Source organism: Condylostylus longicornis, unplaced genomic scaffold, assembly GCF_029603195.1.
Source record: "Condylostylus longicornis isolate FDR11 unplaced genomic scaffold, ASM2960319v2 ptg000004l, whole genome shotgun sequence".
In the NCBI taxonomy this organism is placed as follows: Eukaryota; Metazoa; Arthropoda; class Insecta; order Diptera; family Dolichopodidae; genus Condylostylus; species Condylostylus longicornis.
Window position 1 is genome coordinate 2,062,532 of NW_026577973.1, and position 72,089 is coordinate 2,134,620.

At 21.8% G+C, this 72,089-nt stretch overlaps 1 protein-coding gene across 2 annotated transcripts; it reads right to left on the reverse strand.

The window, feature by feature from the left end:
* Window positions 1-10,288: 10,288 nt before the first annotated feature.
* On the reverse strand, window positions 10,289-56,288 carry LOC129614168 (protein obstructor-E). 2 transcript variants are annotated; one of them, XM_055528597.1, is made up of 5 exons: window positions 56,047-56,288; window positions 17,098-17,307; window positions 16,670-16,858; window positions 16,352-16,562; window positions 10,289-10,795 (listed from the first exon to the last, which is right to left on the reverse strand). In XM_055528597.1, the coding sequence occupies exons 1-5, from the start codon at window positions 56,087-56,089 to the stop codon at window positions 10,741-10,743; spliced, it is 708 nt and encodes a 235-aa protein (XP_055384572.1). In that variant the 5' UTR covers window positions 56,090-56,288; the 3' UTR covers window positions 10,289-10,740. The 2 variants fall into 2 exon arrangements, with proteins under 2 accessions (XP_055384572.1, XP_055384564.1); XM_055528589.1 differs by lacking the exon at window positions 10,289-10,795 and adding an exon at window positions 14,223-14,512 and having other exon boundaries at window positions 56,047-56,286.
* Window positions 56,289-72,089: the final 15,801 nt, after the last annotated feature.

The following is a 72,089-nucleotide window of genomic DNA, read 5'->3' on the forward strand; positions in this document are numbered from 1 at the left end:
AAACTGTTTCCAGTTTTCGGAATAAAAACGTCCTCCTTCCTCTTCATTCTTAAGGTACATAATCAAGACAGAAGCAACTACGGAAAATTACCAACAACCGTTTGATAATAACTTCAGGCGCCTTTTAACATGCGAACTCTAACCGCACGCGATGCCTTCTATAGAGCAAAGATTACACCGTCTATTGGATCCCCGCTAATTATCCGGCTGTCATTAATTGTTCTTTATTAATTGTTAATAACAATAGAATAACATCGCAAAGGATATTCAAGAAAAGGATAATTTAGTATTATTATATTTTAATGCTCAAATTAAAATACGAACAATATTTAATTGATATCTATTCACTAGAATAATGTAATCAATGAAAAATCATCACATATAATTCAATAAGTCAAACAATTCGTGCATAATAAGTATTATAAAGAATTATTATTATGTTATACTCTTTGTTATTATTATATTGTGTTTAAATCGGTATTGAATATAAAATAATAACAACAATAGTATAGCTATATACATATATATTTTCTACGGTGATGTAAATATATCTAAGGCGTATAATTAAATGAATCAAAATATTCTTTGATTAAGTCAATCCCATTAAATCTATATAGATTATAAATATCAGTATATAGTACATATATAATCATATATAATGTTATTATAAAGTGGAATAATCCTTTAAGATGATGCTCTTATTTAATATTACATTGCATCTAAAAATATTGAATTTATTATAATATGCAAACAATGGGTGTGTGTGATATTATTAAATTATTTTAATAATAATATTAATATTCGAATTATACGTGTGTATAAATTATTTCTATTATACAGTATAAGTAAATAAATAAATAAAATTTATTTTTGATATTGATAAACAGTTAGTGAGTGTTTTTCTATGAGTCAAAAATCATATATGAATATAAATGACTTAAAATGTAATGAAATATTAATATTTATAACAGATTATTGTTTTTTTATTGAATTAATTAACAGATCTAAATTTAAAATTTTTAAAATTTATTTGTAATACATAAAATAACACAATAAATAACATGATAACATCAAAGTTATATTATTATAACATATATGAAGGTCTTGAATTTTCGTAATATCTGTATAACATCTGTATAACAATAAAATGGTAACTAATATACGATTACTGAGTAACTATAATGAGTACTGTATAAAGTTAACAGAATATTTTGTGTTTAAAAATTAAAAAAAAATAAATAATTTTTTGATGGACAGATTTAATCTAAAAATTTAATTTATGTTTTAAATGTTTGAAATATTATGAATTGTTTGTTCCATATACCTGCTAATATGCACACCCACAAGTACTTCATATGAAGGTTTTTATTAAAATGTTTTCAGAATAAAAATGGAAATTTCAATTTATTTGTTCAAATCTTTTACATTGTTGGACAATTTTCTTGGAAAACAAAAAAATAATAAAAATATTTTTTAACATTTTTGAGGTAAATAAACTGTTGACCTTAACTTTAGATTTGAATTTTCATTAAAAATAAAAATGCAAAAAAAAAAATCCTAAAAGAATATTTTGAATATTTTTTCAACCTTTTTCTATTAACGCTTCATTGACGCATAATAATCAAATTTACCTTTTGTAAAATAAAATGTCGAAAATTTGATATGACGGTTAACTTAAAATCAGAAAAAAATGCTGTTATTTATTATTTCCACAACTTTTAATTTTTTTTTTTAAATTTATTCTAAAGCATGCCCTACTCAATGGTGTCGACGTTTTGTTGTATGTATAAAATGTACAGAATTCTTTTTTAAAAATGAATATATGTAGATAATTTATAACTTTAATTATACATGGGAGGTTACAATGGGAGTACGGAGCTTGGTGATAACTTTAACTTTCATTATACATGGGAGGTTACAATGGGAGGTTACAATATTCTACGGAGCTTGGTGATTGCAGATCTAAGAAGAGACCATTTTGTTCTATGTATTTTAAAATTTTAGCAAAACTAACATATAGAGTGCAGTTCAAAATTTATATGGGAATAGTTTACAAACATATGATAATATCCATATATAATTAATTTCATTTACAGTTAGTTTCATTATTTTCTCAAATTTTTAAAATTAGCTTTTTTGATTGTATGCTTTAACTACTCGAAAAAGTAGAGCTGTCCTATTATAAAAAATTCAAAATATTAATAAAAGGTAACTGGGCAGCCCATTAGAAAATTTCAAATAAATATCTTTCTTAAGTTTTGAAATATATATAATATTTTGCTTGAGTTGTATATGGCAGCTACTTAGCGCCATTGTTCGAATTTATCCAATTGCATGCGTTCACCGAATGATCAGTTGTGCGATCTGACGAACTGACGCTCGGAAATTGGTAAATTAAACCAGAATTTTTCGTTTAGCTTGAATATACATATAGACATACAATCTTACCGCAAGTGGTTACGAACTTAATATAAAAGCAATTCTTGATTTACATTATTCTGATAATATCTATAATATCCTATAACAGGAATTTTTAAAGAAACGTTTACACAGTAGTTGAACTGAATGATTGATTAGTTCAGCCTAGTTTTTGTCTTTCTACCACAAAGAAAGGCAAACAAACGTATGGCTGGCCAAACAGTCAAAATGGAATGAATTTAACCTTATTATATTTTTCCAATTTTATTTCATAAGTTTCAAACACCTGCAATATTTTGTGTTGGTATAATATACATAATTAATTTTCTTAACCTAATTAATATCAAACAGCCTTTTATAATTAAATTTATTTATTAAACCTTCAATTTTATGCAAAAATTTCTATATATTCGTTTACAAATACAATCCTAGGTTCATAAAATTTTAAAATTAACTACAAAATTTATTAAAAAAGGACTTTGTGTTTTATATCGCACCAAGTATTAAGGGTATATAATGTTAATGAAATTGTAATTAATAAATAGTACCAAAATTATTGAAAACCAAAAAAATTCCAAGTGATCCTTTATAAAAAGAAATGAAGCAAATGGCATAACTGTGGTTAAACTATCATACCGCTAATATATTTAAAAATGTATTTTTATTTTTTCATGGCTTTGTTTTTTTTTTTTGTAAAAAAATCAACTTTTAACTTTTATCCTTGTCCTAATTGCCATCTTAATTAATTGAACTATATTTATGTAAATAGGTAAGCAGTGTATACCTTTATGAATATAAGGAGCTAATTTTCAATTTATCTCTATAGCCATTTTATTCTAATTAATGTTAATATGTATATTTTAAAATATCCTTAAATACACAAAAATGTTGCATAATATTCTTTTTATACCTTTTTTTTTTTCTTCTTGGTATCGTTTACATATATACGGTTTTGTACACTCCTAAAAGAGATTAATGAAATTTTGTTTTTCAATAAACTTAAAACGAGGTTTATTTAATGACCTTTCAATAATTTAATTTAATTAAAAGTTAATTTAGATGACCTTTTTTTTAAAAATTTCTCTGAAGAAAATATAATTAAAAATATTTAAAATTACTGTGCATGTATGTAGGTCTGTATATCTCCTTTATACTCGTATATGATAATTTGAATAGAATGTAGAGTATGTAAGTATATACGTTCTTAATATAATGATTGATTATAAGAATTAATATTTATTTTTAATTAAAAAAAAGATCTTTTGATTATTAGAATAAAAATTTTATATTAGAGTACACTGATGTCCATGATAATTAAAATTTAAAATATTAAAAAAATTCGAAAATTTTTCGAACGCAATTAATTATTTTTTCTATTAATGGTGTATTGCAATGAATTTTCCTTAACTGCTTGTTATACTATATGTATGTTATACAAAAATGCCTGAACTTTATAAAATATTTGAATATAAATTTAATTAATGTTAATTTGATTTTTAATTACATCAAATAATTTCGAAGAGAATCTTAAATTTTTTGTGTTTATCTATAATACTTGTATTTATTAAAAATAGTGAAAATTTTATATTTAATTCGAACATTATTTTCTTTAAAATTATACTATGAAAACAAAACGTATCTTCCTTTACAGATTAACATAAATCCTATTAGAAACGTGTAAAATATATCCTGACAGCACATCGAAATCTTTTGTTCAGAAAAGTATAGAAAATAAAACTTTACAATTCTTTGCTAAAGAATAAGTTTTATTTTTCAAAGAGTTTTTGTGGCAATATCCTTTCGTTTATGGAAGCAAAGAGCTAAAGCTGAAAACAAAGTTAAACCAAAGAAGTGTTAAAGGACATTAAATGAAAGAGTTAAAAAAAAAAATTTTTTTTTTTCAGATTAAAATATTTCAGCTCACCTTATTTTCAAATCTGACCATTAAATTTCTTTTATTGCACCTTATTGTTTTGTATTTGTCTAGCATTATTTTAATGATAACTTTATAGTTATAGTATTTTTCATTCGTTATAATTCTTATTGTTGCTAAACCAGAATTTATTTAAAAATATTTAAAGAAAAAAATAACCTAAAGAAACGAACAAACTCAAAAATAGATGGCAATATTGATGGGGGACAGGTAAAATAAAAGAAAAAAAAGTATTTTGGAAAATTTTTTGTTTCTTACTTGAATGCTCTTTCAATAATTTATTGAACCTCTTTTAAATTTTGTTCAATGGACGAAAAATGGATAAATTTTAATTTTATTCGTATGACTGATTTTTTCTATAATTTTTATTGAATTTTTTTTCGATTTGATGGAAAAATATTTAAATTTTTGTGTAAGTATTTCAAAAATTGTTCTGTCCATCTATTTTAAATAATATTTTTTTTTGGAAGAGCTTCAAAATAGATGATGCGCTCGCTCGTAATTCTTTTTAAAGTCTAAGAGCAATATTTTTTCTAGTAAACATTTTGGCCCAGAAAACTAAAATCTTAGATTCAGGGTTCAATAAAAATTATGGAATTAAATATGATACACAGAGTTCTAATTATAGTATGCCTTCATAGAGTAGGAAAAGAAATTTGTTTAAATATCACTGTGGAAGCCGAAAAAGTACTGTGAGTCCTAGAAATATGTTGATTTTTTCAAAATTTTAACCTGTTTTTTGAAATATTTTTATGGGGCATCTGGTCGCGCTTAAATTTTATATTATAATCTACGGTATACTTAAGTCCAGGTTCTTGTTGCTCGAATAGAAATTTATGTTTACCCAATTTTTATAATGCTCTTAAATTTTTTATAATTTTAAAAGCTTTTTTACCTAATTTTTTCAAGAACTTACTAGAAAAAGTGATGGCGACTTTTTGATTTTTAATTTTAATTTTTTTTTTTATATTTTTTTGCATTATTGCTCTTTTACAATCCATTTTTTTGTTTGTTAAAAATTTTTTCTTCGAAATTTCATTTTGATCAATTCTGAATATTTACAAGTTTTATAATACGAGTACATATAAAATAAAATAGAAAAAAAATAGCAGACATTTAAAAATATTTGTTTTTTATGTGACTTGGAAACATTTTGGAAAAGAAACTCTTTAACCAGAAAGTATATACATACATAGATATGTACATAAATTCTTATTTTTCATTTTAAATTAAAATTTGAATAAAAAACGTTTAAATGTTCAATAATAATAATTTTACTTATGATTAACCTTTGTAAAGTACTGCTCATACACGTGTATGAAGTGTGCCTCTTAGCTATTAGCGTTAAAATTAAATACTAAAAAATAAATTAACGTAGATTATGAAGAAAAGAAGTTTTTATAAAATCAATTTTAAAAACAAATTTTAAATCCAATTGATGTTTTGTAAAATAGTACATTTCCCTTTGAATGCAATTCTTTAAAAAAAAACTGATCTAAGGCAACCATTATTTTCTGTTATTGTAAGAATATTATGTCGAACAGCAGCAGTTATTTTGTACTATTCCTGTTCTGTGTTAGCGGCATTCGTAAATATACGTTTGCGGTTTAAATAAATACAAATTGTTAAAAAGTAACATTTCCTATGATTACGAGTATCAAGGATCGTCAGCTTTTAAATGTGGAAGTATAGGTAAAAATTTTCTTTTAGAGAATAAGTTTTCAACAAGATCGAATTGCATTTAAAATTTTGGATTTTATCTTGAAAGCGGTTAAAGGTATGCAAACAGAGGCACGTTCTGTTGGCACGGCTGGACCATTATAAAAATGTGCGAATAGATTGAAAGTCATAAATAAATTTTTTTAATAATTTTGTTGGAAAAGTGATAAAGTATTGTACTTATGTTATATCGTACGTGTACCAATTTTTAGTTACTATAAAATTTTTAAATTTACCTGTGAGATTTTTCATAATTCATTCATTGCTAGAACAAAAGGATTTCACAGTAGTTTTATTTGTTTTTTAATTGAATTCCAAAATTATTAGTGCAAAATTTATAATGAAACTAATTTAAATATTTTATTTATTTTTTAAAAGTTTAGTTAAATTTTTTTTCAATATCAATAAACAATTATTATAAAATAATTGTACAACCTAGTTTTACAATATGGAGTTGGAAAAACCTTTTTAAAAGTTATTTCAAAATAAAATAATGCAATATTTAGGGTAAGGGTACTTCACAATAAAAATAAAATTTTAGATTATTGTAATGAAAATCAATTTTTCAATTTTTTAAAAACAAAAATGATTGTGTTAATACTCCAACAAATCCATAACATTTCTTTTTAAATTCACATATTCATAGTATAGTTTTCACTATTATAAGTCTGAATATTATTTTTAAAAAATGTTTTCAATTAACAATTCGCTTTTTAAAACACAATATTGTATAAGTCAAAATATTCTATAGAAAAAATAAATATCAAATTGAATAAAAAGTTAAAACAATTAATTTTACAGGAAATTTAAATTGGGAATATTTAAATAAGGATAGGTTTAAGAGGATCTTGGGTATTCAAAAACAATTTTTTTGTACTCATATATTCTTTACTTGATTTAGGCTTCTTTAGTACTTGAATGTAGTCATTGTGATAATAGATTGTTATTAGTCAATTTAAAGATATAGAGTCGAAATTTGACAATTGCGCGTATTGGGTTGATTTATCCGTTAATTTCTGAGGTTGATGTTACTCTGTCGTTGTTTAGAATTGTATTTTTAAAGAAAATGTTAAAAGAATGGAGCACACAAGTAAATTTAAATTGGAATTGAATACGAAGTAAAATTTGGTTTTGAACGCTTTAAAAATATTTAAAATTTGAACAAAATTTTGAAATCAAAATTCTTATGATTTCGATATATATAGACCAATATTTTATTATAATTTAGACTCAGTAACATAAAATACAAAAAGAACACAACATAATATTATGAAAATTCATATTGTGATTTTTAACATTAGAAACGGAAAAATTTAATTTGTAGTACCCTGTACTTTAATCAGCATTTCATACATGAATTCATTTATAGGATTCAGATAAGAGGTTATCCTGTTGTTTACGGTGGAATAACTTAGAACAAAATGTTCAACTGAATATATGTTGTTGAATATGAATATGTACACATATGAGTGTACATACACATTTATAGTTTAGCTTGTTTTTTTTATTGAAAAGGTAAATTTCTCAGTTTTCATTGTTTAGAAACAAAATTTTTTCGATAAGTTTTTTCTTCATGTTCTCATATTTGTACAGTGGATTTAATAAGTTTTTGAGATTATTTAAAAATTTTTAGTCACTTTTTCGTTTTGTGAATTTTTGCACCTAGTGAAAGTTTTGTCATCTAATATACGTTTAAGTGTTCCATATATATTTTACTTATGTATAGTTAAAGTGTGTAGGTTTTCATATTTTTATTCAATCAACGAAAAAAACTTAAAATTTTCTATGACTTTCTAGGAAACAAAAAAAAAAAAATTCTTCTATTGTAAATTTGATAACTTGTTAATACCGAAAATAGTGTGAATTTGAAATATCAGTTGAATGTCTGGTGACTCGGAAATACTTTGTTGGTAGAGGAAGTTAAATTTTATTTTTAGCAAACCAAAAAAAAAAAAGTTATCTTTAAACTTTTATAGTTTTCATCAAGTTATAAAACAATTTTTGGGCATGATTTTTGTATAATTTATAGATCAATTTAAAAATATTTTAAAACGAAATTTATTTTAGGGTCAGAAAAACTGTAAAGCATAAATAAAAATTTTAATTGAAATACGGATATTGTGTGCAGTATTCAATGCAATTGTGTTGGAATTAAAGACGAAATGGAATTTATTTAAGCAACAGTACAACAATTTACTTAATTTCAAATAATTCAAATTACAAATTCGTACTCTTTGCGCAGGTTTTAAAGTTCAACGCGAATTTATTGGTTATTTTAATTTTTTTACTATTGTATATCAAATATGAAAGCTTTTAAACTAATTATTTATTTTTAAAATTCCAAATATTTGAGTTAGGCATTTATTTTTGTTTCAAAAAGAGTTACAAGGTATAAGAGTTATTAATAATTATATTATATTTTTGGTGCATACACTCTCTTTTTTGTTTAAATTTCGAATATTTTTGATCCGATATGTTTTTTATGATGCTTTACATAAATTCTAATTCATATGTTTACAAAAATAAAATTTTATTTCAAATTCGAGTCGAATGAATAAATAAAAAGAAATTATAATTTAGTTTGTATACGCTTTAATGGTTATAAGATAAGGCTAACAGAAATAATTCAAATCTAATATGACACTAGATATGTATATGTATGTTTGCAGGATTTGCATTCATTGTTACGTAATTTGTTATCTTTCCATGCAAAATATCATAAAAATCCTTTCCTATATTCGTTTTTATTCTTTTTTAATTCAACAAACAAATTTATATACTTTACAAATCCAAATATGTATACAAGGTGTTTTCCATCATTTCCTATGAATATAAGTAAGAAATTTTCAAAATTTTAAAATAATTTTTTTACCAAGTGAAAGCAGATAAGTGTTTTTAATAAATTGATTTGAGTCATAATGAAAATTTGTTTTTTTGTTTTAAATTTTCTAGGCCTGACATACCTGGGTTCAGAATTATTTTGTTAATACAAAGTCAGATAAATGTGTTAGAGGCAGAATTTTTTCAACAAAATTTTCTTTAATCCTCCAAAAATATCGCTAGACGAGATTGATCCAAAAGAACAAATTCTCACTTAATTTGCTGATCAAAATGTGAATTGCACTATTTTATTAAATATAGATTGCACCTTTTTGAATCTTTTTTTGTAATTTAGAACTTTTTAGAACCTATGAATTGTCATTATTTGCAAACAATCTGTACCAATATTGTTGAATGAAACGAAAATTTTCCAATGCTTAGAATATATTAACAACATTTTTATTTGCTATGAGAAATAATCATTTTGGACAGTACTAAAATTCTAACTATAGAAATAGAAAGCTCAATAAGAACAATACAAATTTCATAAATATAAAAGATATTGATAAAAATAACAAAAACAACAACAACAACTATAACAACAGCAACAAAATTTGTAATCAATGGCTATTGTTCTGTATGTTTTATTGACAGTGAAACAATAGCGTTAGAACGTAAAATGATTTTGACTGATGATTGTAAACTTTTACTCTGATGATGAATATTAGGATATAAATTGACCGTTATTGTAAAAAATACATATTGTTAGATTGTTATATAATAAATTACAATATAATATAACAGTAAAAATTTTTTTGATAAAAATTTGTTGTTAAAAGTAACATTTTCTTTTTCATGTTTTAGGTTTATTTTTCTTTTTGGTATATTTCGTATTGTATTATGAAGTAAAATATTTTTTTCTTTTTTGGGACTGAATTTTATTTCACAAATTATGTAACATCTATTCGGTGAATGGTATTCACAATATGCAGTCATGTGCGGTTTCCAATAGTAATAATTAAGGAAATTAAAATTATATTATTCAGCAATAATTTATATTTGGTTTTTTAATGAATTTTTTTTATTATGGAAATGATTAAAGAATGTTTTATGAGGAATTTCAAATATTTTATTAAATTTAGAAACAATGTCTGGTTATTATTGCTACAGTGCTATTGCTAAATCATTTGAGTGATTAGTTGATTTTGCTCTCTAATTTTAAAGAAAAGTTAGCTCTGTTACTCGAACAATCTTCCATATAGTGAGTCGAATAAAAAACTTTCTCAAATTTAATTGTAAATTTGAAAATTCCAATTAAAAATTCTCATACAATAATGAAAACGAATGAAGAAAACATGAAGTAAAATTGGCATTTGTAAGTGAAAAAATAAATCTACGTTTATCTCGTTTTTTCTATCAAATTTATTAATGTGAAGTATTTACATGAATTATTGATATTACAACTTAAAATATAAAATAAAAATTAAAATTAAAACTTAAGAAAATAAATAATAAAAATAAAAAAAAAAACAAAATAAATCAATGCACAAAATTATGCACTTAAAAAAAAAATTAAAAATTACAAATAAAAAATTTAAAAATTTGACTCTTTTACTAGCTAAAAAATTGTTTCGGTTTTGTGATTGATCACTTAATTGCTGGCTTTATCGATTTTTTTTTTTCGGAGGATTATTACTAATTGAATTGTAATAAGGTTGTAAATAGTTCAGCTTAGAATAAATTTGGAAAACTGTATTTTCCGGAAATGGTGAGCAAATATAAAAGATGTGGAAGAATTTTTGGGGAAAAGAATTTTCATGTCAGTCTTAAGTTAATAAAAGATGGCCATTTTAGAAACCCAATCGTTTAAGCGCTTTCAAATCAACATCACCATAGTAGTCCTCACTGCAAATAAATAAAATAAAAAAAATAAAAATTAATTTTTTTTTTCGAAGAAATTTATATTTTTTTTTTGTTGCATTAAATTCTATTTTACAGCATTGAAATTAGTAAGCAGTTAATGAAAATAAATAGTCTTTAAAATAATGCTATATAAAAATGTTTTTAAATGTATAAAAAAATAATCTAAGCGGGATGCATACAAATTTTAATTTTTTATATGCATTTTTAATATTCTTTTTACTTAATTTAACCTACTTTTATGCTCAAACCCAAAATACATGATAAAACTAAGAAATTGAATTTTTACATAATAATATTTTATTTATATATTCATTTGGGTGCATAATATTTATAAAAAAAAAACAAAATAGCAGCTGAAGCAATTACGAATTGTGAAGTTAAAATTTTTGAATACTCACCATAAAAATAATTCATTAAAATTTTCTAGTTTCCATCTTATTAATTCGTTTTGTAATACCAAAGATAAAATTTTGGTATTAAAGGTAAACATGTCTTAAAGATCTTATGAATGTTAACTCAAAGGAATCAATTGATTTTTCATTAACAGAATTTTGTTTTTGTATTTTTATAGCAGAATTAACTATTTGACATATTATATATATATTTCGGGCATTTTCGCAAATTATCTAGTGCAAATTTATATTGCAATGCATTCAAAAAATCTACTCTTCATCGCTTTTAATCTCTACAACATCGCTATATATAAGATAGCGAACATTATATCAAAAAATTTGTTCTAAAACTCGGTCTGCAATTTAAAATTTCAGTGTAGGTTAAAAATTTCATATTCATGACTACGACTCTCTTATAATTACAATTATATAAAACCTTTTCACAATAATGAAAATTTTATATACTGCCAAAACTAAAATTGAATTTTGAAAAATGTTTTACATATTTTTATATTACATAATTTCGTTCATTATTTGAAATTACTATATAGCTAAAAAATAATACAAATACATATTATAATTTTTAAATTTTGGAAACTCATTTTGTGAATAAAGTATTTTTGTAATAGGAATTACAAAATGACTTCGTAATAGGAATTACATATGAAATGATAACAGAATGACTCCGAGATAAGAATTACATAAAGTTTTTTATTTTATATAAAAGGTTTGCATATTTTTAGGGATTTTTGTATACATACATGTGTGTAAAATTATGACATCATTGGGCTATATTACGTCTCTTCATCTAGTTATAATGCTTTACAAGCAGTTGAATTCAGAGATGAATTTAATATTCAGAGACTGTATTACTTTTGTATTCTTTTCTAAAAATAATTTTTAGCGAATTTCTAGTGCAAACTTGTCAAAACAACTTACATTTGCAAACTGCAATATAAATTTTTATGTATACATAACATAATTACAGTAAATTTTGTTTTGCATATTTAGAGGCTCCTTATTCCAAAAATAATTGCATCAAATAAATCAATTTATAGCATAGTTTTGAAAATTAAAGAGAATATATTTTTTTTATTTAGTCATTGACCCTATTTCATTTTATTTTGCAAGTTTTCATTTCGGACGATCCCACCGGATTTTAAGTTAACTAATGACATAAGTCAAAATAAATGTATACCATTCAAATAACACGCTGTTTAAACACATTTAGTAGAAAATTAATAAAATTAAATAAAAGGAAAATTATAAAAAAAAAATGTTAATCTGAAAAAAAAAACAAATAAGGAATAGAAAAATTAACAATAATTGTTAGTGTAGTGTTCACAGTGAAAAGTTTGAAATGAAAGTTAAAAGTGAAGATGAAAATAATAAGTTGAAATGAGGGTAAAAAATTAACCAAACATTGTTTTTAAATTTTTTAAATAAATTTTTATTTAGTTTTTAATTTTTTTTTTATAATAATTTTTTTTTATTTTTAATTTCAAAAAAACATCATGGCTTTAATATTGTTTTTTTTTTCCTTTTTTTGCTTATCTTTTTTTTTTACTCTTTTAGTTATTTCTCCTTTTCTGTTTCCTTTTGAATACAAAAAAAATTTTTTTTATATATGGAATTCATTTTTTGATTTTGCTTTTTTTTACCTACGGGTTCATTATACACAAAAATTGTAAAGTTTTAGGTGTTTTTTAATTAAAAAAAAATTTTTTTTTTAGTTTTCGTTTTCAATGCTTTTTTTTTATAATTTTAACTTAAAAATTACTTAAAAATTAAGATTTTTGATTTTGTTTATTTTTAATAATTTTTCGTTTTTTTTTTTTAATCTGAATTTTAATAATAAAGTATAATGGATGAATATTTGAGAATTTTTTTTTCTTTGAAATTTAACAAAATATTTAATTTTAATAAATTAAAAATTTAATATAATTTCAAAATTCTAATTTAATTTGATTAAATTTAATATTTTAATTCTACACTAAAGTGTACAGGTAATTAATACGGAATTTTAATTCAAATTTTGGTATTGGAAATTTTGAAAGTGGAGAAAATGCTTAACAGATGAGAAATAAACAAATAATCTGGCAATATTATTAATTGTATTACAATTGCTCATTCATTTACCTCTTAATGATTGAGAGAGAGTGAGAGCATTAAAAATTAAAATGTTTCATATTAAATGAGAGAGCATGAATAAGTGCGAGAACTATATGTTGCATATTGGCAAAAATATTTAAATTTCTGGTTACGTTCTATTTTTATGAATGCAAATTAAAAAAACGTAACCAGAATCCAAATTAACTCAAAATATTGAAATTATATTTAATTTTTCAGTTATGTTAAGTAGTGATTGATTTTCACATATTTACGTTTATTTAACATTTGATTGTTTTTTTTATTATTGTTACTGTAATTTAATTTTTTTTAATAAACATAATTTTTATTTTTTATTTTGTTTTTAAATATTTTTGTTTTTCTACAAAAAAAAAATATAGGCAGTCTCTCAGTGTTGTTATGAATTTTCGTTTTCTTTTTTTTTTTTGTTTTTTGGACAAATTTACATTTGAAAAAAATGTTTATAGTACAAAAAATTGTAATTTTACAAAATGAAATTATTTGACAGGGCTATATTTATATGTATATGGTTATTTATATATGAGTTATTTACACATATTTTCATGTTACATACAATAATTTTGAAAATAAAAAAAAACTGTCCAGAGAAAATATAAGTTATAAATTAGTTCGGAATTCGAACAACAAATAATCTTTTTTTGTGTATGCTATAAAAAAGAACTTATAAAAAAGAAAATGTAATATGCACTAAATTCTTAAATTTTCGATTTAACAAGAACGAATTATATAAAGATAACCTAACGGTATTTTTGCTTTTTCATCTCTTTTTTTCTTTTAATTTTTTAACAATTACACATTTAATTTAGGAAAATTTACAAATTTTATTAATTTAAGATTTTTTGTTTGTCTGTAATTTTGTTTTGTAATTTGTTTTGAGTGTATGGTATTTTTGTGTTTTTGTTTTTTTTTTATATATTTTTTTTATTTTAACATTATTTTTTTTTTATTTTATTTTTTATATAGAAATTTTTTATTCCTGGGGTTTTTTTTTTTTTAAATAATAACTAATTATTTAGAGATTTACGCTTTCTCGGCAACGGGTGCAACTTTCTTTGTTTGTTTTGGGCGAACATTATGTCCATCATCTTTATGAAGACCAGCTAATAATTCACTTTTACGAATGCTCTTCAAGTCCAAATCACCATAATAGTCTTCACTGTAATTTTTTAGGGGATTTTTGTTTTGTATATATTGGTATAAATTTTTGGTATAATAATATTGATTTGTTTTTGTTATTTTTTGATTTGTTGTATTATACTTAATTTTGTGTTATTATAGAATATATATATATATACTAATATACATTTATATATATATATAACAAAATATGTACTATGTATTCTGATGTTAATTTTTTTTTAATTTAATATTTTCCAAAAAAAAAATAACCATATTTCATAGTATATTTATATAAATGTATAAAACAATTTAAATTGATGGAAATATTAAATATTATCAGTGCCAGGACTAAAAGGATTATAATATTACACTAATATTTGATTAAATATTATACTTATATTAAATTGTAAAAATCATCATGCAAATTATAAGAGATTTTTTATATTTTAAAATTTTATGTGATAACATTTTGGAATGTTATAATTTAGAATTTAAAAAAATTAAAATATTGAGAGAACATTACTTGACAACATATTTGTATATATGGAAAATTGTTGCTGTTTGAATAGAATTTACAGAATAATTGACGAGTTGAATTTACAGAATTTGAAATTTATAGAATAATTGATTATTATCAAATTTTGAATTTACAGAATAATTGACGAGTTTTTAGTACAAAATTGAAATTAAAATTTAAAAAAGTGATAAAATTTTAAATTTAAGAATTCGCAACAAAGATATAAGAATATTTACTCTTATACATCTCAAATCTCATATGTCTCACAAATCTTAAATTGTATAAACGATATGTACAGTTGTACAAAATTTGTATCGTAGTGTGTATAAAAGATATAAAAAATACAATTAATTATGAGGGATTAAATACACTTCTATTCTCATGCATATAATATGTAAAAATAATAAAAATTTTCTAAATAAATTTTTGAAAAATAAATAGATACAATTTACAAAAGAAATAGATGTAAAATTCAAAATAATGTTAGTATAATAATTATGTTTTTAATAAAATATTTACATTAATAATGTACATAAACAAAATTTTATATAATAATTTATATACACATTGTATATTGCTTTCACTATATAATAATTTCGACACTGAACAATATAATATTTTCATCAAAATTTTTATATAACAACTTAAATTTAAATTTGGTTGCACATAATATTTACTATATATATAAGAACTTATATATGTATTAATTATAAAATTGTGCTATATTTATATAATAAGATTGTATATTTCCTATGGTATAATATTGCATAGAATATTATTTTATTTGACTTTCGACTATCTAATCTTTCTATTATAAAGACTTTAATAATTATGAATTTCAAAATCATTGCGTTTTCTTTGTCTTTTGTTTTTTCAATAATTTCAATGTCGATGATTTTATTTTGTGAATAATTTTTTTTTTTTTAGTGACAAAAAGAAGTTAATAAAATTGTTTTAATTAATTAGAAAATGTGAAGAAAATATTTAAAAAAACAGAAGGTATAATTGAGTAAACCAACCATCATTAGATAGTTTATAAAAAAAAACAAATTATTAGATTATGTTTTTGTGTGTAAAAAAAAAGGTTGATATATACATGTACAATATATTTGATTAAAAGAGTATAGGAAATGTATACAAACATATACATATATATAAGTGTAAAAAATAGATTGAAAAGATCATGCACACACATACATAAATATTCAAATAATATTAAATAAAATTTATATTATATATAGAATTTATAGTTATAAATAGAATTGTTGTTTTTTGGTTTTATTTTGTTTTCCATTAAATTAAATAACATCAAAACATAAAAAAAAAAATATCAAATAGAAGTAAAATATTTAAACTTACCATCCGGGAACATCTTCTGGATCTTCACAGTTACCAGTACCATCAGCATCACCAATTTTGAAGACTGTACCAATTGGGCAACCATATTCACGTGCAACACCTTCTAAACAAATGTAATATTTACGGCAATCTTCTGGATGTGCATGTCTTGAGAATGAACCAGCATTTGAAATTTCACCTGGTGCTGGACATGTGAATCCGTTTGCTACTTCTAAAAATATTCATATAAAATAATAATTTATTTAATTGACTTTGATTAACTTTCTATTTTGTTTTATCAAGTATTTAGCATTGCCTTATAATAATTAAATTATATACCTTCATTTTTACATTCTGGTACTTGATCAGCCCACATACAAACACGTGCGTCACGATCATATGCTAATCCAGGTGAACATTGATATCTTGATGCTTCACCATTCCAACAATTCCAGAATACATCACATTTAGCTGAATCGGCAAAAATACCATACAATCTTTCACAGTGTGGTGTTGAAATTGGTTCCTCTATAATACGTACATGAAAAAAGAAAAAATCAATGAAAAACGATTGATCCATAGACACAGTAAAATAAATAAAATGAGTACAACAAAATTTTTTATAAAATAAAATTTATAAGTTTAGTTATGAGTACTTAAAAAAAATTCTAAACTTATATTAATTTCTTAGACAGAATTAGAACGAGTGAGCTAAATAATTGATCACACACATTTTTATGTTAAAAATTTTAATTAATTATACATACCTAATTTTTGACGATCACCACAATCAACATTATGTAAATAATCACAGTTCTCTGATAAATATTTTTCATCAGTAGCATCAAATGCTAAACCATTACCACATGTTTTTAATTCTGCAACACCATTGTCACATTTCCAATATTTATCACATGATACTGAATGTGGATAGAAACCAAAATCATCTGGACATTTGAATGAATCTTGGGCCAAAGCTGTAAACAATAATAAAGAATAAAAATTTAGAATTAAAAAAATTCTCAGATATTTTTTTAGAATTGCAAATCAATAATATTTTTATCAAATTGGAGTTTAATTTTGTCAATAGACAAGCAGAAAGGAGTTGAAATGTCGAAACATAAATAATTTTAATCTATATAAAAAAATTGTGTGTACCTATATGTAATTGCTTTTCATAATGTTCTCAATGCAATATTTATAATTTTCGATTTAATCTTTAATATTATTTAGCAAGACACTTTCAACATACGCTTATTCATATGCATATATGTATGTGTAATACGTATGTTACATAAATTAAAATATTACGTTGAGAACCACATTAAAACTGGTTCAGTTCAATAATAACTAAAATTTTTTTACTTTAAGCTTAATTAACAATATTGTAATATTAAATTTTCAAGTCCGAATTTAATCTTATTTTTTTAAGGCGTTAAATACCGCTTTTTTTTTTGTTAAAATATTCTAAAATATTTCAAAAGTAAGAAAAAAAATTTAAATAAATACCTACAAGCAAAAGTAAAAATAAAAAAAATTTTGTAAACACGCAGTACTGTTCGAAAATATTGTCATTATTATTTTAAAATTTTTTTTATATTTCGGTTATCTTTTTAAATAACATTAAAAAATATTTCAAGGTGCTCCGGTTATTGAATTGTCAAGTCTCATAAATTTTCTATGTAGCATTTAAAGTTTCTCATTTGACTTTTATTTAGTTTCATTTTATGTCATTCTAACCTTACTATATTTGTGTACATGTTTGTATATATACATAATGATATACGATAATTAATAATTAATTTATACATAACATTTATATTTAACACTAAAATATTCTTAAATATTCGTTGATGAAGCTATCAATTCTATATTTCAATATTATTTACTAAAGTTGTTATTTAATTACTTATGAACGCTTTTAATAACAATTTTCTATATAAATATTGTAATATTAAAATGAATTTTATAAAACGTATATTTACCATAATACAAATATACCATTTAAAAGATGATTTTGTGTTTTCATAGTATTTAAAAATATCTCGGATTAACTTGAATACTCGAAATAACAATGTAAATTTATATGAATTTTAACCTTGTTATATTTTGCAATTAAAACTGGAATATTATAATAATCTGACATTGAATTACAAAAATCAAACGTGTTGTAATTTAATATTTTATATTGAAAAAAAAATACAGCTAAAAGTGAATAAATGGAAAGTTGAGCAATTTATGATTAAATTTCCCTGGTATTTCGGAAGGTAATCCGGAAAATATAATTTTTTATTTTTGTAATATTTATTAACAAAAATTATTACGCCAAGAGTGGAATTATTCGCTGTCTTTTTGTAAACAATAATAGATCCAGTTTTCAAGTTTATAATTCAAAAATTTTAGTTTTCGATATTATGTCATTTAAGGAAAAATAAAAAAAAAACTATTTTGGACCCCTTTTTTTTTCAAAATTTCATTGAACCATTACAATGCGTGATTAACTTATGCTATAAAAGATTATTTTAAAGGAATACAAAAAATAGAATCATAAAAATCTTATGCAGCATAAATGCCCTACAGAATTATTAGCACAAAATTATGAAACATTTTTTCGATTAAAAGATTTTTCAAAAGGCTTCTATGATATTCCAGAATGAAAATTAAATATTTCGAGAAATATATTGTAATTTAAATAGGAATGATTTTTTGACGTTTCGACGTATTTTGTTATCCCAATTAATTAAAAACCCCAGTATTGAAACCATGAGTATGTATAAAATTTGCTCAATTCTGAAAATCATATAAAAATTCCATAGTATTGTAACATTGTAAGATAAAATGAAATATTTAAAAATTCCAAATAAAATTAAAACAAATTAAATTATAAAATCTCTTTTATTCAGTAAAAGGAATTCCTTTTTTTTACCGGTATTTTTGTTATTTTCTTCTCTGTTTTTTAATTATACTTTAACTTTAAATCATGTTTATTACAATTTTTATATTATTATATAAATAATGACAATAATGGTTTGCAATTAAGGAATTATTATGAACCAATATTAAAATATACTTAACATGCGTACATACATACATTTATTAAGTACGTGTATGTATGTACGTTAGGTGTAATATAGGTATACTATAAGAAAAATATATAATTAAAATAATAAATTATAAAAAGATAAAATATGATTCTTTAATAATGCAAAAAATAACAAGGATAATTAACCTAATTTTAAAAAGTTTTAAAGTGAAAAAAAAATTTATTTTTATTCTTTAATTGAATTCACTATTTACAATTTATATAAAATAATTATATTTAATAATATATTTATTAAATTTATTGTATATAAACTCATTTTTTATATATAAGTAAAAAGAGGAATTATGCAGAACAAGAAATGTGATAATAAAAATAAAGAGAAATTATTGTACGAGTAAGGCTATATTTGTGCAATTTTATCCTTAAAAAAATTTGTATATCACTTTCAATAATGGTTTTTGTTCTTAATTCAATGAACATGATATTAAATGTACATATATTATGTACGAATGCATAAACATAATATGTGAATAGCTACTTGGAATATTTGTTTGCTTTTATTTTATCATTTTGTCTCAAGTTTCCTTTCTAAAATCCTTGAAATCATTTACTCTTGTGTTTTAATTTTAAATTTCTTTTTTTTGCGTTTGTTATTTTATACTTCCGTTCTTTTTTTTGTTAGTTTTAAGTTTATTTAAAATGCAAGGACATTATTAATATCCATATTTATATTTTATGTACATGTAAATAAATTTATTGTGTATTCATAAATATTTCGTATAGAGACTTGTAATTTTTGAGAAAGAAAAGGAAAAATATATGGATACTTAATATGTTCGTATATCGTGCTAAAAATATACATATCTGTAGACACACTATAGACAATTCATATAATTCGAACATTTTACACTTTTCAATGTGTTGAAACCTTCCTTTGAAATTTCATTTCATTTCAATTCCTCGCTCCTATAAATATCTTATCTTTCTCTTTTAGTTTATCGATACTAGGGGTGTGAAATGAAGTTTAAAGTTTTCAACACTTTTAACAATATATACGAGTGATATATATTATATATGTATAATGAATTTTATGTGGTTTATATAAGAATTGAACTGTCTTCTTAATGTATCTATACGAGTTCATCAGTTCTATATATCACATACATTTCTTAACTATAAAATTTCGTATTTTTTGCCACAAGAAACCAAGGTATTAAACTTCATGATATATTGAGAAATATTAATTACGATATAGAAATAAAAAAAAAAATAACCTGAATTTATAATTTCTTAAGGATCCACTTTTTTGTATCTTTTTATTTTATTTTTTTTTTTTTATTCTTCTTAGTTGATTTATAAGATTTTTTTTTTTATTAATTATTATGCGATTTTTGTTTTTCTCAGATTTCTTTCCCTTTGTTTAATACCGCACTATACTTTTAAAATCAGCATGATTCAATCGATGCGATGAGAAAAGGTGTTGTTAAGTGAAGTAAAAAGAGCGAGATAGAGGGAGAGAGAATAAGAAAAAAAAATAATTGAAATTCTTTATTCTTTTTAATGTTTTCTTTTTTATTTTTTTTTTTGTTTTTTATAGTTTTATAGACATTCAATACGAATATTATTATGCATTAATCTTTACTCTCATGATAGTGTTATGTACAATATAGTTAAATAACCAAAATATAGGTTAAGGCTTTTAAGGTGACTATGAACACCTTCTTTTCTTGTCTCTTTATATATATATATGTATGAATAATAGTAATATATATATACAGGTACGTGCTTTACCGAGTGATAATATAAAAATATTATATAATATGAATTTTAATTTTCCCAGGTATAAGAGAAAAGAATTGGTGACATTTTTATTACAATGTTAATGACAGTAGATATTACAATTATACAAACTATGTGTATTTTTGCTTGCAAAGATTTTAAAGTGTAAATAAATATATGTACATAAATATATTTATATGTACTATATGCGACATAAGTCAGTACAATAAAAATTACAGTATTATTAATATTGTTTCATATATAATTATAAATAAATTGTTTGTATGCACATAATACTAATATTATATAAAATGCGTTAATAATAGAAAAGAAAAATCATTTTAAAATCATATATAATTATAATTGTTATGGTAGTGGTAAATTATATAATTAAAAAATTATTCTCAGAAATATGTATATGTATGTAATTTTGTTAATATTACTATGCCTTATAGAAACTTTTATATAATTTTAATATAATCTTTCGGTTTATGACATGGTTAAGCTTAATAATTAAAATATGTATTTCTATTGAAATTTCAAGATAAAATAAGTGGAAAAAGAAAATTTTCACAACCTTACCAAAACTCTAGCAGTATGACAATTATTCTAAATTAAAATTATAGGTAAAATTTTAGAATAAGATGAACGTATAATTTTAAAATTCACATAAATTGTATAAATGTTTAGTAATGTTATTATTAATTTTATTAAATAAATTTATTTTAATTAAAAAAAAAATGTCTTTAACAGAAAAATTTTATCAATATGCTTCAAAAATATTTTTAATAATTTAGGAAAATTGGAATATCTATACATACATATATAAATAGAAAATTAAGAATAACGAACATTTGTTTATATATTTTAGTTACGAAACTTACATAAATAATACATACATAATTAATTTTTGTTCATTCACAAATTTAATAATGAAATGTACTTAGGGGGTCGGGTGGTGGAGTCTTTGATAGTATAATAATGCTTATAAGATTAGAAATGCTAAACTTTAAATTCTCTTCATATAATTTGTACTTGTTATCATAAAAAACTTTTATATTTATGTTATTTTACAAATATCACAAGCGGTACAAATATTATTTCGGCTTTATTTCACTTACATAACATTGAATAAAAACATAAGCTACCCTTACATGCTACATTAAAATTTTCTTTTAAAAAATTATCCTATTTTAAATAAAACATGGTTATTGAAAATACATACATAATGTTATTTAAAAAAAAATAATAATTTTCTGGAATTATTTTTCTAAAAGTGTATAATTCTCTAAACTTTAAAGTCTTTAATATATAAATAAAATTTTTGAATAAAAATATATAAAGCTCATCAGTAATACATCGGATATCCTTACAAAACTTTTCGTTTAAAAAATAATTTCAAAATTTATTTTAAATTTTTCCTAATTATTTCTTATGTTTTTATTTAAAACTTTTCATAATATTTGAATGACATTTAAAAAATAAATCCATAAAATATTCTTTAATTAAACATTGAGTAATATTTTAAGTAAATATTACTTTTGTTAAGAATAAATATTACTCTTCGTTTCTTTTAAAATTTGACATTAGATAGACATGTTTTGGAAAGTGAAAACAAAGAATTTTAAAGAAGCAAAATAATTCTTTTCTAAAAACAATTTAATTTACAATATTAAATATTTATAAAATTTATTAAAATTTATAATTTTACAATTTAAAGAAATAATGGAAAAAACACGTTTTTAATTAAGTGTTTTTTATTTTGTTTTAAAAATTATTTTAAAAATTTTCCATTATCCATTTTGTTTTTGAAATAATAAGTGAATTTGATAGAATTTTTAAAATTTAAAAATTAACTTTTTTAGCATAAATTTGCGAAATTTTATTATTTATAGTTTGAGTTAAGAATTCCTATTAGAATAAGGATAATAAAATAATTTTAAAATTAATTTCATTTAATGTGAAATAAAACAATTTTATTTTATAGACTGCAGTGTATACAATTTGGAAATGTAATATAGAAATTAAGTTGGAATTGTTATTAACAAAGAATAATTAACTATAATAACTTAAGCTATCGCAGTAATCTCAAATTGGTGATTCGATTTAATTGTTTATTTATTTTTACATAATAATAATAATTTATATGCAAATTATTGAAGCAGTTGCATTCATTTTAAATTTCATAGTAAATTTACATTTTCATATTTTATGATGATTTGCAAAGAGGAAGTTACGCATATTAAATTTACACTATTAATCATTTTTTCCATTTAAGTTAAATTTTTTTTTTAATAAAATCTTTGTATAAATGAATTTTATGTATGAAAAAATTTATGTATGAATATTTGTGGAATAAAAATACCAAAAAAAAATGAACAAAGGGAGAATTTCTTTGGACACATTTTGTATTTTTGTCATTTAAAAATATGTATATATGCACATCCATAGCTATATGTAAAAAATTTAATAAATCATATTATAAGTATGTAATAAAATTTTATCATTTCAAAAATGTAATAATAATTTTTGAATACAAAATGTATATTTATTTACACATTTACCGATATTATACATATTGAAACATAATGTATATTTACGTATGTATACATACATTTGTATTGTTAAATATTAAAATTATGTAAAAATAATGAATAAAATTTAAATAAATCAATATATTTTTTTTATTTGTATATATTTATTCAATCTTTTCAATCATAAAATATAATTTTGTTTTTAAGGTGCAAATATGCATACATCTATACATAAATAATATAATAATGCATAGTTAGATATGGAAAATAAAATTTACTTCATCTTATTGAAAAATTATACACACCCATATATGTATATTAACACATTAACATATAACGAATACATTAATACATATAGGGTCATTAATTAAACACAAAATTCCTGTTGTGCATTTCTATTACACAATACTATCTATATTATTTTGTTTTTAATTATTATTTTAAAGAAAATATTTATTCAAAATTATATAATATACTTTTACATAATATTGTTGCATATTGTTATTATTTAAAATGAAATTAATAAAAAATATTAAATCACTGGTTTTGATTATTTATTGGATATTTTTTATGAATGCCCAATAAATAAAAAAATTAATAATTTTAAATTAAAAGAAAAAATAAATACAAGGAAAACAAGGAATAAATTTCTATAATATGGAAAGTAGGACTGTTCAAAAGGAATAATTGTTTGAGAAAACTAATTATACTAAATCACAGTAAAACTATAAGTTTTAGAACAATAGATTTTTATAGGATATTTTCTTATTTTATTGTTGAAAGAATGCTTAGGTTTTTTGATAATACATTTTGTATTAGAATTCTAATTTTCTTATACATATGTAGGTAATTGATTGAATGTACATACTTACATTATTAAGGCTGTATAACTGGCTAACTATAACTGTAAGCTTCATAAAGTAACTGTAAGCTTGTTCCGATTAAATACAAATCATTTTGATTGTTAAATATACATACATACATATAGCAAAAGTAGTGATTCGAAATTCAACGCTATTGCGAATTACATAATATGAATTGTCATGAATCTATTTTCTTTATAAACACAATAATTGATATGGAAAAGTCAAATTTCCATATCAATTAAATGCAATGAAGAAAAAAAACATTGTTCATGTTCAAATATAAGTAATATATTTACATTGTTCATGTTTTTTTTTCTTCATTGCATTGCCATAATATTGGTGACTGACCCTATATTATATTCTGTACTTTCAAAAAGTAATAATATTATTTTTTTGTAAATTTTATTATATTAGAAATGAAATTGAATGATCAGAAATTCAAAATAAAAATATTTTTATGTACATACATATATAATAAAATAATTTTCTTATATTTTATGTAAATCACCTGAATTGTTGATAATGGGGAAAAAAAAATTCTATATATGTTATATTGTATGTATGTCATATTGATAATGTCAAAAAAATATATTTAAAAAATTTATAAAAAGAAAATGATTTATGAATAAATTTACATTAAATGGTTATTATAGCACTGCATATGTATATATTTTGTATTTATATACAAAAATTTTGTAAAATAAATATTATTTTAAATATAATAAGATATTAATGCCTTATATATGCATAAAATATATACGTGTGTATATGATAAAAAATGTATTTTTGGTTTGCGGCAATAAAATTATTGAACATTTCAAAATTTTGAAATTAGTTTTTTTATTAAATATTTCATTTTTCTATTGATTGTATTATTTAACTTTCATTTTATATATGTCTGTACATTTATAAGAATGTTTTCGAAATTTACTAAAATTTTTATTGCATAAAACTTCTTTCATTTTGGTATTGCGTTTCGACTTCTTTCATTTTGGTATTATCGGCTGTATATACTACCGAACAAGTTATATATACAGGAAAAATCTAGCCAAATAATAATTCAAGATTTCATTACTAAATTACTTCAAATATAAGTAATATATTTTTTAAAGAAAATTTTATGCAAAAAATTATTAAATTAAAATGTGCTTCATATACAAACGAGTAATATTCAGTTTATATATTTTATTTATTTTTTTTCAATTTATAGAATTTAGTTTTAGTAATTATTATTATATTTATTTAAATTTTAATTTTACAACTTTACATTTAGTTTCTAAGAAATTTCTTCAATAAAAATAATTTTCTTTTTTTAATTTTGTATTAATAACTTTTCATATTAAATTTTATCCAAGTTTTATTTGCTTCGTATTGAAATATTCATTTTCAATCGAATATAATTAAAACCATATATAATGTATAAAGTTTTTAATCACACCCAAGGCAAGGATTAAATTTTTATAATAATTTTCTTACATAATTTTTTAATTTAACATAAGTATATTTGTACATATATATGTACATACATATATACATTTGCACTTTCAGTATATTTCAAGTAGCATTTCAAAGAAAATTAAAATAAGGAGTAAAAATTTAAATAAGCATTAAGAGTTCACGTTTAAAATTAAAAGCTACAAAAATATTGTTACTTATGTATGTAGGTATGTGATTTTTCTGAATTATTCTAAAAACATAATTATATATAAAACATATAATATTAAATAATAAAATTCATAAGAGAATTATGTCAAATTGTAAAAATTCTGATTGTTTTTAAATTAAGTTTGCGAATTTTGAATTACAAGTAAAAATAATGAAGAATATTTATAAATAAGCAAAAATGTTGTTTAGTTTCTTCGAATTTTTTGGCAAAACATATTTAGCTTTTAAGTTAATTTAAAATAAATTGTGAATAATTTTTCACAACTTTAAGAGTTAAAAATCAATTCAAAATTCTTTCTTTAAAACTCAACATTAAAAATATTATAGTTATTGTAAAAGAAGGACTAATATTAAATAAATATATGAGATTTACATTTAAGGATTTAAGATATAATTTAAAAAAAACACACACACCAGTAAAAATTTAATATAAATGTGAATACGTTTAAATGCATTTTAAGTGCATATAATCTATGCAACCACACAATTTATACATATACATATCTATGTGTTCATGGAATTTAATGATTAACATATTATTATAGAACTATAATATAGATAATAATATGTATGTGTATGGCCATATGTTTATGAAAACTACAATAAGAAATTAAAACATTAAAATTAAGTTTTTTAATGAATTTCGCTTTAGGGCATGACCACATTTTATATAATATTAAATGCATTTTATATTACATAGGAATACATATACCTTCATATATAAGAAATAAAACATAAATAAATTTATAATAATGTACCTACAACAGGTTTTTGAATAAATTTTCTTTAATTTTAAAGCAATTCGGCAAGTTATGTTACGTATGCGCAGTACATACATATATACATACATAACGTATGTGTTGTTTGTATCGTAAACTTGTATTTTTATTTTAATTTAAGAGAAATTTAAAAAGTTAACATAATTATAGTATGTGAAAGAAAATGAGGTAAACTAAAAATTTTGTAAGATTATAGAAGAAAAAGAAAAAAAAGAAAAGGAGAAATAAAAATATGAAAATATCTCTGATTTCATTAAAAAGGTAGGCACAAATATATGTACATATGTAAATACGTATAATAATAGTGAATAATAACATGACACTTAAAGTTAAATACTGTTAATAATAGATGTGGTAACACACTTAAATAATATTGAGGGTTACCAGATAGAATTTAATAATACATAAGTAGCAAATTAAGTAGGTAATACTTTTTCTTTGCAAGCAAAATAACATCCCATTTTAACACTAACATCTTTATATACATATATGCCTCTGAAATATTATTTTAGCTCCTATACACAATAGTTGGATCCAATGTGATTTTATTGCCCAATCAATAAATTTTAGGTTAGAACATTAACAAATTCATATTATTGATGTTTTATTGAAATTCTGGAAGAGAAAATCTTTTGAATAGGTGATTAAGTCATGAAACATTTGAAATTATTGTTTTAAGTTTTATGAATAATTGAAAAATTTGTAAACGGTTGAATAAATATTTGAATCCTTCAAATTAACAATAATAATTTGCTATTAAATTGGCAACACTAAAATAGACTACATTTGTCATCATTATTATTGTTACTTGAACAAAAAATTATATGTACGTACTTTGTAATGATGCAATTTTTTTGTTTTTGTAATTCTAATAGCCAAACTAAGTAGAGAACAAAGATTTCAATTAAAATTTACAAATTACAAAGATCACATTATTGCTTTTTTTTCTTCTATTTAATCCCATTAATTTTACAAAATTTATCATGATTTAATTGATATTTTTAACAGTTAAATGTGTTATACTGCCATAAGGTACAGTTATGTATTAAATGATTAAGAAACAAAATGATTTACGCTTTTTCTTTGGGATTTATTTGCAATTTAATTTGTTTTTGTTTTTAGAAAATAGGTAAAATAAAAATATTATTGTTATTTAATTTTTCCCTTTCACTTTCTATTTTGACAAATAAAAACAATTGTACAAAAGACAAAAAAACAATACTGGAAAATAAAACAAAAAAAAATAATTCAGATTTAGATAACGGTATCTACATATATTGGCAGGCGTATGTTTGTATATGCCTGCAAATATTTAAGGCACAAATAAATACTGTAATTATTTCTGTTTATTATTTTGATCAACCCCATTTATTAGATGAATTTTTGGAAAAAAAATATACCGAAATTTTATCAACAAAATACCTATGGTGTGTAGGTTACATTTTTATCTTACTTTGTATATATTTTACATTTTTTCAATTTTTATTAGCTCTATTGTTAAATATGTTTTAACGTGGGTTGATAATTCATATAATAACAAATATTTTATCAATAAACTGTCTATAATCTCTATCTATAAAAAACACTGTTTACTTTAGTAAATCTTCATAACCGATTAGAATCAAGACAATGTAGTTTTACTACAACATAAATATTTATTACATTTTATTGTTACAGTAATCGAAATTGTTCAATACAAACAATGTATCTCTTAGGAAATAGAAAATGACATGGAAAGAAATTCATTTAGAATTTGAAAAATTATTGTAGGTACATTAAACGAATTTTAAACTATTATATTCGAATAAATATTCTAATATAAGAAATATATTCATTAATTTTTTTAATAAAATTTTTCTATATGAATCTTTTAAAATTATAGTAAATTGAATTATAAGTAATTTCAATTTTATAAAAGTTTATGCTGTATTTAATAGATCAACTAGTTGTTATATATGTTAAGTCACTGATTACTGAATCCCCCTGTATATTATAATAAATGTGTTAATTAGAATGAAAATTTATAAAATCGAATAATATTGTTTACATTTTATAAATTATAGATAAAATCGAAGTTATTTTTTATTACGATTAGATCATTATTTTTATTTAATATTTTTATAGTATACTAATAATGTATTAGATTAAACTCTCCAACAAATTTCAAAATAGAAAATACATGCATTTAATAATAAATATTTTATATAATAACATTATAATAATTACGTGCAAAGTGTATATGTAAATAAAATTTTAAAATAATTTATGCAACTAATTTGTTTACAAAATATAAGCTGTCTAATGTGTAATAATTAATTTCTATATTAAATAAATGAGAAAAGAGCAAGTATTTATATAGTACTACTAAATTTCATAAACAATATATATATATATATATATATATTTTTATAAGCATATTATGCATATTTTTAAAATTATATCCATATTTTGAAAATTCCATATTACAAGCAGTTTGTTAGCTTGTTTATTAATTCATAAAATATATTTTAACACCGACAATGCATGTGCATTATATGCTGTTATACTTGTTATTTTAAAGAAATATCAAAAACAAGAGAGTAAATTCATAGTCAAATCATCAACCATCATCATTATTATATTATTTGTTAAAGTAAAAATTAAAAATTTTTATTTTGTATTTTATAATTTTCTTTTATACACATACACACATATTAGCGATATATTATGTTCTCTTTCTTCCAAAATCTCTCTATATAATTTATTTAATTTAATTTTTTATTGATTCGATATACATTGTGTAACAGTTATAATCAGGTCTGTTGTGGAGTAAATAATTTTTCTTTTTCAAATAATATTTATTGGTACTAAAATTTTTCATTAAAATTATTTTAAATAAACTATAGGTTTTAATATTATTATAATATCTGTATATGTAAGTATTATGTCAATAAGCATAATATTATGAACTATCATCTATGCTAGTTCTCTGAATATAAAAATGAATATAAATGCGTTGAAATATTATGCAATTATCCGATTAAGGGAACTTTATTGGAAATAGCTAATATAAAATTAAAATGTTTAGATATTAATATAATTAATTGTAGGTATGTAAGTATTTAATAATAACTATATTAAAAATTGTATAATACCTTAAATGGAAAATTATACGCAGAAATTTTTGTGCCAAATTCGAAAAATATTGTAAAAATATGAATACATATACGTTTATATTATATAGAAAATCAATATAATAATAGGTGGAAACTATTGAAAAAAAAAACATAATTTTAAATATAGTATTATTGCACAAAAATGTGTATGGAATATTTTAATTGTAATACAAAATTTTTCATTTTCCAAATAAGGTACATAAATAAGTAGGCATACAATGTTATTATTTATTTGAATTAAAATGCTTAAAAATTACTAACACTTAATTTTATTCTGAAATGTGCATTTTAAAATTTATTCATATGTATATATATACATATATGCATAGAATAAATAATATGAAATTATTGTGTAAATGACAAGTTTAATAAAATTCTGTAAATTTAGGTAAATTTCGTTTAATATATTATTTTGACGGTATATTATTTAAATTTCGGTATATGAATATAATAAACCTGTCGAGTAGATTAACTATATGTATGCTATAGTAAACATGTATAAATTATAAAGTAAAATTTCATGTTATATCGTGAATTTTATAATTAAATGAGTAAATTAACATATTTAAATTTTAAATAGGTTCTTTAGTAAAATATTTTATAATTCTGGGAAGTTTTCGTTATATAATTTTTATAGAAATATTTATATTACATTTGAATGTTAATAAATAAACCTGTTAATATGATTAAATGAAGCTGATTATTTAACTTTCCCTACTAGCCCCATGGAAGAAAATTACATTTTGATTGATTGCCATCATTGGTAGCTTCTTTAAAATATATATTTTAATATAATCTGTATTTGAATCATAATTAATTAGTTATAAAAGTTTTAAAAATTATATAACTACTGTATTACAGTGTTTCAATAAAAAATGCGCCTAAAAGTCTGCAAATTGTTATTAAATTTTTTTGTATATTAAGTATAGAATTAAAATAAAATCGAATATAGCCGTATTTAATTTATATGCTGTAATATTTTAATCATCTAATAAAATAACATATATTTTTATTAAGTATATGTGTAGATGGTATGCAAGAATAGTAAATTCAAAAAATAAAATTTATATCGAATAAATAGAAAAAGGAATTTTCTAAAAATTGTTAAAAAAATTAAAAATTTTCGCAATTTAATTATCATCTTTTGTGTTAATTATTATTATTAAGTATTTTCGAAAAATAATTCTATATTTTATATTTTACTGTTAATTAACAATACCTAACTAAACTGTTATCTTCAATAAATTATGAACTTTTTGTAAACAAACTGGTTTCCTTTTCTATATTAATTACTTATATATATAAATAAATTTTTCCAGTGAGAAGATAAAAGCTAATGAGCATATAAGCAAAAAAAAAAATTATTATCATCATTAAAGTATAGGTAACTAACTAACTAATCATCATTGTGTTTATTTAAAAAAAAAAATCAAAAACTAAAAAGTAAAAATAATGAAATAAAATGTTTTTTTTTTTTTTTTTATATTTCGAAAATTTTTTAGTAGGTTACCAAGTCAGTCATTCAATATATGGTTTTATAAGTTTTTTATTTCTATTTGTATTTGACATAATATTTATATATAAATAAAATATATGTATAGATAGTGTTTGTGTGTCAGTTTGTGTCCAAATATTATGATTGCGATATGCTAAGGTGTTGGTAATATTTAACATTCATAACCATAGTATGCTTAATATCAATGTACCTAAATATATACATACATATATATGGTGTTTTTTTTTATTAAATATTTTAATATTTAAAGTTCAAACTTGGTTTTTATTTTCTTATCTCATTTCCTTAATTTTTACTTGAATATACATAAGTATTATGTATACTATATTATATGTATACTACTAATTTTTTATAGGGTAACCAATCAAGTTTAAATTGATTCGTGGCAATTTAGTTTTTTATTTGATTTTGATAGTTTTTTTTTATTTCTTTACTATTTTTCGCAATTATTTTTATATATATTTTGATTATAAACATTTTGTTATATACATAATTATGTAGGTACCCGTACCCCTACGACGATGACCGATCGAATCGGCCAGAAATTTCTATTTGGCACTTTCAATTTCATCTTATACTTTTTATTATTACCTGTTTGTTAATTTTTATTTGATTTCGTTTTCTTTCTTTTAATTTTGTTTTTTTTGATTATAACACCTGAATTATAAGTGACGTGTTTTTTTATGTAAGTCGCGTGGATTTTTTTTTTCTTTAGGTACTTAAAAATTTTTTTTTTATTTTATATTTCAATTTTCAGGTATGCATATAAAAAATTTTTTGTTTTCGTTTTCATTTCTTTTTTTTTGGGTCTTGTTTGGTTTTTTCTTCGAATTTTATAATTCAAAACGAGTTAATTATGTAAAAGAAACACAAAAAAAAAGTTAATATTTTGCTATTATATAATTTTGGTAACCTGAAATGGTATTTACTGTTTTCTTTTTTTTTTTTTTGTTGATTATTTTATAATATTTTTATTTAAATATATGGGTTATATACTCGTAGGTATGTAACAATAATGGTGTTGTTGTTAAATGAAAAATAGCAAATTAATGGAATTTTTTTTTTGGTTATTTCTTTGAGTGATTTATATATTCATAATTTCTAGAAATTTTACGTCAATATCGCCGGAAGGTTTTCCTTTATTGAAATAGTTTTCGGTAATGGTTATATAAATATATATGTTATGATTATGGGATAAAATGATGTTGTTAGTTCAATTCAATTCAATTTTTTTTTGTAATTTGTATTAATTTGAATTCATTAATATGAACTTGGGAAATAGGCTTGACTTTTAATTTGATTTTCTTGAAAATTTAATTAAAAAATTTTTTGTATAATTTGTCAATATTTTAAGTATAACAATAACAATTAATACAAATTTAATACTAATTTAATACTATAAATACTAGTTTAATAGAAATTTATGCTGCAAATTAAAAAATTTTGTGCGTATATAAAAGTTTGTGTATATTAATGCTGTATGATTATCTAAAAAATTAACCGCATAGCACTCATTTTAATCACCACACAAACATAACACTTTGTTAACATTTAACCTGACGATTTTTTTTTCAATGTTTTTTTTTATATTTTACAAGAAAATATTTTCGGTATTTAATAATATTGGATTGGTTGTGTTGTGGCACAATTGAAATATCAAGTTTTTTTTTGGAAAAAATCATTTATTTTTGATTTTTCTTTTATTTATAAAAAAAGACAATACAATACGATTTTTGATATAAAAAGCATTATTAATTAACAAAAGCATAAAAATATAAAAAAAAAGAATTATTTTAATTAAATATTTTTGTTATCATTGATTATTTTGTTGGTTTAACAATATAAGAAAAAGATGCCGTGTCCGGGATTTTATTATAAAATTTTTAATTTTCAAAATTAATTATAAATATTTAATATTTTTATTGAATTCTTTTTTGTTTATTATTCGGAGCATTAATTTTATTGTTGACAATATTATCAAGTTAATTAAATATAATTACTATTAAAATATAAATAATATGCATAAAATTAAATATGCAGTGAAAAAAATTTTAATAAATTTATTTTTAAAAAATTTCTCTTTCAATTTAAATATTTTACTTTCTACTTAATTAAGGCTTAAATTACAAGTAAATATTTGAGTTTATTTTAATATTTTGGCGGTGATTTTGACTTAAAATTTCATAAATTGAATATAAGTAAAATTTTTGTGTTATCGTAACATTTAATTACTCTAATATCATTTTAAATTTTCATAGACGGCAAAACTTATAAGTCAAATGGAATAAAACGCATATTTAAACATTTTACATGTGTTTATAATTTATGTATGTTGTTTTTCGATTTCATATGTTTATAGATAAATATTTTATTATATGTACTTTTGTAATTTCATATATAAATAAAAATTTAATTTATATGTAAGTATTAGAAAAGTTAGGTGAAAGTTTAGTTAATTCTAAACTTTAAATTTCAAGATTTCCCGTGTAATTTGTGTATGCGGTATGAATTTACGAATAATTTTGCTCAATATGAGTTTATTTAATACATCCATACATATTCGTTTCGTAGATAATATAATAAGGTGAATATCTGTTATTGTATTAACATACTTAATATTGTGTAATATGTTGGGAAAATTCATGAAAGAGTTGAAAATTTCATTATTTGCATGCTATTTTGAACTTGATCCTTGAAAGAAAAACAATGACTTCTTAAGTTTTTTTTTTTTGATTTTTACTTTTTTTTTTATTTTTTAATTAATTAATTATTAAACTAGTTTTACATGTTTAGTGACAAGAAAAATCTTCCGGTTTAAAAAAAAAAAAAAAAAACACGGTCAGTCTTAAAATAAACAAACAAAAAAAAATTTATTTTGAATAATAATTAAAGTCATGATTACACGATAATATTTAAAAAATTTTCTTTACATAAAAATTCTCATGACATTAAAAATGTCCTTCTCAGTTTGCGTCCGCATATAATATGCAATTATCATAAAATTATAATATAAAATTTATGTATGTTTATTAAATTTTATTAAGCTTAACAAGAGTTTCGAGAGGGGAAAACATTTTATTATAATTTCCGCTTTCATTTATTTTAATTTCGAATATTTAAAATTGTAATATGAGATCAAATAAATATTAAATTTATAAATAATTAATAAAAGTCAATCATAATTAATATATAACACGAATATAAGGAAAATATTTGTTGAGAGATTTGTTATTATTTTCCACAATTAAGATTTAATTCAAGTTAAAGTTCAATTGTACATTTGCAAATAAAAAATTTATGTACATACATATATACAATTAATTAAGTAAATAATTTGATTATATACTGAAGGTCTTATATAAATTCGTGGAAATTAACAAATATTGGTTCTATTCATAATTTACGTTCAGTATAATTGAAAGAAAATTGTTCTATGTTAAAGCGAAAATCTCATATTTTTAACAATAATAAAAAAATCTTGATTTGAGTATATAACATAACATTGTTCAAAATAGGCCTTTGTAAAAAATTATTTGTATAGTAAAATAGGGTGTTTCCTTCTATACATTATTAATTATTTTTGCCTTTGTGCAATTTTATGCCCACATATTGTTTTAAAGGTGTATTATATTTTTTTTTCTATATGATAATTTTTATAATACTTTTTATATGGATAAATGAAAACCTCATATGCTACAATATTTTTTTACATATTTCCATTCTTTTATGTCACATACATTATACATTTTTTAAATTATTTAAATCAACTTTGAATTTATTAAGCATAATAAATATAGGAATTGTAATAGAAAAGTTGCAAACACAATGTTGGTAAGTATAAATGTTATATCGAGATATGCAAAAATATGCATATTGGTAAGAAATGCTTATACATATATATGTAATACTAATGCATACCAACATGAATAAAAATCTTTATTCATATATGAAAAAGCATTGTCATTTAATTGTCTTTATATACCTATGGATATAATGTTTGTATGAATGTAAATAAAATCAAAGAAATAAAGCGAAATATCTGTATGAACCTATTTATCTGCTAGTAAAATAATGTATAAGTATCTTGTATATGACATGTAAATTCAGGTATTGTAGGCGACAAACGGTAGATTATTTTTAATTACGGAAATTGAAAGTACATCAACATAAGAGTTTATGTATGGCTATGTACTTTACATGATTCTTTTGCATGAGCATTGTAATTTACATACATGTATAAATTTAAAGTATAGTTATGTACATTTTGAATCTTTTGTATTATAATTTGTACAGAGTTACCGCATATAAACATGTAAATATCGCATATACAAAACACTCGTACATGACAATTTTAACATTTCTTTTGAATTTAATTTTTTTTTTTGTAACATTTTTACTTTATTTTTTACCTTAATAAATTTTTCTTTAAATAAGTATGAAAAAAAAAAAATTTATGTTCATAGCTTTCTTTTATTTTTTATTTAATTTTTTATTTTATGAATTTTTTTTAAGTGTTGATACTGATGTTTTCTCTATAATTGTAGAAATGAGATAAAAAAAAAAAGTATGCAAGTATAAAGAAACAGAGATTTAATACAACATTGTTTTTAATAATGGTATAAAAAATGGAAAGAAATATAACTTTCACGTTTGAATACGAGTACAAAGATTTTCTGTTCTCAAACGATACAAAAAAAATCATTCAAATTATTATGAAAAAATATAAAAAAAAAATACATTTTGTTCTCATAAGTCAAAGATTTTTAATTTGTTCATGTATATATGTATTTATAAGCACATATACAATGTATGTAGTGTAATATGTACGTGCTTATTTGAAAACATGGTAACGATATTATTTCGTCACTTTTAATAAATTCTGAACAATAATTATGATATACAAAGATAAAACTGGGAATAAATAGAAGTTGTATGAAGATATTATAAACTCTAGGGTAGCAAAAGGAATTATTGCCAAATCTTTATACAACCTAGTATATCACGGTATCATGCCATTCGTTCATTCTGAACAGTTGTAATTACATAAAATGTGTTGGCCATTTACACACAACACAATAATTATGATTTTACATTCTAAATTTTATTGAGAATTAAAGTCAGCGCAATTTTTCTCTTACAAAATTTATTGAGAGGATTTTTCATTGATAGAATAACAAAAAAATAATCGTACACGTTCAGAGAGGTAAGAGATTGAAATCAAATTCATTTCGAATACGCTTGTACGCCCAACAAATTCGAAAGACAAGAAGAACGATCGGTAAAATTTATAAAAGCTAATGAAAAAATGGAAATTTTGGACGTAAAGGGTTACGTTCTAATTATGTTAGAAACGAAATAACAAATTAATTATTACATTTGTATATGAGAACATGACAAGAAATGAGTTACAAAATAAGAAACAAAAAATATATTATTCACACTTTTGTTCACGACTTAAAATTTTTTTTTCCAAGTTATAAAAAGCGTTTTTTTGTTTTTGAAAAAAAGAATACAAAGTCTTAAAATCTTTTACACAAAAAAATTTGTTCCCTTTCTCTTTTATTTTCAAAAAGTAAGTACATAGATATTTTTACAATAAATACCATAAAAACCGAAAAAAAATTTTTCCAAAAATTTAATAATAATCATTGAAATAAATATTAAATATATTTGTTTCAATGATTAAAAGTATAACCATAAAATTTGATATTTTTAGAAAATGATGTTATTCAAATAAAGTTTTAAAAATTGCATTCATTTTAAATATTCACGCTCGTTATCGTTAGAATATTGCTTACTAATTTGATTTGAATAGTGCGAACACAGGATAGGTAACGTAAAAATTGTAAATACCATGTGACATTAAGGTCATTTGTCGTATTAGATGAAAAGAAAAATGTGCCAATATTATGCATAATTTTTAATTGAAAATGTTGATTATCAAAAACCACAATGGTGTGTTAGTATGTATTTAAATTTTTCAATCACATTTTTCTTAATTTTATAATTTTATGCTTCTTAATAATCTTTAAGAAATAAAAATCGTAATTAAATAGCCTTGTATATTTCCATTGCATTTTACATAGTAATTAGTCAAAGGATAAAATATTACAAAACATTAATTATTCCTTATCTCTTATATCACTCTTAAAATTATATATAATTGCATATATTTCTTAAAAATTTAATAAATTAAAATTTCCTGCCCATCCTTTCGTATATTGGCGTTTAATACGAATTTTTTTAAAGATATCAAAAAAATAAAGCTTTCCCTTTTTGATTAATTTTGTTGACTGTACAAAATATGCATCTTCTTTTAATACCGCAGAATTACATATGAATTATAAATATAAGTATATATACATATATACATGTATGTGAAATAAATTTATATTCACGCTTTAAATAAGAAAAAAAAGAAATAAGTAAATTTAAATGTATGGGAATAAAGTATTTTCTTCCATTTGTTAAAAAAAAAAATTTCTTTTATAATCTTGAATACTTGGACGTGTGTTTGTACACGATTGTTGATTAAGTACATTTTAAGTACATATACATATACATATATTTCATTCATATCTTGTTTTATTTTTTTTTTTCAAGATCAAATTTCTATACAGTTCCTTAATTTTCAAAAACAAGTACCTAGAGTGTACAGCATATATTAGTATGTAAATGCGTTTATTAATATACATTTTTATTACACATACATTTTAACTTCATTCACGAAATAAAAAATGAAAGTAAACTTGAATATTGTATATGATATTTTTTGTCAACCTTAAGGTCAAAATTCTTGATTTTAAAAAAAGCAGAAAAAGGAAAAAAAATCACTTCCTTTTAATAAAAGGTACACAGAGATAAGGTAAATTCAATTTTATTTGTTCCGAGGTTGGCTTAAAATGTATATACATACATAAATACATAAATAATTTTGACCTAATTTTCTGTTATAATTTACATTCTATAGTTTCTGGACCATTTTGATTTTAAATGAAGTCATGCAATTAGTTTTGAGTTCATCCTATTCTACAAATGTAAGATTTTAGAAAAATAACTAATTACAGCCTTGAATACACCATCAGTTTGATATTTGTAGAAATTTACTTACAATATAGAAATTAAAATCTTAACATAAACGTACAAATAATTTATTTATGCATTTTAAAATTGTTCGCAAAATTTTTCATAAACACTCATATATTTTGGTTAAATGCATTCTTTAACAAAAGAAAAAAAAAATTCTCAACATATCAAAAATTCAAGGATAATATAAAAGTACTTTATCTGCCTATAATGTATATAAGGACAATGAAATGTTAAAATTAATGAGGATGACAAAACACAAAGCGAACATTTTTTTTTATGTTTGTTCTTTCCATCATATTCTGATCATACAAAAAATGTAAAGAAAGCCCTTGTATAAATTATAAGAGCCTTCTTAATTATTTTGATAAAAAAAAATTTTCGAAAATTTTTTTTAAAATGAAAATTTCAATTCAAAATATTTCTGTAAAATTAAAATTTAAATGTGTATGTTAATGTTATTTTCAATGTTAAATAATTTTTGGGAAAGAAATCATCACCACATTTTAGAAGGAAGGACTTTGCTTTTCCTTATGTAATTCAAATAGATGTTGAAAAGAGAACACTCATAAATATTTTGATAAATTTAAGAATAAAATAATTGATAATATTATTGGAATTTAAAATTTTTTTTAAATATTTAAGCAAAAAAAAAAAAAAATTGTTTTTGCAAAAATTTTAGGTAAATTTAAACTTCATTTTCTTTTTTTTACCATCCTCTTTGGAAAATTTGGAACTATTTTTTTTTATTGTAAATAGCAAAGTTAATTTTTTATTTTTTTGAAATTTAGGAAAACTTTGGGGGAAAACAAATGTTTTAGTCACTCTTTATTATTTGTATAAAGTAGGCAGGCGAATTACACATACACTTTATATGGAACATAGGCCTTTGGCATGAATGTAATCGTATGTACATATATGCATCTCTATGTAAACCTGATATTATGTAGATCATATAACAAATTACAGTGAATATGTATACGTTACAATGCATATAACTATATACACCTACATTTATAACTTTCACAAAAAACTAGAAATCCCTTTTAGAAAAATAAAACTAACGTGTTTATGTTGTAAATAAACGAGATATTTATACATACTAACATTATATGGATATTCGCCATAATACTATTTAGATGTTACGGTAGAAGTACTTATTAAAGTAATATTGAAAAGAATATTTGTGTTTATTTGTGTAATTGTGGCAAGTTAATTATGTACATAAATTGCACAAATCTATAAATTATCTTATATTAAATCTATAATTAAGATGAACATTCATAGTTAGCAGTAACGTTTGAAAAATTGCAGTTTTTGATTAAATCCAATAACTTTTGTACTAGTGTAACAAAATTTTTCTTAATGTTCAAATAAGACTGATTTTGTGCAAGTGGCGAAAAATTTTATTTTTATAATATATTATTTCTTTATAATTAATTGCCTTCACATAATTGACATTCTTATTAAATGAGTTCTCATGATCAAAACTACAAATTCCTTACTTAATTCTGATTTTTCTGAATACTTCTCAAAATTAATAAGAATCAAAATCGAAAATTGAATCTTCTCAATGTTACTAAAAATAATATGAATTTATACGTACTATTGTGACTCTTAATAGTCACTCTTGCCGTAAAATAAATGTAAATGTATACACAATATATCGGTACATTACTTATTTCAAACATACTTATATTACTTTGAAAACTGACTTTATATTTCACTTAATACTTTAGATTGGTATCTCTCGTGTTTTTTTCTTAGTACAACAGTAACACATAAGTATATCTGTTAAAAGTATGAGTACCTATACCTATATAAAGAAATAAGTACAATATAATAGTATAAACGAGTAGGAAATCTAATGCATTTGATAGTTTAGAGCACTTATTTTAACGGAAACTGTATCGTTATTTTGTACCTGTCATATATTGGTGCAAAGAAAATAAAAAACAAGTAAATTTTTTGTTTTTAGTAAAACTTAATAAAGGTAAAATATATACCTATATTTAGATGTATAAATCTTCGAGTGCCATTCATTTGCACAAGTTCTCTATGCTTGTATATAATATTATATGCATATTTCTATGCATACCATCAAATATGCACTTATTTAGGTAAAATATACAATAAATACATTTAAATATATACGAGTATATATATATATATAAATTATTTCTCTATGTACACATTATATGTACAATCTACATATATATACATGATGATGGTTTTTTACTATTATTTTTCCTGTACCTAATTTGAAAAAATATACAATTTTCTATTGACGTGGTAACTCATACCAGTTATAAGAAATATATATGTATATATATATATATATATATATATATATATATAGAATAAGTAAATATGCCTGCTGCAAGTAAATCCAAGAGAGGGAACAAAAAAAGAAAAATAATGTACAAGATACAATCTAAAATCCATCAAAGTTAAGAAAATGGATGATCAAAAAACTTTATTTATGAATATATGTGTTTATGTGTTTATGAAAACAGTAATATTACACCGTTATAAATACAAGTATATTTATATAGTATATGATGTGTTATTTAGAATAATAAGATAAGTTGATATAGATATAGGAATGCCAGCATCTAATGTGTATATAAATTATATAGCCCACATTATAGAGAAGAAAATATCAAAGATTGTACCTTAAAAATTTGTTGCAATTTGTGGTAAAACAATGCAATATTCATGTTTATATTTAAGTTAAAAATGATGTATTAAAGGCAATATTTTGTTTCTCTTTTAGAATGAGTACACACAAAAAAACAAAAAAAAAACAAGTTGAAAAGAAGGATTTAAGATTTACTTACAACGATTTCAAGAATATAAATTTCGCTTTACGACATTTTCCATACGTACCAATTATTATAGCTATTATTATGTACTAATTCCGATGATAAAGTAACTTAAATCATGTAGGTAGATTTTTAGGATTTTTTTTTGTCTTTTCAAAATATTGTACAAAAAAAATTTTTATATACTAACTAATTGTGTTTTAATGTAGTGCTCTCAGTTTATTTTTTAAAGCATGTGTCCTTAATTATTTTAATTTTCACACTAATTAAAGTTTAGAATAAATAAATAATTAAAGAATTAAGAAATAATTAAAGTTTAGAAGAATTTTAATTGTTATATACAAGATATTATATTTTGAACTTTAATTATATTGACGAGAAAAGAAGTTTACAAATTTAATGGAATTAAAATTATTCTGTTGTTCCTATACTAATTTCTAATATTAAGAATTTAAAATTTATATAATTAAATAAAATAAAATGGAGTACAAAAATTGCTATTAAAATATAAGCTCTTCACTGTTAACAATTTCAATTATAAGTTCAACATGTGTCGAATCTTTCATTTAACTGAGTTTCCGATATGATTTTTTTCACATAATATGAGAAAAATATTTCAACTGGGTGCAGATTTGAGGCTCAGGTTTGAACTAGCCTTTAAATCATTTAATAACATTTAATGTGGTGATAATGTGATTCGAATTTTTTATGCAAGCATAGTTAATGAAACAAAAATTTATAATTAATATAATGTAAAATAAATGCATTGCAAATTATTGATAATATTGCCCAAAAATATTCTTTATAAGTATAGTTCAAGATTGCAATTAAATGAATTCGTTGTGTTGTATTAAAATAATACGATAATATTATTAGTAATTGCAGTAGATTACATCAGAGTAACAGCACATTATACATTGTTCAAAATTAGTATTGTTAATTAAAAAGGAAATGGAAATTTATAATGCTTAACGTATATGATACAATTATTTAATTTCTGCTACAATACAATATAAACAAAAACTTGTATAACAATTTGAAATTTATCCTCTTTGAATAAAAGACCAAAGTTGAAAGTAATTTTAAGAATAACTATTCCTCTCATTTATTTGATCAAGAAAAAAATATTTCTAAACATTTTTTATAAAATGCTTGAAAAAATTTGTAAAAATTATAAAGAATAAATATGGATTCAACCGAGTATAATCGTACTTATTTTATTTATTTATTTTTTGTTATATTTTTGTTAAATAGTTATTTTTTTCATTTTTAGTAAAATTAAATGCTTTCCCTAATATTTTTTTTTTTATAATTTATAATTGCTCACTCTATATATAACGTATGTATGTACATTTTTACATATTTTATTTTCTACATTATTATTTCATAGAGTATGTTATAGGTTTTATTTAATAGTTTATATCAAAAGTTGATCGAAAACTGTATATGCAGTATTTATATACATTACATTATTATGTAATAATATTGTAAACTATTTATTTTAGAGCAAAATTAGGGTGCAACATAAGAACTCATATTTACTTAAAGGCAATCTCATATAATATACCATATATACACTATATTATACCTATATAATATTGGCTTTATGTATGTATATTGTGGGATGCATTTCAGAATTAATGTATGACATAGAACGAAATTAATCATTTTTGGCATTTAGATTAAAGTACAGTTTATACAAGTAGATTAAGATATTTTGCCATTTTTTTTTTCTTTTTGTATTTTATAGATCAAAGACATTTCTTTTTTGGTTCCATTTTGAATCATAAAAGTTGTTTACTTTAAATGTTTACATACGATATTTATACAATATGATGGGGGAAAATTAAAACTTTTTAAATAATTGATCAAACATCACATACGTATATAAGATACCTAAAATTTATATTATATATATTTACAAAATTAATGATCTAAATTTTTATATTCACTTTTGTCTGATGAAAAATTTATTTAGAAAAAAATTATATTATATGGCATATAACAAGTAAGTAATTTTGGTTGCTATGAAATTTCTTTAGTAATTTGAGTGCGTATTCTCATTATTTTTTAAGAATTGGGCATTTTTCTGTGTGATTTTGTTATACAAGATAAAAATAGCCCATATAACTTTATATATTAAAGATTTCAAATTTATTATATACCTTGGAATATTTATTTGCATTTTTTTAAAAAAAATTCAAAACAGTCTATTGTAATGCACTCTTGCACATATTATATTTTCCTTTATTTAGGCTAGTGAATACTGCTCTAATTACGAACTGAATAGTGCACGTAAATTGGAAACTTTTGGGAGAAAATAAAAATATTTCAAAAATTTTTTACAGCACGTAATATTTGTAGAATAAGAAATTCTTATTTTTAATTTTAGCCTTTTTGCAAGAAATTCAAAAGAATTAACATATTTTTTAATTTTTTTTTTTAAATGATGTTCATAAAGTTTAAAATTTTGAAAAAAAATAATTTTTCCTACAAACCTCTGAAATATTTGACTAGAAATTCATTGTTTTTGTTAGAAATATTTGCTTATTTCTTTTGTTTTTCATTTGCCTTTTTAATTTATGTTTGTAATAAGGATTTGTAACATTTTAATTCTTTAATTTTTTATACTAGTTTGTTCTTAAAATGTAACAAGTATCAATAGTTTAAAGTGTGAAAATTTGTTATGAGATTTCGTTTTGTACTTTTTAATTGTTTTTCCTTAGAATTTTATAAAATGGTCATCTCTATTAAAAATATATATGACCTTTAAGGGTCTTATTTTTTGTATAATTATTATATTTTTTGTATGTTTGTCTCCAAGTATAATAAAAACAAATCTTTTATCTCAATAATTCGAATTTGTGTTCATATGAAAAGAAGAAAATTCAATAGTTTTTTTTTTATTCGAAAAGCTTCTTACTTTACTTTTATATTATAAAAAATATTTTATTTCTTTCTTATATATGTACATTTAATAAACACATAAAGTTTCTTTAAAAAATAAAAAAGTTTAATATCTTATACTAATAACAAACAATAGTAATCTTGTATACATGTGAAAAAAAAAGAAATATGACATATTATTTTTATTTGTACGAGAAAAGAAAAAGTTCATATAATCATGATAGTGTTTTTCTTTTCTTTCTATTTTTTTTCCTCAATATTTGTTCATTACATTTATAAAAGTATTGTATTTTCTTCTATTTGTGTAACAACAGTATTATATTAATATATAGTTGTTAATAATTTTTATTCAAAAACTGTACTATATTACAAAACTATGTGTAGGTGTATACGGAAAATATAAAGGGAAATAATATTGTATAAACAACAAAATGCAACATAAATATATTTAGGAAAATATTTACGGTATATAAACAAGGTGATTTGATTTCCAAAATAATTTTGAAAATTATTTTATTTAAAAATTGAATTTTAAAAATAATATTTTTCAATAATAATTTTGAATAATAATTTGTTTAACGATAAGAAATTATAAAAAAAATTTTATATGTTATATTTCAAAATATAGGCATAATTGGTTTAACTAATTTAATATAATAAAAGCCAATCAATAATTATAACAATCTTAAATTCTTTATTGAATTTTAATGAATAAATTCTAAACTCTCAATACAGCTTTATTCGAAATTAATTACTTAAAAATTGTTCAATAGTATTCTTTTGGCTCTAGAAATGAAAACTAGTTTGAATTGAATATCTTGCAAGAAAGTCTAATATTTTGTATACACTTATGACTTGTACTTTGAAAAATACTGTAATCGATTGTGTTAACATTAGGATAAGACATATAAAGATATTTTGTAAATTTCTAAATTGCATGATTAATAAATTCAAATTCTTAAGTGACCCTGTAAGTATGCAATTTTATGCAATTCGGAAAAAAATCGGAAGTGTATTTTCTGTGAAAAGCATATAGATTATTATATTTCTTTTATTATTTCTATTGCGTTTTTTTCTCTCTCTCTTTCTCTCTGTCAACTTTGTAATTTTTTAGCGTGTTTTTTTTTGTTTCACTCCTTGTCGTTTTTGTTCTGTTTGTTATTTCTTGTGTTAAAGCAGATTTTCTTTATTATTTATTATTATTTGATTTTAGGATTTTTCTTTTGATGTAGTTTCCATTTTTTCTTCACATACTCGTACATACATATACATTTTTTAAAATTGATTTTGAGAAAAGTACAAAACTCATAGGTACCTTATTGTATTTTTTTACGAAAAAAAAACAAAAAAAAAAAATTTTGTCACAAATACAATTTTTTTTTTCATCGGATTGAATTTTTTGGCTTTTAACGTTAACGTTTCCCTTTTTTTTTTTAAATAATTTTCTGAAAACTAAAACACCTGATTTTGCAATTTTACAATATTGCAATATTTATTTATTTTGACATTTTATACAAAATTAAATGCGTATTCTTTTTATACCATTGGAAATGGAAACAAAAATTAAAAAGCAAAACAAAATGATTATTTTTTTTTGTATGTGTATATTTCAAATATATTTGACATTTATTTATGAATAATGGTGTAGTGACAGTTCATTATTAACAAAATATGAAATATTAAAATTTATTATTATTATTAATTATCAGAAAAGCAACAAAATTAAGAAAAAACAAAAAAAAACAAATTGAATGTTTTAGAGACATTATGATAAATCATCTCTATTTATTTTTCATTAAAATATGAATGGGTAATTATTTTCGTATTTATAATAATTATATTATAATAAATGGTGATTGAAAATTATTCATTCATTTGTTGGTGTTAAAAATTATTTAAGAAATTACTATGGAAATTTAATTAATTTTGACCTACATAATAATATATGGTATGTATGGAATACAAATAAATTTTTGTTTTGTGGTTGAGTTTAGTATTGAAGAAGAACGCTGTTATTTTTATCGTATATCCAATGACAATGATGTTTTATTATAAACCTATTAATTTCTAAATTTCTATATTTTTCTTGTCATATCATTCTAAATTAATTACCGAAATAAAATCAAAACTTGGTATAATTATATCACAAATACTAATATTTTGGTAGGAGAAAAGCAACATTATAAAAAAAAAGATATTTTTAATTAAAAAAAAAATTATGAACTTTTACGTCAAAATATTTTTTAATTTTTAAATGATGCAATCAAAATTAAATTGAATTTAAATCAATTTTAAAACTGGAATAACTGCATAAATTTACAGTTTTTTTCTTAATTAACATTTTTACTATTAATAGAAATTATTTTCAATTAAACAAATCATAATTTACATATACAATTATAAAATAATTTAAAAATTCTTAAAAGTGCATACTCTGTCATATCTTATATTGTATTTCATGTGATTTTACAACAAGAACCGTTAATACTTTTAATTATTTCATTAAAAGCTTTCAATTATTCCAATGTTTAGACTAGATTATTCGATTTCATATCGTAAAGTTAGTGTTTAAATAGAAAAGAGAACAAAAACAGAAAAATCAAGGACGATTTAAGACAATTTTTTTCTTCTTTTTTTTTATTTCACATTCTTTACAGCATTCTTTAATTACATATTACTTTATAATAATAAATACTAAATAGATATCGATTTTATGAAAAATATAACAATTTCATATTATAGAAATAATTGTTTATTTAAAAGCCACAATACAAAATATATAAGTATGTGTTTTAAATAACAGAAAAACTAGTTTGACTTTCAATAGAAATCATGTAGTATTCAATTTAATAATTTGAAAATAATTTATAAAAATCTAAAATAACATTTCATTTATAATAAAAGCATATATTTTTTATACATACATAATGTGGTTTATTTTTATAGAAAATACATACATGTATATATATATATATTTGTAAATAGCACTTATACGGTTTTGAATTTTAATAACAATTGTGAAGGTAGGTATGGATATTATAAGCGGATTTTGAACATAATATGTGTAATTACGATGTAATTTTAAATAATTTAGATGGTATATAATAATATGTCTGAATGGTATATTGGTATTTATATATGCACATAAATGGTATTAAAATTATTTAATTTTGTTCCAAAGAAAAAAAAATTATTGTAAATACCGTAAATATTTTACAGAATCAATTGTGAATTTATTCTTAGTAGGTATTTATACTGTTATACAATATTGAATAATAAAATTTTTTGTACTGATCTAAAAAGTGAAAAATGTAGAATTGTTTATAATAATACGCTTAACAGTATATACCAGTGAACATTTAAAATGTACAAGTATACATAAGTATATTGTATATTTCAATATCTTTCTTAAGTAGTCACTCATAAAATATTTCAATGTCATATTTTATTTTTCTTTGGTTTTTTTTTTAACTAAAATAAAAAATGTTAATTGGAGTGATTTTATTATAAAGTTGATTTAAATATTTTTCTTTGGAAAAATGGCATTCATTTATTGAATTTTTTTTTGTTTGTAAATCTGTGCATACTTATAATTTATTATGGTAAATCAACAATGGCATATAAGTATTTTATTATTATAACACCATATTTTTATTATTGTTGTTGTTGTTATTATTATTCTTTATTATATTTAAAATTTTCTAAAAGCTATTCACTTCCGGAATTCAATTTGTTATTTTTTTATACATATATTATTTTTTGTTTTTCAAAAATAAAATAACTAAATAATAATTTTATATAAAATTAAATTATTGATTATTATTAAAATGTTATTTTGTATATAAATATTCAATTTAAGGTATTTCTATATGATTTATATTTTGAAACAATACCGTAATAATTAATAATTTAAACAAAATTTTTGTTATACATATAAAAATTTACTACTTATAATATAGCTTTTAATTTTCATATTATTATTGGATACTACAATGACTTGAAAATGCAATATACCGGTAATTTGTTATACTAAATAAAAACTTTGGAGAATTAATCAATAATTTTCAAATAGAATTTTAATTACCTATTGTGAATAATAAAAAATTGTAATTTTTTAATATTAATTTTATTGTATATTAATTTTTTGAAATCACTTGTAATGTTTTTAAATTTGAATGAGATATTGAATTGTTACTATTCCTATTGACTAATATTTATGAATGAAAATTGAATGATAATTTTTTTCTGATATTTCAATCTTTAAGTTAGTATTAATATTTATACAAAATATTATTATATATTTTTATTAAAAACCAATTAATATTTGTAAATGAAAATGTTACTCAATCGTTTACTATTGCAAATGAAAAGAATGAATACATGATATTAATTTTTAACATGATTTCGACTTATACAACGCATGATTTAATAACATTACATGGCAACTACAAATTACCTTAAAAATTTAATTTTAAAATGAACAGAAAAAGGTGCGTCTTCATTAATAATATTGGCAACAAATCTTATGTATTTTAATGCAGGTTTTCTTTCATAATTGTTTTTAATACTTTAAAATATTTGCAACAATTAAGTATAACAATAAAATTTGGTTTTAATAACCACGATCAATATAAAACAAAAATACTCGCGCTGTGCAAATATTACATCATAATACTACATGATTTTGTTACGTGCTATTTTTACATATGTAATTATTGTAAAATAGGGTATGATTTAAAAAGAAAGGCCCATGCATTCACTTATATAAATTTGTTAAATGACGATTGATGACATTTTCTTATGTCGCAATTAATAAATTAATTGCGTATATGAGTCAAGTTTTAAATTTACTATAAATGGCATTAAATAAAGTATATAACACTATGTTTTAGATATTCCAAAGAAATATCAGTATTTTTTTTAAAGAATCAAGAAATTTTGTTTAATATGACTGCGACATTTAACACTGGTTTGTCTCAAATATTATGTATAATTTCTTAATTAGATTCAATTAACAATATATGTGGCAACTAGCTCTGTATAAAAAATACACATTAAAATAAAATTTCATAATAGAATTTGAAAATAATTTTCATATGAAAAAATTTCTCTAAATAATAAATTTCTTCTGCTTCAAAATGAAAATTTATGGCAACATTTAAAAATTTTTACTTTAACATTTTATTGAGCTCAAGTTCAATAATTTTTTTTTATATAATCATAAGGTGTTCATATATTTATACTGGTATATCATGTGTAATAATTGTAACTGCAAATTTCTCTTATTAAATTTAATTTGTATGTCGTGCTTTATAATAATTAATCGCTTTTATTTATTTAATAAACTCTAACATTAAATTTTTATTAAAATACTTTTCCAGATAAGTAAAGCAAAAAAAAAACAAAAAATAAGTAAACTTGGACGATATTTTTAATTTTTACTTGTATTTATTGTGTTTTAATAAAGTTTTGTACATATTTTAATTAAGAATTGAACAATGAACTTGCATTTCGAAACTTTCATTTATTTTTTCTTGTATACCTTGCGATACATTTTTATATTTAATTTATTTAATTTGTGTATTTTTTTTTTTTATATATTTTCGTGTCCACATACTTGCTTTTATTTTGTATTAAACTTTTATATAAAATAAATTAAAAATGAAAAACAGAAAGAAAAATAAAACTTTAGTTATTATAGAAAAAAAATTTTCTTTATTTTCTTGATTTTAGTATTAAAAAGCGAAAACTTTTATACACAACGCTGGTGCTGATTTTTTTTTTAAACTTATAAATGAAGTAAGTAATTGTGAAAAACTATTTATAATGTTTTTCCTTTGCAAAACAGAAAGAAAGTTAAAGTGAAAAATTTTGTAATGGGTTAAAAATTTTTTTTTTAATTTCATGTACATAATTACCTTTTCATTTGTATAATGGTCAATATGTATACCGGTATAGCTTAGTTTTTTTTTTCCATATTTCAAAGAAAAAAAGTTAATGGAAAATTCAAACAAAATCAGGTAAAAAAAAAAATAAAAGAAAAAATTACCTTCAAGATTTTTATGTAATCCAAATACAAATTTGGTTTTATATGGAAATTTTTATTTTTTGATATTTGAAAAGAAATTATTCGCTCATTTAATTTTTCCTTAATATCAGAAAACAACAAAATTGAATTCGATTTGTAAATTATTACCATTCATTTTCAAATTATTGAAATTATTTCGAAAAAAAAAAATTCAATTTCCGTAATTCAATATTGTAAAATCCGGATGTTAAGTATTTTAATGAATATTTTTCATAATCTATTTACGAATGTGTGCCTTAAAGTGAAAAATTTATTATTGGAAATTAATGGCTCAATATCGTGCACTTCATATATAAACGTATCAGTTATACATAAACATTTTCAATTGTTTTCAATATCGATATGTAGATCAGCATCTCAATACCGCTCAAAACTTATCAATGAAAGATAATATCAAAAAAATTTAATTCCCGTAAGATTTTTCCTAATTTCTAATCCTTTCTTTTTTTTAAAAATTTGGGTGACTTCTTAGAAATTTTATTTCTGAATACAAAATATTTGACATTATTATATTTCATACACATACGAGTACTTACATAGTAAATAAAATTTTTTTATTATATTTTAAATGTGGGAATAGAAGATGTAAAACAATAATGTTCAAATTCAAAATAATGTATGTATTAGAGATTAAATAAAATAATGCAATGTCATATAAAAAAAAACCTAGTGTTGAGTAAATTATTAATTTTAAGAATAAACACAATTTCGTGCACAATAACGGAAACAATTCCATCAAGAATATTATAAGATAGCTTATGATTTTTACTTATAAATTATGGCAAGTTTTAGGAAAAAAATTTTTAGATAAATACTAAGTTATACTTATTATACCTATGTGCCATTAGTGTATGCGTATTATTTTTCACCATTAAAAAATTTGAATTCTCCATAATATGCATGCCTACACACTAACATACATGCGTGTATTTAAAAACCAATTATTTGGTTACATTTTTTTACCAAATTTTAAATTTATCTTAACAGAATTGTTACTATTATTTTAAATGGGTTTTTCTATCTGTTATGAATTTAAAGCATAGAGATCATTATTTAAATACGTGATCAGATTTTGTAAAGAAAAAAAAAAACATATCAAAATATAAAAAAAAGCAAGCAGCAAAGAAATTAAGTGAAACGACAACAAAAAACAGTTTAAATCGGTAAAGGTTCATTAAACGTTCAAATACCTTTATTTAATTTTTGTATTTGATTTTTTCATGTTTTCTCTTTTATTTAATTTTTAAACAAAATTAAAAATGTATGTAGCAAAAAAACCTATGCTAAAAATAACATTAATTTTATTACATAACATTAGGGAAAGATAAAAAAAAGAAAAAAGATTCAGATTAACGTGGAAATTTAACAAAAATATAACGGTACTTTTTCTCTCCTGATTTTTGTTTTTTGCTTTGTATCTTGTAAGTGACGACTTTACATGGCGTATGGAAACATTTTATTAATTACAACATAATATTCTAACATTTTTTTTTTCTTTTTTGGCATACCCTAAAAGTACAAGTGTGTATGCGTGTATATTGTTATTCAATATGGAAGACAAAAACCTCTTTAATTTTTATTAGGTTTATTTGAAATTCTTATAGTGTCTCAAAAATAAGATTGAAGTAAATGAGGCTTAAATGATTATTTAAAAGTGTCATATTAAATTTTATGTGTATTTTGTATGTGTTGTTTAAAATTTTAATTTAAAGTTGACTTTTTTCCTTTTCGAAATTTATTAAAATTCAAAATAAATCTGAGAGACAATTAGATTTTATTGATTTCTTCTATCTATTCGTTTAACTTATAACAGTATTTAACGAAAAAAAAAAATTGCTAATCGAATTTGAAAAAAATAATAAAATTAAAATTTTGTTTTCCTTTCAAATTACCATTTAGTTTAAATTAAGATTTAAAATGAGCTTGAAAATTTCAAAAATAAATTCACGTTTCGAGATGAATTTGAAATTCCGAAAACTAAAATTGTATAAAAAATATTTAAATAGTTCAAGCAACTACATGTACATACATACAAACGCAACTAACATATCCATGTCCATATTGCATATATGTATGAAGCTATTAAAAACTGAATTTATTCGAAATGTCATTCTTGTACAATTTAAATTGCATTTTCTAAAATCTATAAAACTCATATTTACTTATACAAAATATTAAAAATTCAAGTTTTACAAGAAAATTCCATTTAAATTCTGAATCAAATTTTGACAACATCAATACAAAGGAAGGCGTATAAGAAACATAGATTTTTCCATATTATTTATGTTTAGAATTAATTTATTTATGATGTACCGAATATTAATATTCCATTAAGATTTTCAATTAATAATCTATAATAATAAGTAAGTGGCCTCTTTGCAATCAAATGAAAAGCATAAAATAGAAATAAAATTTTGAATCAAATTAGAATTTATATTTAGTATTCTTATATTATTCAATTTTAGCTTTGTCAAAATGTTACTAATATGGCAATATGCAATAAATTTAAAATATTATATAATGCTCTCTGAACTGAGCTTAGCATCATACTACATACTTATACATATGTATATGTTTTTTCATAATTTTAGATTTCACAGTACAAAAAAATATTCAAAATGTTTGAATATTCCAAAAATAGAAAATTTAATCATTCCTCTTCTGATGCAATATCGCATATTTTACAATATTGTGTACACTCTAAAAATCCGAAACAAAAAAAGGCATCATAAATAATTGTTAGCATCAAAGTGTGCTTATACTTAAGTATGTAGAAATCATTTATTTCTATGCTATATATGATCATATGTACATATATAATTATATAGCAGATAGCATATTCCTTCTACAATAATATGATAACATTACATTTATAATCTTCTAAAAATGCATAACAGTAAGAAGACAATGTTGTCATGCAACAATCACTTCTTCTTTTTGTGTTTTTTTTTTACTGTTTTTAATTAATTCTATACAGCTCTGTGTTGTTTTTTTATTTCTTCTTCAAACATAATTTTAATTCAGATTTAACTTTTAATTTCAACAGAAGACACAAAAAAAAAAAATCAAAATATCAGAATAAAATGTGAACGATATGAAACGTTCAAGTCTTCTTGAATCAACTTTTACTTTCAAAAATTAAAAAGAAAAATAAAAACAAGAAGAAACAAAAAATGGTAGAAATAGAAATAAAAAAAAACTAAGATAAAAATAAAAAAATAAATTTATTACAGTTATTATAACAGTAACTAGGCGGTTATTATAATTGTATTTTTAACATTTACAATCAAAGAATAAATTCAGGTGAAAAATAAATATAAAATAAAAAGAAATATGTATTTAGTATGTATGAATGTACGTATGTGTAATTAAAAAAAAAAAAAATACTGCATAAAGTCTATAAAATAGACTCTTAAATATTGTATTTAAGGAGCATTTACATAAGTATGTGATTATAAACTTTTCAATTGTGTACTTAAGTAAAATTCAAGGGAATTTTTAATATTTTTATATATAAAAAAATATTGAGTGGTAAATTTATATGGAAACAGTATACATATATATATATATATATATATATATGTATATATGTTTATTCATATTATGTACACATATTGAATAAATAACAGCTTCAAATGAACATTACTAAAGTTTCTATTATAAGTTAAGTAATTGAGCTATTAAAATTATGTTCTTAATTTATAAATAAATTCTTAATTTTTAGTCTTTTAGGCGTAGTATATTTAATTAATTAGGTAAGCATAGTTTATAATATTCAATTTGTAGATATAGTTATATTGAAGATAGAATAGACTATCATAAATTGTATTAATTTTTTAAGGTTTCCGTCCGAAATTTTATAAAGACAAATAATTTTGGTATTACAAAAATTAATGATTATTTTATTAAAACCTTTTTTAATTGAATAATTATATAGTTGAAACTAAATTAGAATTTTTATTATTGAAATTGTTTTCCGGTTCTATGTATTTTTTAAAAGTGATTTTCTACAAGTACAATTTTCTTGTACCCTCTATAAATGGAATTAATTTTGTAAATTTTCTTAGATAAGTATTTAAATCTTTAAGTAAGTATTTAAAATTCGTAAGTTTATGTGTAAATTAAAATTAAAAAATAGAAAAAAATTATTTTGAAAAGCAAAATTTTTTGACGATTTCAATGGCAACAATATTAATAAAATGTGTGATTTCAAGGGAAAACTATCTAAGTAAAACGATAAAATGTGTTTCGAAAAAATTAAACTAAGTTTAAAAATAAAATTAAATTATTCATAACTTCAAAATTAAAGAAGGCAGATTTATTGACAAAAATTTAATTAATAAAATAAAAAAAGAATGAATTATTAAAAACATTCTTGAAATTCTTGGTAATTTATAAAAATTAAACTAAAATTAATTATAATGTTGCCAGTTAATTGTAATGTTGTTAATTGTTATTGAAATGAAAAAAAAATGTAAACGATACTTTTTAATTTTAACATCGAAACTTAATTATTTTAATATACATATTTACAAAATTACTATTGCGTATACTTGTAATATTAATTCTCGTTTTTCTAAAGTCGTTTGATTTTTCTTTGGTACATATATAAATTTACTTTTTACACATATAGCATAATTAACTTGTGTATATCAATTTTCATATTATTTCATTTTATTGCATATTTTCGCTGCACATACTTATTTATAGAGGGATTTCACATTTTTTTTTTTGAAAGAAAATTCGCGAGTATAATCTACATAAGATGGCTGAAAAAATATCGCAATTGTATTTTAATTTTTGTAAAATTCAACTTTTTTTTTTATTCATTTTTTTCTTGTGTTTTTTTAAGTTTTCTTTTTTTTTTGTGTTTTTGATTATTCATTATGGAAATCATAGTTAATTTAATGGTTTTTATAGTTTTCTTATTTTTGTTTTTCTCTTCTTTCATAATTTTTTAATTAATTTCAAATTTCTATTTTACCATGTCACCATATTTTATTTATTAAATTTTTATATAACATTCACTTTAGTTTTCCATCATATAAAAAACTTGATATTTCAGAGAAAATTTCAGTTTTTTTTTTGTTTTTTCTTTCTTTTTTATTTGAATTTTTGATTTGCATTTCCAATTTTTTTTTAAAGGAAAATTAAATAAAAATTTTTATTTTGTCTTTTAAAATTCATTTTTTCACTTTTTGTAACTACAGAGAAATCTAGACTTTACTTTAATTATAATAAATAACGGTATAAATATAGCAGGTTTAAATCCATATAATATACAAGATTTTACAGTTAATATTGTAGATCAATAGATTTAATAGATCATGAAAAAAAAAATAATTAATCCTCTTTTGTATTCATTATAGTCCTTATAACGTTTTCATATTTAAGAGAGTATGTAGATAAAGGATGTATAGGCAATTTACTCCAATTTGATTTTTGATTTTATGAAATAAAATAAAATACATACCGGCTCCAAAGAGTGCAACAAATATAACCATAAATTGTTTCATTTTTGAATTTTTTATTTTTTTTTTGTTAATTTAAAATTAAATTATAGAAAAATAATTAATAAAAAATTAAATAATTAATTTTGAGTATTAATTGATTTTTTAATAAAAAAAAATTTTTTTTTGTGAGATTTGAAACAAAAACGAGATAAAATTCGTTCCGTGTCCAATCAATAAAAAACTTGAAAACCGACTGTGTGTGGTTCGAGCTCTTACATTCTCTTTTTATACTCGACAACTTATTTTGTACGAATTTTATTATGAAGAAAAAAAAATGGTGGAGGTTTGGTAGAAAAAAAATTATTATTTTTGTTTTTTTTTTTTTCTACTTATTATTTTTTTTTTTTTTTTCATATATTTACTATTAAATGTACGTTTATTTTTGTGTATGAAAAAATTTACTTTATTTTAGTTATTTTGTTTTTCTTCGATATTTTAAGCTTCTCGTAAAGGCGGTTTTGTATCGATGGTATTTGTGTACAGAGCACATACCGTTGTTGTGGCGCGCATTTTAAAAAATTATTTCTGATTTTTTTCTGTTTTTACTTATTTTATTCTTCTATTTTCATATTTTCTTTTCTTTACTAATTTTAGTTACAAACTTAACTGTTGAACGCAGATATAATATGTTATGTTTGTGTGTACTTTGGGTTGGTATGGTATTCGTTCGAATACTCGTAAATTGTTTGTAAATTTTAATCGATCGTGAGTGTATTGTTCATAATTATAAAAATAACAAAAAAAAAATTGACTACTTTTTTTATCAGGTAGGGGGAGCACTTTTTTTTCTTGTTTTGTTTTATTCATTTTACTTTAATTTTACAAGAAATGGTAAAATCTTAGGTGAGTAAGAGATTCCAGAAAACCGAAAAAGAAAACAAAACAAAAAAAAAATCATGAAATAAAAAAGGAAAACAATAATGAAAATACAAAGGTTTGTTATTGCGAGTACGGCTACGAATATAGGAGTAATTTTATGGTAAATAAAAATGTTAATAAAGTTGAAATAAAAAATTTGAAAAAAGGAGAAACATAAGCTTTTTAATTATGTGAATAGAATATTTTTATGAGATATATTAGATATTTTACTTAAAATTTGATGGATTGCCGATCTATCATCAATAGTGGTAAGAGTTCATCATAACTATATCGATCCCAATTTCATTAGGTCGGTACACGCATGTATTTAAAATAATCATGTCAAATATTCTATTAATAGCAACTATTTTTTGAATTGAATTTAATTACTTTGAGCATAGAGAATTCCCCCAAGGAGAGAAATTTTTTTTGGGTAAGATAGTTTAAATGGAAATATCCGGATTAAATTTATGTTGTCATTTACTCTAATGCATTAAAGACGTATGGATAAAAAAACTCTGTACATAATGTAAATTTCAAATGCTGGAAACAATCAAGAATTCTGCTGAGGGTTTAATTTTATAATGTTATATTCGTTACAAATTTCGGTTATTAATAAATTAATTAACAATATTCTACAAAAATTTTGTTTAAATCGTTGGAACACGTAATGATGACACACCAAGCTTGTGCCTAAAATCGTACAGATTTATGAAATTTTAAATATCAAATATTTTTTAACTACATACATAGATAATTATTGCTCACGCAAATTTAATTAAAAAATGTTCAGAGTCTTAAGCGCTGTTTAAGTGAATGTATGTACATATGCATAGTTAGAATTTTCGTACGAAATTCATGTTATTCTTAAATAGTAGGGAAGTATTAGTTTTTCTTCAATAGTGATTTGGCAACCTTAAGTTAATAAAATTAGAAAAAGTCAAAAATCACATTACCAACTTTATGCAAACAATGATCTTATATTATTGATATAGTGATGGTGTGCACCATAATGACGTCTATAAAAGAAATGTGAATTGATTTTTAAAATAAAGGTTTGTTTTTTTTTGTTTTCTTTTACATAATTTCCAAAGTAATAATTCAAGACTGGTTATACATTAATAAAACAGATATGTCATGATAGTAGAAAAAAAAATTTACGTTATATACATAAGTACATAAAATTGTTGCAACGTGGCTGTCAAACGACAATTGTTATGGTCGAAAGACTTTAACTATTTTATTTAATAAAAAAAATATTATACTTTTCATTATTAAATCAAGAAAGTCTAAACATTCTTGATGATTTTTCTTTTCTCAGTTTAAAAAAAAATTTAATAAATTACTAAGTTTATAAAATTTATTCAAGTAACAGCAAGCATAATAGATATGGGCATTGGGTAGTGTAAATTTCAATGCAAAATATTTTTAAATTAAAGAGAAAGAAACGAGGTAAGGGAAGAGAGGATTAGAATATTAAAGAAGCTATACTTTAAAGAAGAGACAAAAATTGATTAAATTCATAATTTTTTCTTTCACCGTTCAATTAGAAGCTAATTTCGAATATTATGAATTTTATAAAGTAAAATTAAATAAAGCTGTTCAACTGACTATGGTCTATTTGAAAATTATAATAGCGCACTATTATAGAAATGAAATAAAAGGATGCATGTATGTGTATAAATAAACAAATACATGAAAAGTTTAAAACGAATTTTCCAAGAGTAAATGAAAATTCAATTTAAAAGAAAAAAAAAAAATTTATTATCAAAGTATGTGTATGAATTTTTTTTTTAATATAAAATAAAATAGAAAACCAGCTTAGATAATGACAAACAAATGAAAAAAAAACTTATGGTTAACTATAAAAAAAAAGCGACTCAATTAAACCAGTTGTCGTTAGTTAAATAGATAAATAGCTCTGTGCTTATGTAGTCTACAACAACGACAATATAGCTCGTTTATTAGAGATTATGGAATGCATTTTTTCTAACATTATTTGCTTTAATTTTACTTTGTTTTTCTTGTTTTTCTCCAAACAAAATCTCGTTTTTTCGAGGGTGTGCTAGTAAATATAAAAATATTTTTGCTAAAAGCGAAAATGATACATTATGACAAATCATTTTCCTCCGTGGTTACAATTTTTTTGCCATTTTTTTTTATAAAGTTTTATATTACAAATTCTTGTTTAATAATAAGATTCAAGCGAGTTAATATTGTAAATACACCAAAAAAAAAGCAGCAGTAAAAAACAATGTGTTTTCTTAACAAATAAAGAGAGAGAAAAAAAATATTTTTGGAATTTGTCATAAATTTAAATCGATTTTATTTTATCCATTAAATTTTTAATTTTGTTTCTTTCTGCGTTCTGCTTTTACTTTTATTAAACTAAAATTAAATTTATTATATTAAGATATTTTTTGTATATAAGAATTTAACATACATATGTATACTGTTAAATTTACACAAAATATAAAAATTGGCAGATGAAAATGATTAAGAGGTTCTAGAATTAAAAAGAAGTCAAGACTTAAAAATCTTTTTACTTGTGCTTGTTGATTGTCGTCTTATTTTAATAAATCAAATAGTCATGATTGCAATATGGCAATATTATTCAGTTTCTGTTGATATTGTTGCTGTATAATATTAAAAATGTCATTTAGACAATGAATCACATTAATTATTGTGCATATTTTTATATTGTGTATAAAATTCTTTATTCAGAATTATAAATATAAAGTCTGTGTATATAGGAACAGAAGAGAAAAGGTTTATAACATTTAGAGGTTTTTTGTTTTCAATTTTTTCGATGTTAAATATAACAAAGCAAACAATTTAATAAGTGAATAGCAAACAATAAGAAAATATTCATATTTCAAGAAATTCATCTAGACGTACTCATATATTACAGATACGCAGGTTTTGTAAAGGAAAGGACAATATCGAACAATAGCTCCATTTATGTATTATAAAAAGAAAATATTATTTCGATTAGTTTTATACATAAATATAAATATTTTTGCAATTTCATTGTCTTCAATATGTAAATGAAGTACCTACATATGTAAAATATATTTCCAGGAAATAATTTAAGCACATGTCATAAGTAGATTATATCTTCACATATGTATGCGTATAGATTTTGGATTAAAATTTTTCAATGTATTCGTGAGCAATGTTAGTATACAATAAAATAATATGGTATACAGTAATCAATTCTGTAAAACGAAAATTTTTTTTATTCTATAGCTAGGCATACCTGTGCAATATATGTATCTTTGTATAAAATTACAATATTATATTAAATTATTAAATTTTGAATAATAAATATAAGGTTATATGTATATAAATTTATAAATATATGCACTTCTCCTAATAAAAGAGCTATTCACCTATACTTATAATCGTTTATATATTTCTGAAAGATGTTGAGTAAAAAGTATTTCAGTTAACCAAGTTTGAATTTCCAGTTCCAATCCGCCTGCCTATCAAATAAACCACGATGTAACAAACAATACTTCTCGGAAATTTTTACTATACCTTTTGGAAAAGGTACCATATGCCAAAAGCTTAAACCCATTATTAATATGAAAAATCATATAAAAGTATTTTGGTATTCTTACATGAAAACTGCAGCCTTTTCTTGAGATAAATGGTAAATTTACCGCAGAATCCAATATTGCTTACAATTTGGTCGAACGGGATTTCAACAAAAGTATACGCTACGTTAAATATTGTTTTTGACAAAATTATAGTCATCCGATTATTTTTCATTTACATAGCGACATTATGACCACATTTTTAATAAATGTACAGGAACCTGTTGTAAGGTTCGATGTGGGAATCTAGTTAATTTTATTATGCATTACATATGTATATATAAAAGTATATCGCAGCATGCATTTTGTGTAAATATAAAAAATAAATACAAATCGTTATAAATACTTTTAAAAGTAAGTTACTATAATACAGAAATTAAGATCAGTTTTGGTTTTCTAAAATTAGGTTTCTCGCAAATTATTATGCTTCTAAAAGAATAAAATATTTATCACTAGAAAATAATAGTACATTTTTATATAGAAATAAATATACATATATAAAATTTCTATACGTACCAGGTTGCGTTAGGCGTACGCAAATCAAGTAGGTCTGTTATAATGCAGCCGGATCTCAATACCCTCGCCGTTTTATTAATTAACTCGATGTGCATATGTTATCTATAGTTAGACTTCTTGACTAACTATAGCAAAATTTGTTAGGTACTAGCCAAAAATTTAAAAATTTTGTTATATGTCAAGTAATTTTATTTTAATGCTTACTGTTATTTGTATTATAAACATTAAAACAGCTTCAACAGATTTTTTGAATGATATGACGAAATTGTCACTCACAGCACTTTTTAAAATATTTTCGAGAACTGCAAGACCTCAAAGAAAAAATTATAAACAATAAAAATTGCAGAAGTATTCAAGAAAACATCAATTGCAATTTAAAAACTACATAAAGAGAATTTCTGTACTTTAAACTTTCGAAAATAAACAAATGTGTTATTTGGAATCTACCTCATATGCAGGGTTTAGGAAAAGCTTAGTTTTTAAACGAGTGTTTCGTACGATTATAATAGATACCGTGTCATAACTTTTATTATACGAATTAAATACTCTAGAATGTGTCAATTGTCATTATTTGGTAGTCTTTTATTGTGTTAATTTTTCAGACCCACATTTAATTACAAAATGTTCTTTGATTCTAATAATTATTGCAAAATCTTGATCTTAGAATATTTTTTATGACTTCTATGTAAGTAGATAGCATTTGATTTTGCAGCTTTTGTTTATAATATTAAATCCACCTGTAAATAATATTTATGGTATTATTTTTATACAACCTTAATATTTAATTTAAAATTAATTGCTTACAGCCACATATTTTAATTTGAGTAAATATTTAAATTGTAATTTTATACATTCTTTCAAACCTTATTCATTTTGTTTAATTGTATTTGTTTGTACACATAGATCACGTACCAAAGTAGGTATAACAAGGCATTGCAATTGCGTCATTAGAATTTCAATATTATTACTCATAAACAAGAAAGGTAATTTACAGTTATTTTTAAGCTACCATTTATATTACGAAATAGGCACAAAAGTTCTTTTTCATTTACTTTTGCACAAAAAGTCTACAATATTGTAATTATAATGTAATAAAATTGAATAGCAAATAAATGAGTATAGAATGTAAGGTGTAAGTATGCAAAACATAATTATGTATTGTGTGTATATGAGTACATTGATTTTAACTGCCGCGCTTTATTAAACAGACGCATTTTTTTATGAAATAAATTAAGGTTCATAAACTGAGGTGTGTTCTATAAAAAAATTAAAAAAAAAAAATATGCACCTAAAATGGAAGCATGAAAATGAAGGTGGATTTTTTGATCATTTGACATATGACATAAAAAAAAGAAAAAATTTCAATGTATCTATTGGATGGGATGGATATGATGAATATGGTGACATCAAAAATAGTTTTGCAATAATTATTGCATATTATAAAGGTGTGATATAAAAATACATTAGATATTAAAATTAATTACTTTAAAGATTATTTTATAATTTTGAAATACCCATCATTCAATTATATTAGCCTCATTTTCGAAAATGAAGAAGTTTTATACAAATTCGAGGTATTTCCTTAACAAATTTTCATAGAATTTTTATAAAACTATTATCGCGATAATAAATCAATTCTCATCAATTTGTAGTATCATGTAGAATATTTAGATAGTAGATTATTGTTTTAAAGCTTCTCTGAATTTTTATTCCTTCCCTAAAATATGCAATGGTTGTTATTGTTGAATAATATACATACATACTTACATATTTTGGTACATATATACTTATATGTTATTGAAAGTAAGAGTTTAAATAGAAGATTGTTTTAAAAAAATGACTGAACCCCTGCTCACTTCCGAAGGTCGAATCGCACACTAGATGCTCTGTCGCCTCGTTTTCTTCCAAGCAAAACCGACACAGCTTATTTTGCCGCATGTCCATTCTTTTCTTTAAGATGAACCATGAAGAGGCAAAGCCTAGTGAGCACTTCAACCACCTGCCTCAAGTTTGGATATTCAACGAGATCAGTTCCCTCAACCGCCTTCGGAAGGGTTTTATAAACTGTAAACTTCTTGGAATGTGATAAATATGCAACAAACTATGCATTAAAATTAAAAAAAATGTGGTTAATTGGTTATATTATTGATTCTTCGTTATATAAAAAAATTTTTAAAGTTTTAAAATTATACAAAGTTTTAGGACAAGTTTGCGTTGCTTTGGTGAAAATCTAAATGTTTAAAATCCAGTTTTGAGCCAAAAAGATCCCTAATTTACTTTAAAGTTTTTTAAAAAAAAATTTTTCTTTGTTTCAAAATTTGCATTTGCATATTTTGTTTTTTTTTTTTAAATATAAAATTTTTTGGTGTGAAAAATATTTCTAGTATGCTTTCCACCTGCAATTTCATCGATGATTTGCATTTTTTTTCACTTATGCTTTCATTTTATTTTTCCTAACATTTAGAAATTTAGAAATTTTCATCAAAACATCAATTTAATGCTTCAATAACTTAAAAAACCTATATTTTATTTTTTCATATTTGCCATATTTTCTGAACAATTTTATGCATTTTCATTAAGGTAACACGATTTTAATCAAGCGGAAAGAACACTGAACCTAAACTTTCCTTTATAATATTTATAGTAAACTCGTAAAAATTCAACGAATTTATACAAAAAAAAAAGAAAAAAAACACAAGAGAGTTATTATCTTTTTGTTTACATTTTAACAATTAAATTTGTAAGTGAAAAACTTAAAAAATAAAAACAATAAAAATGTTAAATATTAACCACGAAAATGGTAATCAACAGTCATTTACCTTAACAAATTTTGTTACAGTTTTTCCACTTATTTTTACCGACCGTATTGTGTATACAATAGGTAGGCTGTTTTTTTGTAATTTTAAGAGTCTTTTATATTTTAAAGAGAAATTTTTATCGAAATGAATTGAAATTAATTTGTAAGAATGTACAAATTTATAAAGCGTTCATTAAAATACTTCAATTAAGGGTTGAATTAATGTAGAATGTACTTAAGGGTATATTTTGCATTGATGATTATCAAATCATTAATTGTTTTATCCGAAGATTAAGTAATTATTCTGAAAGAAAGAACTGATAACTGATAAATATTAATATTGAAAAATAGTTTTAAATTTTGGTATTCTTTACTTTTCACAAGAGTTGATTCCAATATTTTTATAAATTTAAAATTAATTTTTAATTATATGAGTTAGCTTTAAAATTACACAATGATTTTAAAAACTTGGTAATTATCCCTGAAATTGAAAAAACCAGAAATGTATATTTCCGAATTAAATTTTTATGATCAAATATCCTACCTTACATATATGTATGTATAAATTTTGAGAAAAAGTGCTTATTAATTTTATTCTGTCCGTGCGTCCGTGAACTTCGACACCCTTGAAGTTGCAAAGCTGAAATTTTTTATGTCCATTGATCTTTACTAGAAACTTATTTCCGTAAACATTTTTCAAATTTGGTTGACTATAAAAAGTAGTGTCGGGCTGTCTCTACCGCGACCAAGCAATATTGCAAGCACAAATTGGTTGGTAAAATTGACCGTACTGGTTTTTTCTAATTTTTGATATCGTTTTTATTCCAGACCGTAAGTTGTAGGAGTCTGAAATTTTAGCAGTTTTTAGATATTATAGTAAATAATTTATTTTGTTAGAAGAAAATTTTTTTCTACGTACACCCTTCTCAAGTTATCGCCCCATGAAATTTTTGAAATTCAGATTTTCGGAACTATATATTTCCGAAACTACAAGCTATTCAAAAATTTCTATAAATGCAGAAAGCTAACGGTAAATACGTAACTGTGAAATTCGAGGATTATGTTAACATCTCTTTCAATTTTTTTTTTATCTCATCCTAAACGTATGCAATCTTTGAAATTTTTTGTTATATGAATGAATTACTTTTATACTCAAAAGATTCTTTCAATTTTTATGTTATAGTAGATAATATATAATGTTATACTACTTTTAAAAGCAGTATAATGGCTTGTTGAAGGGGAAAGTGCTACTTCACGAACCATTGGTTTGACCCCACTTTATTATATAACGCATCTTGTATTCTTGTAAACTTTTATATTTAATGCTCTTATTAATCTCAATTAACCTTGATTAAAATTTTTTAAAGGTTCAACAATAATAATTCATATTAATTTTTTTTTTTGTTTTAATTTTAAAAATTTCTTTTATTTACTTATTAATGTTTTTGAAATTAATTTATTTTAAATAATTTCCGTGAAAATCAAATTATACACTTCAGTAAATCTAATATATGTACATGAAAAATAAATAAGTTTGTAGAGCTTAAAATGAAATTAATTAGTAAATTTGAAAATTTTATTTGTTTTGGTAACAATTAATATGGCGGTTTTAAAAATCGTCGCAAATTTTTTAGGATAAATTTGTTGGTTTTTCTAATAATTTGTAGTCATCCTGGTGTTTTAAGAAGGGAGCGGTAGCAACGAAATATTTATTTTTGATCTCATAAATTTGAAGGAATTCCATATTTCATTTTACTTATCAAAAGCGATTTTGGAAAAATGGGATAAACTCACATCGAATACAAAACCATATCGAATCGGAACATAATACAAAACCATAGTAATAAGCAGAACTATCTTACTGAATGAAACTTAAGAGAAGTCTACCATCATTTTAAACTTTTCAAATGTATTGTTTTTAAAAAAAATTGTAAAATATTGCTTTGTTTCTTTAAAGAATATGATTTTCATAATTAAACTATTTTTATCAGAAAAGCTAAACTAAAAGTTGCAATCATATTGGTCATTTCAGAAACTTCCATTTATTTACTTTATTAGTAATGATAACCTATTCCGCAAGTTATTATGTTAAAAATACTTAAAAATAAAATAAAGAAAAAATCTTCCCTCCCTCAATTTGTTTTAGGGTTTTTCTTGGGAGTAAGCAGATGGATTCAGGAAAAAGAATTGTTGTACTTGGAATTGGGTTGAATGAGAAAACGTCTACGGAAATCATAAGAAACTACGTCGCTTTCTTTCAAAGAGTAGGAAGAAGTCTTTGCTCTTCAGAATAATAGTTTGGACTTCAAACTAGTGTGATTTTTTTGTGTTATTCGTGATTTCGAACATTACCGATAAAATTTATGACATATTTTGTGTACATATGATTAAAACCAGAAAAACGACTAAATAGTGATTACCTGCTTTGTTATATCCAATTTATTGGTCAATATCTTCAGAATATTTGAGGAGACAGGGAAAACATTGAACTTGTAAAGTAACTAAAGCAGGTCAGACTGACAGTAGTGTTGCGACTTAGATATCTCGGACCCCGATAAATTGCTCTGAATTCTACAACCTATAAATTATCATAAAATTTATTAAAATTCTAAAATGTGTACATTTTTTAAATTTCTATAGTAGATTAGTTTCTATAATCAGAATACAATATTTTAAGAAATGTGAAGCAATAAGGTAGTAGAAAGGTGTGTTAAGAAAAGAGTTTTACTTAATTAATTTAATTTATAATTTCATATATTTCATATTTTTTCGCATTCAAATGAACTATTTCAGTTCTGGTGATTCAAAGTAATTCTTGTTAGTTTTAATACTGATTTTAAATACAATTAACTTTTACAAAATAATATGAGATAAAACCTTGATATTATTTTTAAACCATAAAATTTAAAGAAAATGGTTAAAATTTTACTTTATAAACCCTTCATTTCTGAAGGTAGATACTCGTATGTATGAGTTTTCAATACTTGAAAACCAGATTTTGAATTTCATTTTGTTTTTGGAAATTTGTAAACTGTTTTGTAGTCTTTTTTTTCAGTAAGTTATTCATCCTGTGCCACCACAAAAATTTAATAATGAAAACTTGAAAAGTAAATGTGTTACTAACAAAAAAAAAAAAACAAAAGATATAAACTGTAATTAAAAAAAACACCAAAAAATGAAATTTAAGTATACTTTTGTGTTTTGCAGTACATAAGAGCATATTAAACCTATATGTAGATTAAGTTCTTTCGAGGACATTAACACAATATTCAAGTACATTACTGGACAGAATTTGTGCATATTAATAACTTTTAACCACAAGAGTCCCCCCCCAAAAAAAAACTTCACAAAATTTTGATTACTTTTCTTTCATTTTCTTTCTTTTTAGAAGAAAAATAGCCTTTTTTTTGTATAATTCATGGTATAACAGTATGTGGTCAACGTGTAAAATTTTAAATATGTTGTTCTGCTTTATCACTTATATTTTTTTCAATGTTCTTATGTTCACTTTTATTTTTTTTAATTTTCGGCCTAAAATATCATAAAAACCCAAATTTAGAAGAAAAAAAAAATAAACATTTACCTATAATGTAACAACAATAGCCTGATTTTAAGAGTGGAAACCTAAAATATGTAAGTAAATTCACAAAAGAAAAAGAAAAAAAAATTGCATTCATTCATCGTACATACCAGTTCCAATTTATAAGTTAATATCAATCGACCACTTTCTCATATTTCTTGCATATTAACATCGACAACAATTTTAATATTATGAAAAAAAAAATTTACAAACCAAGAACAACAAGAAAAAAACATACAACATTTTTATAACTACTATTCGATTATTATTACTGGTTACGACACCTTGAAAATTAACTTGTTTTTTTTGTTTGTTTTTTTTTTATTTTGTTATTGTTTTTTGAATTGTTTTATAGTTTTAATAATATTAAATGTTGTATAGTTTTCAAATTTTTATTTTTTTTCTTTTTTAATTTTTTTGGCTTGCCTTCTATTAATTACTTGCATTTCCCTTACTGGCATTGCACTATATACATAAAATTTATATGTATATATTTTTCTGAATAAAATTGTAAGTATAGGTGTCGTTATTATGCTTAAGTCTTACACCTATAATAAATTTATAGTATTTATAAAGATCTTAGGTTTATATGTAAAATTGTACATGCATAAGATAAATTCATAAGGCTTAGGTTTACATGTACATTAGTAAACATAAATACATGCATATTACTTATGTATACGACATAGTATAAAATCCATACAATAAAAAATTGTGTACTCATGAAATTTTTTTTAAATACTGCAATATATGAAAAAAAACTGAGTAAAATGCAAAAAATTAATTTTATGTGGAGCCAAAAAATATAAAATTTAGCATGTAAAGGAATTTTTTGAAATATTAATGATTAAAATAAGGAAATATTCAGTTAACTGAGCATTAATCTAAGCCAGCTCAATATATGAATTGTTTGAATAGAGATTCAACAAAGCTTAGAAAAATCTTTTTATTTATATAGCTACATATATATTGTATGCTTTCAGTTCAAAAATTTTGTTATTCCAAAATAGTATCTGAACAAAAATAATCTAAATATTCTTCATTGCATACGCTAAGTAGATAATTCACAAAAATATTATTTTAATATATTAAAATTTGCATTGGCAAAGAGCGCCTACACAATAAAAGTGTCTAAAATTATGTTTTTTTTATAAGAATATACTTAACAGTTGCGTTCTGTTATTTTGGGCGTCCGTTCATTCGTTTTCAAAAATCAAAATAAAACAAAAGAATTTTATAGATCTTACATGCAAAATTATTTTTCCATAAGAACATTTTTAACCAACTGCAACTTTTCCTTCTTCTTAAACTATAATCCACCAAAAGTTCTAAAAATGGCATTTAGAACTTTTATTGAACTTAATTGTACTTAAGCAATTCTATTGTATACAAAAAAAATTTGCAACTTACGTATTACATTTAAATTTGAATTCTTATGTACATTTTCCATCCAAAACTAATTTTAAGAAAATGTCAAATTAATGATGAATTAAATTAACCGTTCCATCAAATCACAATTTTAAGAAAATTTAATAGAAAGTTTATTTTTTACCGTATAAACTGTTTGATTATCGTAATATATACAAATGTCCAACAAATTCAATAAGTCAATTTTTACAAAAATTATAATAGTATTTATATTTTTGAAATATATGATTCTTATAAGAGAATTTTCGTACTATCTTATGAACATGTATTTTAACAAGCTGTGGTATAGCAAAAATTTGCATCAACCTTAGAACAACATTATATGCTTTTCCTCATTTTATATACGCTATGATTTTGTGTGTATGCTTATTTATAAATTTGATGTATCTCGGTTTATTAATTATATAATACTAGAACGTAATATAAGCATTGAAAGAATGCAATATGTGTGCACATAGCATGTGTACATACATATATGCACAAAATACGTCAAAATAACTTTACCACAGGCGTCTCGTTATATATTATCTTTGAACAACAGCAGCGGCAACATAACGTTAATTTTTTTTTGTAGATTATTTAGCTTAATATAATAAGTATATTTATGTATAAATACTTAAAACATATGTACATTCATGTCTAGATAGTTATTCTTACCAAACATAGTAACAATAAAAACATAAAAATATACAAGTAAACCATATACAAGAAAATATAATAAAAGCCAAACCGCGTTTTGCGTTTTAATAAAGAATTTTCGTATTTATTTATTTTGAAAAATATATTTTGTATATACATATATGTATAAACATTTATGTATAAATAAATAATTTAATAATGTTATGCATATATAACGGAATAATTTAGTATATAGTGTTATTTTAATATAGTTATTAATTGAAAATTAGTAATTAAATTAATTTATTTATATTAAGCGTTTACATGATTATTATATATGAATAGATTATTTTTTGTGTAAATGAGTTCACACAAGGTATTTTTCATTTAAGAACTCGTAATTACTAATTTTCAACTGATTCACCAAAATATGTATTATAGAGGAAAACCATAGATTATGGGGAAATATTTTGATTACACTCACAATCAGATAACAAGAAGAATTCTAATGAAGACAGTAGAATCATTTTTCCGTCTGTAAAACATAAGAATATGTTATGAGCATTTTATTTGATGCAAGACTGGTGATTTCATATTTACAATAATTTTTGAAAAAGGATCAAAAAAAAAATAAGCACAACGCTTGCCATCAATTTTCGACTGCAGCTTCACTTCTTAAAGTTTCATCATTTTATTTGCCTTGAATAAATAGGTCGATTTAAATGAGAAGCCAGAACGATTCAGCAAGAAAATATTTTATATTATGCGCTTTATCTTGTTTTAAGGTAGGGTTTACACATTAAACATTGTTTACTCGTATCGATTTTTTTTCATCTGATGAAAATTTGATTTTCATAAAATTTTTGAAGTTTATTACATCTCATTTTGTTGAATGAAAAATGATGAAATAGAAATATGTAGTGGAAACAAAAATTTTTAATGAAAAACTTCACAGATATGCAAGTTCAACATTGATGTGCAAACAGTGATTTTGACGGTTGTCAAACAAAGCACAAGAATCATTTTTGTTGTGTAAACGCTGTCTTAAAGAAATTTTTTCAACTTTAAAATTCTTTGAATTTTACTGAATAAGTAGATTAAGCTGCTTGTAAGGTATAGTTTAGTACACATAATGCACAGTAGTTTGTAGCCTGTAAGTCATTTTAACTAAAATCAATATTGTATCTATGTGAATAAAAATTTCAATCTATTATTAACTGCTGTTGATTTCAAGCGTATCTTGTGCAACTAAAATTATTTTATTAAAGTTTTTGTTTAAATTTAGCTACATAATTTTACCTACACCATTTCCAAAAAAAAAACAAAATGTAGGTATGTACGGATATAAACATTTGTGCAATAAGCTATTTGTATATTGCGGGTACTTAAAGCAAGAAAAACAAACACAAAACTAAATACAAAAAGAAAAATCTTTAATAACAAACAGTTTTAACGTGGAAAAATCAATTTTGTTTTTTTTAATGCAATTTTTCTTTTATTTATTTGTATTTTATTTCTGTTTGAATATTTTTCGATATCGTATTTTTTAACTCTAACAATATTTTCGTTTTTTCATTGTTTTTTTAAACTGCATTTTTTTTGTGTTCACTGCTTGTTTTACAGGCTCACCACATATTTTACGAATGCAAATATTGCAAATAGCTTACAAAAAAAAAAAACTGAAATGTAAAGTAAATCTGATGCCAATAAAATGTGCATATAGGTATAAAGATAGTTGAAATGATTTTTCAGGTCGGTAGGATTGCAAGGTAAATAAATGAAAGGGGAAAAAAGTAATTACTATAGCTCCCTCTAGTATATTGGTTTGATATTTATTTAAGGCTTAAAATATCTGGTTGTAGAACATTTGGTTCCAGAAAATAAATATAGAATGAATTGAAACTTCATTTCATTCTTGTTTTTTTTTTTGAAATTATGAGTATTTGAGCATTTCTGTGTATTTTTAAATTTTTTTAAATTTTCGGAGGATTCTTAATAAAAAATGCATAAGTAATATAAAAATATTACTTATAAAAATATTACTTTTACTTAAAATATAAAAATATATCTGACCATTGGTGCAGTGGTTATGGCACCGGTCCTTTAACTGAAGGGTCTCGGGTTCAAACCCCGGTCAGGTCACTATCAAAATTATATTCAATATTATTATAACTTAATATACAATACTAATAAAAATACTATACAAGTAATTTTCAAATATTCCTAATATTCGATATTAAAAAAAAAAAAAAAAAAACTAAGAAAAATAAATAGTAAATATTAATAACCTCAAATAATTAATATATAAATAAAAACTACGGCAGGCTAGTCACCTACCTAGTTAAACCCTACGACGCTATGAAACTAGTGCATGAGAAATCATGCACTAGCCCTATGCTCCTTCTAGGAGTGAACAAAGGAAAAAAAAAAAAAACAATATAAAAATAAATAACACTGTACTTTTTTAAAGGTTTACTAGAATTAAGAAGACTAAATTAAGAAGACTAAATTTTCAGTTTCATTTGCAAATTTAATAAAATATCTAGTGTTCCATTTTGGTTATAGTTACGCCTACATCCGAGAACAACATTGAAGGTATAGTTAAAC

What these genes read in the sequence shown, in the direction of transcription:
- LOC129614168 (XM_055528589.1), bottom strand. Translation starts at nt 56,089, where the DNA reads ATGAAACAATTTATGGTTATATTTGTTGCACTCTTTGGAGCCG. An exon ending in TGGTGATCGTCAAAAATTAG is followed by an intron (nt 16,859 to 17,097) that starts GTATGTATAATT and finishes TACGTATTATAG; the next exon opens with AGGAACCAATTTCAACACCA. An exon ending in CCAGAAGATGTTCCCGGATG is followed by an intron (nt 14,513 to 16,351) that starts GTAAGTTTAAAT and finishes AAAAAATTACAG; the next exon opens with TGAAGACTATTATGGTGATT.